Source organism: Schistocerca piceifrons, chromosome 4 (assembly GCF_021461385.2).
Source record: "Schistocerca piceifrons isolate TAMUIC-IGC-003096 chromosome 4, iqSchPice1.1, whole genome shotgun sequence".
Lineage (NCBI taxonomy): Eukaryota > Metazoa > Arthropoda > Insecta > Orthoptera > Acrididae > Schistocerca > Schistocerca piceifrons.
This window is the reverse complement of record NC_060141.1, coordinates 599306248-599378336: the sequence shown is the minus strand read 5'-3', so window position 1 is coordinate 599378336 and position 72089 is coordinate 599306248.

Sequence of the window (72089 nt, the reverse complement as noted above, 5' to 3'; positions counted from 1 at the left end):
TACTGTTTCGGCAGGGAAATAACTAATGATGTGCGAAGTAGAGAATATGTAAAATGTAGACTACAACGTTTCAGAAGAAAGGAAACCTGTTAACACCGAATAAAAAATTAAGATAAAATGAAGTGTTAAGATGTTCTTTCTGAAGATACCTGTCTGGAGCGTATCCTTGTACCAGTTAGCAGGTTACAGTAGCCATAGGGATAAAGAGGCATTCACGGGTTAGACAGTATGGAGAGCTGTGAAGACAGTGCAGAAGGGTCACTTTCAACTGTCTACGTTATCATCCATTCCTCTCGCATCGTTTTGAGATAGTACTGGCATCAGAAATCGACTAGCATATCCGTGGAGTGTGAACACCGTCAGCAGACAAATAGAGACCTATTGTTACATAGGAACTGACAGACATAATGCTGAGCTAAGCTTCAACCAATGGCGATCGTCCCAAGCCACGTGTCATGTATGCCTAAAGAATCCAAAATGCCTCAGTTCATATGAAAACATATTCTGCAGATTATTCCAGGGACTTGCAGCCACGGTAATATTCGAAACAAGGGCAGTTCGCACGCCGGCCATCAAAGATAGAGAACTGAAGACGATCATGAAGCAAAGGAGCAAAGAATTTTAGCTTCTGAAAGCATAAATGACATTATTACTTGGTAAACTCTTACTTTTCGATGCCACATCGTGTGTGACCTCTTCGGCTACAGGATCTCCATGCGTGACTATAGTTCCGTCAAGGGATTCTAAGACATAGTGTTGACGATTCTCCATTCACAGCATGCATTTTATTTACGGATGGGACCCGATTCGCTTGGAGTACGCTCATGAATTACGTATGCGCAACTGACAATCCACGAGCGATCATGGTTCGTTGATTGGTGGGAGGGGATCAAACAGCGAGGTCGACAGTCTCATTGCATTAGGGATACTTGGGGAAGGAAGTCGGCTATGTCCTTTCAAAGGAACCACTCCAGCCTTTGTCTCAAGCAGTTTAAAGAAATTACTGAAAACCTAAATCAGAATGGCCGAACGCGGGTTAGAACCGTCGCCCTCAAGAATGCGAGTCCAGTGTGCTAACCACTGCTCCATCTCGCTCAGTAGTTGCAAGACATCGGGCTCGCTTTAATAGCTCTCCGTGGGCCGGAATTGTGAGAGACTGACTCGTACCCTCAGGTAAATACAGATACCAGATGTAACACTGTACCTTCAACGTTGTTCTCTTTACAGTGGAAAAACACTTTTTTGTTAGTGTTACTCTACATATGCGGTTGTGAGTCCAATGCCTAGCAAAGCATGGACGTAGTTGTGACAGAGGTGGTGCTAGATTATCGGTTAATAACCCGAAACTGAGAGGGGAAAAAAATAAAGAGTGAAACAATTGACAAAAAGTGTGTTTCAGCAAGTACGTACAGAAAGATGTCACAAACCTTTTTTTTCTGAAGAGACAAAACCTAAGCTGTCGACAGTAATTGCAGTTTATTTCTACCTATCGGCAAATTTCGTCCCTTATTCACTGTCATAGTTGACGTACATTAGGACAGACCACCAAGCTAGGCAGGAAACGGCACATTGAAAGTTGATTTTTTTATTTCTTTCGCAGTGCCAAATGGGCTTGGGAAGGTGTGGGGTCGGGTGAGGGGTCTGTTAGCTGCTCAACACAAATGCAGTGGCTCAAATGTGACCGAGAGAGAGGAGGTGCAGTGGATAGCACACTGTACTTGCATTCGGAAGGACGACGGTTCAATCCCGCGTCCGACCATCCTGATTAACGTTTTCTCTGATTCCCTAAACCCCTCCAGGCAAATGCCGAGATGGTTGCTTCGAAAGGGCAGGGTCGACTTCCTTCCCCGTCCTTCCCTAACCCGAAGAGACCGATGATATTGCTGTCTGGTCTCCTTCCCCAAACAACCCAATCCCAAACCGGACATACTTGAAGAAATATTTGTTTCCAAATACATGTTTGCAGATTTTTTTCCCATATACTATAAAATATGGGCCACCATTTTTAACATTCTTTACGTCAAGCTTAGACTACTGGATTTTCTGCTGATGTCAGCACAATTTTGCAACAATAAAACTGCAACGTCATCAAATTAACATGAAGGCAACATCTACAAAAATTTCGAGTGTCAAATTGGATATATGTTAGAAATATTTAAGCCGATACAATCCATTATTTACAAATGTTTTAAAAATTTCTAAAATGATAAATTTAATGAATATTGAATTACAAGAGGTGAAATAAAAACTACAAGAATACATTTAAAGCATATTGCAGAAATGGTAATCTTAAAAAGGGAGCATTTCACTTTCAGCAAAATTTGAAAGTCTTGCACTGCGAAGAAATTGTATACTTTTGGAGGGGCAGTAGGTCTTCATTAGGGTAAGTAGAAGGATAGGGCTGTAATTGTGGAGGTATGATTAGTAGTATCGATTCAGAAGAGGTTGGTATGGATGTTTGGAAAAAAGAAGTTCAAGGTCTAATTATGGACATATTATGAAGACAAAAGTGTAGGGAAATTGGGATGATAGAGGGAAATAAGTAAAGAAAAACTGGGTGGGAAAGGTATGCATAGGAACCCTGGATGGGATAAGTAGATTGAATTGCAGGTGGTCGGATGGGAGATACAAGTAGTTATGCGTACAGCTGGAATAAAAACAATTTAAATCTTATTGCAGATACAAGGACACTGCTCATTGCATGTCAGCTGTAATAAAACTTCCACAACACCGTCAGCAGTCAAACAAGTGCAGCTGACTTCATGTTGACACGTTGTTCTTGTCGTATCAACACGAAATATTTGAAATAAATTGCTTTAGTCGGTGTGTCAGTACGAAAGTAATGTTGAAAACACTACAATAAGTTTAAGCAGGCGAAGAGCCATATGTAGGTCATGTTCGTTGTGGCAAGTCGCTGTTGTTTTGTATACGAAGTAAAGTGTGTTAGTAAAGGCATAAGTAAACTCGCCAGGCGGACAGTGATTTCAGCGAGACAAACGCCGCACTTTTCTTTGCCAGTGGATGGACCGCTCCACAGAAATCTGTCACATTCAAAACAGGGGCACAAATCTGGAAGCTGCCTCGGCCACAAGTCGCCCGCTGTCAGAGAGAAAATGGGCAGCAGTACGCTCCTCTGCGGGAGAAGGCCTGTCGTGCAGTGGCTGGGGGGAGCAGAGAGAGACAGAGAGAGAGAAGAGAGAAGAACGGCCGGAATGCGGAATGCGCCTCAGCGATTCGTGGCGGCATTCGGGGCCGCTTCCGCAGTGGCTGGCCGTGACAGCGGCGCCCGCGATGCTATTATCTGTGTGCGCGGCAACGCTGAATGTAAATAAGTTAGTCGCGCCACGCCACGCCGAGCTGCGCTGTGCTGCGGTGCGGCCTGAATGCGCCCGTTGTCGGGGCCACGGCACGGCGCGGCGCGGCGCGGTACAATCCCCCACAAAGAAGCCATCCGGCGGCGGCAGCCGGGGGTGGCGGGGGAGGGCAGCCAAAAATGCGTCGCGACGGCGCCGCGTCCCTCTGATATTCTAAGTAGCTGCGCTGCGACTTATTGAGATCTCGTTCCGGAGGTTATGCACTGCGACCGCCATGTAGCCCTGCATAATTCAGCACACAAGCGCCCGGTTTCTTCGCAGTGCAGCTGTCAGCTCGAACTGGCCAGAAATCGGGACACGCACGCTTAGCGTTCTAGAGATATCTTTACTGTTTTCTATTTCTTTTCCTCCTTTCCGCTTTCTAGATGTTAGCGGCGAACTTCCGTCGTGAAATGTGATTTTTGTACCAAATCTATTCACATACTACAGAAACCTGATTTTTACAGAACTACAAAAAACAGAACGAAGCACTGCACAGTGTTACAGTTAATATGTAGAGTAGAGCTTTGTACCTAGAGGACAGTATACCCAAGAACATATTGTGTGTTTTTGGTCGGTGCTTCAGTATGGTGACTGATTTGAGAATCACTTAACAAAGCACTTGAATAACGAAAATTGAAACCAACAGCTGTATAGTAATTCAAATATCACTTATTCATAACGTCTTACCAGTTTCGACGAGGTGCGTTATTTCCAGGCCCTTTACATGGAAACATACAGTATATAGCATGATAGTAAAGAATAATGAGAAAGGCCGGCCGGGGTGGCCGAGCGGTTCTAGGCGCTACTGTCTGGAACTGCACGACCGCTACAGTCGCAGGTTCGAACCTGCGACCGTAGCTATCGCGCGGTTCCGGACTGCAGCGCCTGCCGTAACATTCACTAAGCTCCAGGGCAGGTAACTGGTGAGTTAAAGGCCACTAGGAAGGAAAAATACACTCGCTCAAATTCACAAATAATAAGATATAGAAAGCGACAATTAATAACGAGAAGTGGAGGAAGTCTAATTAGGTTCGCTTTCCCCAAAGGCCCCACTCGTTGCTCTTCATCTCGGCGACACTGCGAGCAGCAACACGCAAGCAAATGGCGAGATCTCACATTGGTGGAGGTTTCACTACTTGAATTAAGGTCCACTTAACTTCCAGAGTCCAGTTGACAATGAAGTTGTGTCGCTCGCGACTACAGCCCTTCCATCAGGCAGTGCAAGCGTGCCGCCAGTGCTCCCGGCGTGTTCTTGCGCTGCGCAGACCTGGCTGCTCGTCCGTCCCCAGCCGAACTCCCGACGACCTCAACGTCGCCCCAAAGATAGTACCGCCGTTGCTAGATATCGATAACCAGCGCTGTTGCCACTAGTGGACAGACAACGCTTGCAAACGGAGTGGCGCCAATGAACACAAAAATAAGACGACAACCGAAACTATACCAACTAAACGATGCCAACCTAGCAACGGCTCCAACTAGAGCCGCAGCGCGGCTCATTTCCATATGTCGTCAACATCGAAAAAAGTCTGGATGGTCGGATGCGTGTTTGAACAGTCATTCTCCCGGATACGAGCCCAGTGTGTTGACCACTGTTGTGGCTGTGCCCTGTTGATATGTTTTGTGTGCTGGATGAAGAGAAGGTGGTATGATAGGTGACTGGCCGGTTTCCTCTGACTACAACACGAAATGCACACGTGGTTAAAATACACTTTATTGCAGGAATGAATTGAGTACTTAACTTCATGATGCCCAATCTAAAGGTCTGTTATCAACGGCAATCAAATAACATGTACTAAATCTTGAATCATGTCCGTATCCATATCACAAGTATATACAATACGTTCGCGTCACGCGGAGTGGACTAGCGGTTAGAGGCGCCATGCCAAGAATTGCGCGGCCCCTCCCGCCAGAGGTTCTAGTCCTCCCTCGGGCATGGTGTGTGTGTGTGTGTGTGTGTGTGTGTGTGTGTGTGTGTGTGTGTGTGTTGTCCTTAGTGTAATTTAGTTTAAGTTAGACTAAGTAGTGTGTAAGGTTAGGGACCGATGACCTCAGCAGTTTCGTCCCTTAGGAATTCACACACTATTGAACTAGCGTTGCGTCACAGCTACCTAAGATGCGAGGCGACGACTATCATTGATGGAAGAGAGCACAATGCTCCGGACTGAGGTGCAATGCGCCGGCCGGGGTGGCCGAGCGGTTCTAGGAGCTACAATCTGGAACCGCGCGACCGCTACGGTCGCAGGTTCGAATCCTGCCTCGGGCATGGATGTGTGTGATGTCCTTGAGTTAGTTAGGTTTAAGTAGTTCTACGTTCTAGGGGACTGATGACCTGAGATGTTAAGTCCCATAGTGCTCAGAGCCATTTGACCCATCTAAATTCCATAGTGCTCAGAGCCATTTGAACCATTTTTGTGAGGTGCAATGCGAACAGAGTCCCGATGCGATGTACTGAGGTACTGATACTGACAGGTTGAGACAGCTAGGTCGGTGGCGACCTATATGTACGCTGCCCAGGGGGCGTTATCGGCGCGCAGCTTGGGTGCTTGTCTTGGTCTTCTTACAGTCACGCTTGGTTCAGCGCCTAGTATACAACGTTTCCTAGTCTCGACCGTGTGCTGGCGAAGGAGTACGCCAGCACAATTACATTGCATAGTAACTATTGAATGAGCAGTTTACTTACAATAGTGAATCTTTCAAAATTATTTTAGTCCATAAAAAGCCAAGGTACAAGGTATATTTTCAAAATGGGCACATATTTCTGTATAAATCTTGCATCTAACATCGTTCAAAAATCACCAAAGTGCTTTATTGCACAGAAAATTAAGATCTGAATGAATTGAGCCCTCTGTTTGTTATTAGAGTTTCTTGCCCTGCGCTAGTCTGCTTTTTATGTTCACCTTGTTTTCTCCGTCATGGGTTACTTTCCTTCCGTCTCTAATATTGGTGGTAATTTTCTTGCTATTCTCATTTTTGCCGCTTCCCATTACTTTCGTCTTCCTTCGGTTCGCTCTCAGTAAATGTTCTGTACTTATTAAAGTTGTTCAAAAAATGTTCAAATGTGTGTGAAATCTTATGGGACTTAACTGCTAAGGTCATCAGTCCCTAAGCTTACAAACTACGTAACCTAAATTATCCTAAGGACAAACACACACACCCATTAAAACTGTTCATTCTGTTCGACACACGCTGTCAGTTCTGCAGGTCCTCTGTGGGTGCCCACGTCATCAGCAAATCTTATCTTTTACATCCTTGCACCCTTAATGTTTGTCTTACTCTTGAACCTCACTTTTATTTTCATCATTGGCTTTTCGGCGTTTAGGTTAAACGTGGGAAGGGAGAGGGGGGAGGGGGAAGAATATATCACTGTCTTACCCCCTTTTTAACCTGAACACTTAATTTTTGTTCATCTAATCTTACTGATTCCTGTTCATTCTTGCACATATTGTACATTACCCGTCTTCCCCTAAAGTTTATTCCTATTTCTCTCAGAATTACAAACACATTGTACTGTCTTTCACTGTGAAACGCTTGTTTCTGTTGGACAAATCTTATGAACCTGTCTTGGTTTTACTTCAGTCAGTCGTAAATTGAAAGCTGCTTCTGTTGTGCCTTCAGCTTTCCTATAGCCAAACTAACAGTCATTTAACAGATCCCCAGTGTTCTTTTCCACTCTTCTGTATATTATTCTTGTTAAATCCAGCCTACTCGTCAAATATTACGTCTCCAAGCTCGTCGTCAAATTTGGGGTGTCTCGGCATCCTGCGTACTTGATAGCTAGGCAAACTATTCAAACAAATCGTATTAATGAGTTTTATTACAAAAAAAGTAAATGACAATAATTAACTTTAACAAGTACACGGAAGTGTTGCAAACAGAGGGCGAGATATGAAATAAGCAATCACTTCAGTAAAACAATACTCAAGTCTGTGTTACATAGTGTACAAGAGAAGTAACGAGCGCTGAAGTGTTTGTTCAAGTCGCTAGTCTTGAAGCTGCTGCTCAACTGGGCCGTCGCCAGCCGGTCGCGGCGCTTATGTCGTCTTCACACAGCGACCACGGCTGTCGCGTTGTAGTCCTGGAGAGCGGTCGGTCAGCATGCGATTGGCTGACGTCTTCTTACAGCCATCTCTTCTCGTCGTTCCAGACTGGCGTGCGGGAGCTTGACTTTACTCAATAACAATTTTATTCAGCTTGCTGGAAGCATGAAATGTTAAGCTGAGTGCAATAAATGTAGGTTAATTCTTACACAGAAGAAAACAGTAATCAGCCATATTAATACTGCTATTTACTGAGGTAAATAGCGCCGTTACCGGTTTCGAGCTGGCAAGTTCATCATCAGACGGCTGTTCACATGATTTTCAAGATACACTTTACATTATCGTCCGTTTTAGATTTTTATTATTTCACTGTGGTGAAGTATTTTTGGTGTGTTGTTGCCCTACGGTAGAGAAACAGTGTTAGAAGCGCCCTATGTGAAAATAACTAACCTCCAAACGATGAAATACAGTATAAATAAATATGTGAGGTTAAGTGGTTATGGTACTTACATCGAAAATATATTTATTTACGCTGTATTTCATCGTTTTGAGGTTAGTTATTATCACATAGGGCGCTTCTAACACTGTTTCTCTACCGTAGGGCAACAACACACCAGAAAAACTTCGCCACAGTGGAATAATAAAAATCTAAAACGGACGATAATGAAAGTGTATCTTGAAAATCATGTGAACAGCCGTCTGATGATGAACTTGCCATTTAGAAACCGGTAACGGGGCTATTTGTCTAAATGAATATCAGTATTAATAGTGGCTGGTTGCTGTTTTCTTCATTGTAAGAATTAACGTACATTAACTGTACACAGCCACGGTCTCACCATGTCAGTTTTAGGTAAAATAGCATGAGTGCAATAATTCTCGCATTTACCGCTCTTGTTCTCTTCGGAATCGCATGGATCATATTTTCCGGAAGTCTGACAGTATGCCACCAGTCTCATAGATTCTACATACCGAGTTGAACAGTCGCTTGGTTACCACTCCCACAATAATTTTAGAGCCGGCCGCGGTGGCCTTGTCGTTCTAGGCGGTTCAGTCCGGAACCGCGGGACTGCTACGGTCGCAGGTTCGAATCCTGCCTCGGGCATGGGTGTGTGTGATGTCCTTAGGTTACTTAGGTTTAAGTAGTTCTAAGTTCTAGGGGACTGATGACCTAAGATGTTAAGTCCCATAGTGCTCAGAGCCATTTTTAGAATAATATTAGAAATCAGCGGTAGAATGTTATGTACCCCTGCTGTTTTATTTGATCCCATCTCTTCCAAATCTCTCTTAAACTCTATTACATTTGATCCATTATCTCTTCCGTGTTGACACCAACTTTTGCATCTGTCACGTCATCAAACAATTCTTCCCCCTCACAGAGGTTCTCATAGCATCATTTTCACCCATCCGTTCTCCATTTTGCGTTTAACAGAAGAATTCGCATTGTACTCTTAATGTTACCGACCTTGCTTTTAATTCCTTCGACGGTTTTTTCGACTTATCTAAATACTGTATGAGTCCTTCCGACGATCACTGATTTTCCGATTACTTCACATTTTTCCTGCAGCCTGCGGCGGGGCGGGTTGTTTTCTCACTATCCTTTCAAATGGTTCAAATGGCTCTGAGCACTTTGGGACTTAACATCTGCGGTCATCAGTCTCCTAGAACTGAGAACTACTTAAACCTAACTACCCTAAGGACATCACACAACACCCAGTCATCACGAGGCAGAGAAAATCCGTGACCCCGCCGGGAATCGAACCCGGGAACCCGGGCGCGGGAAGCGAGAACGCTGCCGCACGACCACGAGCTGCGGACTCCTTTAAGCAATCTTCCCACCTAACTGTATGGGGTTCAGGTGGTCTGCCCTTCACTCTGGTTTAGCCGTTCAGAAGCAACTTGAAAAAATTCGACCAAATACATACCACGCAAAAGCCACATAACTCAAGTCCATGGGCCATTGCTGAAACTTAGCTAAACTGCCGAGTGTTCGGGATTCTTGCATGACTCGGTTGAAAAAAAGTCTAAAATTTACTTTCAGTTGTTTACTGTCTGTAAAACAAGGAAAACGGCTATCAGGTCCTTATTTCATATCCCGTCGCTAATTAAGCAGTGTTACTGACTGTCTCTGTAAAAAGTTCACACCCAAAAATAGCCAAAAGGTATGTAGTCCGATCGGATATTTTAAACGTCCTAAACAGTCACTGACACACGACAGTCGTTCAGTAGTCTCCTTGTACAGAAGTGCTCGCTATAATGTCTCGTAATGTGCCGAAACACGCCACGCGGAGCTGGAAATGGAAATGCCTGTGGTTAGGATCTCCCGTCGGGTAGACTGTTTGCTTGGTGCAAGTCTTTCCAGTTGACGCCACTTCGGGGACATGTGTGTCGATGGGGATGAAATGATGATGATATGGAAAACAAAACACCCAGCCCTGAACGGAGAAAATCTCCGACACAGCTGGGAATCGAACCCGGGCTGTTAGGGATGACAATCCATCGCGCTGACCACTCAGCTACGAATGGGGAGGGGGGGGGGGGGGGGGGGAGAACCACGCGGAGCTTATTTACTACTTGAAATGATCACACGCGAGATTTCCTAAAATAAATCAGGAAGCTCAAACTTTCTCAAAATACTCAGCACAGTAGTCGCTTTTCATCAACTACACGCGCCGATTTCTTCATTCTGATGCAATTTTGTTCAGCGCGATTTAACATAGCTGCTTATTGGAAGACCGCTCCCGAGCGACTATATCGACTCATAGATCTTAGGCACAAAGCCCTAAATTGCTAAATTTCTGTTGGCTAGTACGTTAACCAACCAATCAGATCATCTCCAGCTCTCGAGCATTTCTATACTCGCAGTATTTCTAATGTCAGTCAATCAGATTACACACATTAAGACTAGAAATCTCGTAATTCTGAAACTAGATGTAATTTAATGGAAACAAAATAAGATTCCTTCCCTCAAATTAAACTCACTCGGACATACGTCACAAATTCCCCTGTTAAACAACAACAACATGCTCAACTTACAATTAAATAGTTTTAATAAAATACCATATTACCACTTTCCATATGTGCTCCATTCACTCTCAATCCCTCGAAAACACTCTCACAACATTCCCGTCGGAGGTTCCAGTCCTCCTTCGGGCATGGGTGAGTGTGTATGCTGTCCTTAGTGTAAGTTAGTATGAGTTAGATTAAGTAGTGGGTAAGCTTAGGGACCGACGACCTAAGCAGTTTGGTCCTATAAGACATTACCACAAATTTCCACTCTCACAACCAAAACACAATGAAATAATTATTTTTCAATGTACTGTTAATTATGCCATAAATCAGTGACAATGAAAATAAAGAAAATGGCAGAATATTAGTTTATATGAAACTATCCTCTTGGTTGTAATTTCAATTGAAACTATAGATGCATACAGAACAGTCCCTAACTCGGTGTCACGATGCCAGCACATTTATTATGTGTTTTCAAATGGTTCAAATGGCTCTAAGTACTATGGATCTTAACATGAGGTCATCAGTGCCCTATACTTAGAACTACTTAAACCTAACTAACCTAAGGACATCATACACATCCATGCTCGAGGCAGGATTCGAAACTGTGACCGTAGCAGCAGCGCGGTTCCAGACTGCAGCGCCTAGAACCGCTCGGCCACAACGGCCGGCTTATGTGCTTTAGGTAAAAATTTATATCCCCGAAAATATTGCAGTTATTGATTTGGGGCATGTAATTTGGTATATAGAGTATGAAAACAGTACTTCTTCAGATTCATAGAGACAATGTGTAACATACTGCACGCAGCATGGATCAACTATAACGGAACGCTCTCCCAAGCAGACGGCGTCAGCTGTGCGAGCGTGAGAACCAAAATCAGCTCTCCTCCCGACTCAAAGACAAGATACTCTTTGAATGCAGGACGACAACTCGTAATAATTTCCTACGGTACAAGCCATTTCGCCCTATCTCTCACCTGCCATAATCGTTAGTTCTGAGTGATGTACTACGGTTTTTTTTTCATCCTTCTTTCACTGATCAATTGAAGATGTACACCTTTTACCCTTCATTTCTTCGTGGTTACTTTCCTTGTACCTATGTTTAAAAATATCTGATTGCTCTTTTTAAAGATCACATTCCTCTTCACCTGAATTGTCTACTTTGGATTTCCTTAGAACATATCCAATTCTATAATTCTATAGCGAACTTCAAGTGTCGTCATTCCTCAGTGCAACAGTATCCCACTTCCATCCACACTAATTGTTCCGTGCGATTCTGCTAAAATTTAGTCTATGCTCTACATTTACCATATTGATCCACATATCAGTTCCTGGATGCGCCATACTGTTTGATGTCTGACTTCACAATCTTTGTCTGACCATGATATATTCCAGCTGGAAGCTTCCGGTGTCTTCCGGCCTTTTCCAGGCTTCTTATTCCCATTCTCGAACAGAGTGTTTGGTATTATTTGCTGAAAGTTACCGGGTACCTCAATGAGTGTTCCTCCTCTCTGTTTCCTACTACAAAGCCCTTCTTTAACGCTCTTTCTTAAGTATCGCAGATAAGCATATTACACTGTTCTATGCCACATATATATCAGAGTATGTTGCAGCGGCAGCGACACTCACAGAGATGATTCACACAGACAGCATCTCCGGGTGCATATGAGATCTACAACACCAAGAAGAATCGGTTCTCGGTTTTCGGCCAGATCAGCGTGTAGACCGTTAAAAAAAAATCCCACGGGAGATAAGGAAAGAAGAGCTAGTTTATTTCAGTTTCTATAATAATATGTCACATCACAAACTACTTTAACCTCGCTACGGTAAAGAGCTCCTTTAAGCAATACAGACTCAGAACCAACGGCATTGTAGACATATAACAAGGTGTACCTCTATCTCTGTTATAGACTTCACACATCTGATATGTCCGACAATCAATAATTTCTCGAATGAAACTTCCTGGCAGATTAAGACTGTGTGCCGGACCGAGACTCAAACTCGGGTTCGAGTTCGAGTCTCGGTCCGACACACAGTTTTAACCTGCCAGGAAGTTTCACATCTGCGCACACTCCACTGCAGAGTGAAAATCTCATTCTGGAATTTCTCGAATGTTTAAAGTCTCCAGCCCTGGGGTAGGGTCTGCTTTAGGACCACGTACTACAGCCACAGTAACCCAACCATTACCATGTTCTTTAGCCTCTGCGTTCGTAAGCGTGACATTCAATATGCATCCTCAAAATATTGAAGGGCTGTAACACTAACGTGCCGTGAAACACGCTAATGTTACCCTCCGAGAGTATTTCGAAGTTTGACCGAGCGTGTGTCTAATGGAAAGAAGGTATCGGACCATAATTTCGAATTTAGTGAAGCTAAATGAAAAACCAAAGGGGCTTCAACCTTGGGCGTTAACAGCACTGGTAAAATCATAAATGAATGAAAAAAACGAACGGTCGCCAGCCTAATTAGGCACATTAATTTGGAAATATGTATTCGAGAAATTTGGATAGTAGTTATTGAAGTTACTTTTATTGCGACTTCCCTTCGAATAGCAAACAGGATACAAACCGACACAGTGCACTCTGTACAGTGTGTAGCAGGAGTTACCAATAACACACACACCAGTAAATTATCGGGAGCAAAATTGCACCGAGCTCATACTAATGACAGCCACACTCAAGAGCATTGCTTAATCAAATACTGAAACATCACTGCATGAAGTGCAGAACTAATTTTGGATATGACATGAAAACCACAAAGATGGCTCTGAGCACTATGGGACTTAACAGCTATGGTCATCAGTCCCCTAGAACTTACAACTACTTAAACCTAACTAACCTAAGGACAGCACACAACACCCAGTCATCACGAGGCAGAGAAAATCCCTGACCCAGCCGGGAATCGAACCCGGGAACCCGGGCGTGGGAAGCGAGAACGCTACCGCACGACCACGAGCTGCGGACACAAATAAAGATGAATAACATTTAAATACACTCTATAAGCTCCTCTGGATATAGCAGTTTTCCTTAGTAACAATAATAGTTCAATTTTTTTTAATAGGTGGAGGATATGATGGTGACCCATAAACTAGTATACTTTCACTGGCCAAGGATCTTTGATTATTGCAATAGTGAAAACCAACTCTAAAAGCTAATCATTTACTTAAATTACTTTGCAAAGTATTAAAATACAACATTGTGCTTAATTAACTTCAAAAGGAACCATTCATGATGGTGTCCAAAACTACACTACCTTTGAAAATGTGCATAACTTCCACTTCTAACAGTACTACCTTAAATATCTTCATTAAAAATTTGTATTACTTGAATTTCAGTCACCTTTGAAGCAGGTATTCTTTGCAATAATATTTACACTACCTTGCACTGTAATCCTACAAAACTATATTTTATAATAAACTAAGGGTACTTAATCAAAAAGCTATCCAACTTCACTTTTCTGGTTTTAACTCTTACATAATTAGAGTTTTCACTTTCCTATTAATTGATCTTTGAATATTTGTACTTAAACTAATAATTTACAGGTTGTATCTGAGAGGTCATTCACATGAGTACGAAAAGGAATCCGTTACATTGCGGTTATACGATAAATCAGCCAGATCTAAGGGCTGTCAACTCAACTAAATATCTCGGGGTTACAATTACGAACCACTTACATTGGAACGATCACGTAGAAAATATTGTGGGAAAGACGAAAAACTACTACATTTTATTAGAGGAATGCGTACCTGATTTAACTGATCTACTAAAGAGACGGCCTCACTACACTTGTCTATCCGCTTCCAGGGTATTGCTGAGCGATGTGAGATCATTACAGATAGGATCGACAGCGGATATTGAAAAAGTTCTGATTAGGGCAGCTAGTTTGGTATTATTGCGAAACAGCAGGGGGACTGTTACAGATGCCATACGTAAGGACGCATTCATTAAAATAAAAGCGGTGTTTTTGTTAGCTGCGAGATATTCGAGCAGCAATTTATTCCTCCGAATGTGAAAATATGTCGTTGATATCCATCTACATAGAAAGAAATTATCATCGAAAAAAAGAAATCAGAGCTTGCTGGGAAAGATTTAAGTGTTCGGCTGATCGAGAGTGGGTCGGTAGATAAATAATCTGTAAGTGATTCTATGAACCCCACGCTGCCACGCTTGGCAGTTGAAGATACCAAAATCAAAGTCAAAGTTTTAAATTTCACGTTCAATGAATCGCTCACGCATGAAAATTGTACAGTCATACCGTCGTTTGACCATCGCACAGATTCCCGTATATACGACATGGTAATAGGCATAAGTCGTAGACAAACAACTGAATTAGCTGAAAACAAATAATTTGTTATTTCCGGATGGAACACCAGTTCGGTTTTATGAAGAGTACTCTACGGCATTGGTCAATTACTAAGGTTGCGTCTATCGCGAATCTCTCACCCAGCGACTGGAAATAGCGCAGGTGACTCCTGTATATAATAATGCTAGAAGAACGGACCCGCAGAATTACAGACTAATATCCCTAACAACTGTCTGCTACAGAATACCTCGACATACTCTGTCCTAATGTAATAAATGTCCTTCAGACGAAGAAGCTTGTGTCCACGAATCAGCATGGTTTTAGAAATCATCGCTCGAGTGAAATTCTGTTTGCCCTCTTCCCAATACTACGAACAATAGATGATGACCAACATGCAGATTCCACATTTCTAGATTTCTGGAAATCATTTGACACGTTTCCTCACGACAGGCTGTCAACAAAAGTACGAGCATATGGAATAGGTTGCCAGAAACGTGAATTGCTCGAATGCTTCTTAAGTAATAGAAACCAGTATGGTTCCCTGGACGGCGAGTGTTCGTAAAAGACAAGGGTATCGTAGGAGTGCCCTATGGAAGTGTGATACGAGCTCTGTTATTTTCCATATGCATAAATGGTCTTTCAGACAGAGTGGGTTGCAATATGCGGTTGTTTGTTGATGATGCTGTAGTGTACTTGAAGGTGAGTGACTGTAGGAGGATACAAGATGACTTTGATAAAAATTTCTAGTTCGTGTGATGAATGACAGCTAGCCTTAAATATAGAAAATTTCAGCGGATGAGAATGATACAGCATTACAAGTGTTCTGCTTGCCACACTCACGTAGTTCAAACATCTGGGCGTAACGTTGCTAAACGATATGAAATGGAACGAGCATGTTAGGATCGTGATAGGGAGAATTTTGCTTAATTGTGGTTCATCTGTAAAGGAAACTGCATGTAAGACGCTAGTGAGACCTATTATTGTGTACCGGCTAGCTTGTTTGGGATCCGTACCAGGTCCGACTAAAGAAAGTTATCGAGGCAGTTCAGAGGCGGACTGCTAGATTTGTTGCCAGTAGGTTCGAACAACATGCAAGATGCTTCGGGAACTGAAATGGTAGTCCCTGGAGGGAAGGCGACTTTCTTTTCTAGCAAAAACTTATGAGAAAATTTAGAGACCAGCATTTGAAGCCAACTGCAGAACTGTTCTGGTGCCGCCAACATACACTTCGCATAGGACCACGAAGATAAGACACGAGAAATTAGAGCTCATACAGATCCATACAGACAATCGTTTCTCTTGCTCTATCTGCGAGTGGAAAAGGTAAGGAAATTATTCAAGCATGAGATTTTCACTCTGCAGCGGAGTGTGCGCTGATATGAAACTTACTGGCAGATTAAAGCTGTGTGCCGGACCGAGATTGCAGGAGAGCTTCTGCGAAGTCTGGAAGGTAGGTACTGGCGGAATTAAAAGCTGTGAGGACGGGTCGTGGGTCGTGCTTCGGTAGCTCAGATGGTAGAGCACTTGCCCGCGAAAGGCTAAGGTCAAGAGTTCGAGTCTCTCCCCTTCACACAGTTTTAATCTGTCAGGGAGTTTCATAAGTAAATTATTACTACTGGTGCAGGGTACCCACCGCCGCACACCGTACGGTGGCTTCCTTTGTTATGTATGTTTGTAGATGTAGATGCAGATGTAGATGTACATCTACATACATACTCCGCAATCCGCCATACGGTGCGTGGTGGAGGGTACCTCGTACCACAACTAGCATCTTATCTCCCTGTTCCAGTCCCAAATAGAAAGAGGGAAAAATGACTGCCTGTATGACTCTGTACGAGCCCTTATCTCTCTTATCTTTGTGGTCTTTCCGCGAAATATAAGTTGGTATCAGTAAAATTTTACTGCAGTCAGCCTCAAATGCTGGTTCTCTAAATTTCCTCCGTAGCGATTCACGAAAAGAACGCCTCCTTTCCTCCAGAGATCCCACCAGAGTTCCTGAAGCATTTCCGTAACACTCGCGTGATGATCAAACCTACCAGTAACAAATCTAGCAGACCGCCTCTGAATTGTTTCTATGTCCTCCCTCAATCCGACCTGATAGGGATCCCAAACGCTCGAGCAGTACTCAAGAATAAGTCGTATTAGTGTTTTATAAGCGGTCTCCTTTACAGATGAACCACATCTTCCCAAAATTCTACCAATGAACCGAAGACGACTATCCGCCTTCTCCCACAACTGCCATTACGTGCTTGTCCCACTTCATATCGCTCGGCAATGTTACGCCCAAATATTTAATCGACATGACTGTGTCAAGCGCTACACTACTAATGGAGTATTCAAACATTACTGGATTCTTTTTGCTACTCATCTGCATTAATTTACATTTATCTATATTTACAGTTATCTGCCATTTTTTACACCAACCACAAATCTTGTCAAAGTCATCTTGTATCCTCCTACAGTCACTCGACGACGACATATTCCCGTACACCACAGCACAATCAGCAAACAGCCGCACATTGCTATCCACCCTATCCAAAAGATCATTTATGTATATACAAAACAACAGCGGACCTACCACACTTCCCTGGGGCACTCCAGATGATACCCTCACCTCCGATGTACACTCACCATCGAGGAAAACGCTCTGGGTTCTATTACTTAAGAAGTCTTCGAGCCACTCACACATTTGGGAACCAATCCCATATGCTCGCACCTTAGTTTGGAGTCTGCAGTGGGGCACCGAGTCAAACTCTTTCCGGAAGTCAAGAAATATGGCAGGTACTTAAATGTGAATTGGAGGTCCACAATACAGAAGTAGATACGCCCTGTGACACTATTAAAGTTAGCTTACTACCCCATATTTTATTGACAGTAGGCAGATGGCGGTGAAGTTGATTCATTCGTAAAAAAATTTAATACAAGATTGATCCCAGATTCATAACTTATTATGGACTCGTAGTTAAAAACGAATAAAGCAGTGGGCAGCTTCCACGGTAGATCAGTGAAGCGGCCGTCGGTGCTGGGAGTTATTACTGAGGTTGCAGAAGTCAGGGCATACATCCGAACATCACGTCGTATCTTCTTGTGCTCGACATTGTGCAGCAGCTCGACGTTGCGTGTACCCAACAACTCGTTTGAAATCCCTTACAGAAATACTGAGCCATGCTGCCTCTGTAGCCGTCCAGAATTGAGAATGTGTTGCGGGTGCAGGATTTTCTCTCGACCCGACCTCACGATTATGTCCGATGATAGTTCGATGGGATTCAAGTCGGACGATCTAGGAGGCCAAATCATCCGCTCCAGTTATCCATAATGCTCTTCAGACCAGTAGCGTGCAATTGCGTCTTGTTTGAAACGTCCTCTTAGAAAAATTAATGAATTACTGTGCTGATAAACCTCTTACATTATTTGATTTTCAAACAGCTGTGCAGAACATTTCGCTCTTTACCTATTCTGATCAACACTAAACTGACACACAATATTTTTAGCGCAACGCAATCTTTCAAAAATCCCTACAAAAGAATGGCGCTGACTGACAATAATCTATACCTTTCATGAATCACTTACCTCACAAAAATCTTCGTCACTCGAACTACTGCAATACAGCGAGCGCCAATACTGCCAGCTAAATAAAAGATTCTAACTACTGGAGGCACTAACCACTGATAGGCATAGTTAGCAAATGAAAGATGTTGATAAAGAACAAACAATGTATTTACCTACATAGTGTTCAAAAGTCATATATATAATCACTTCATGACATCCAGTCTTACAAATTTACCGTCTCTGATGGACACACGTCCAGATCATCCGCTCTCAAAACTCCGCCGCCTCTCTCCCCTCATCCACCACTGCTGGCGGCTCGCCTCCAACTGCGCAACGCTACGCGCTGTTAACAGCCAACTGCCCAACACTACAATGGCAGACTCCAACAACGCAAACCAGCCACAGACCGCACACAGCACAGTCAGTGATTTTCATATAGAGCGCTACATGGCGTTACCAATATGAAAACCTAAACAGCCTGACCTGATTAGCTATGATTGATCTCCATGTAGTGAATGCAATCATATGCAGTCAATGATCAGTTGGAGAAGAGGAACCAGTCCATTACAAGTAACACAGCCCACACCATTTTAAAGCCAGCACCAAATTGCCTTATTGATATCTTGTGTCTGTAGCTTCATGGGCTCCACGCCACACTCGAACCCTACGACCAGCTCTTACCATCGGAAACAGGTACTCGTCTGGCCAGGCCATGGTTTTCGTTCGTCTAACGGCCGGCAAACCGGCCCGCGTTAGCTGGCCGGATATCCCCGGTATTCGGCCCGCCAAATATTTGAGGTGGTACCTGTACTGCCAACAATTGAGTTTCGAGGCTTATCGCGACCAATACACCGCGACACTGGCTCTGCTACTTGCTACAAGACTACATAACCAAACTTATTGTTGCACCGCTTTAAATAACAATGCGTTGACATACTCTATCTCTGTTACGTCTTGCGGTGCAGTAATAGTGCTGCTAACAATGATTTTGAGATTTCGTTAATTTTGCAGGACGCTCTCGTGAAGAATGTCCAGTGACATACTTTTTTGTCGGTGAACTTCGCCAGAACAAAATACGCCAGAATTCCGTTCAGGTACGTCCACCAATCAAAATTACGTAATTAAATAAAAATCGTAGTTCGTTTCAGTGCTAGGCTATTGCCACAACCTTAGATTTTTGCGATTTCATCTTTCCTTTAGCCTTACATTACAGTGATAATGGAGTGCTAGGGTGCTTTAATCCCACTAGGTAGATCTTGGCCCCTATGACTTCGTGGAGGAGTCAATGTGGCCCGCGGACTAAAAAGTTTGGAGACCCCTGATCTACGGTCCAACCGATATGGTCACGAGCGCAGGATGTCATACTCTTAGCAGAGGCAATGAGTAAGTCGTCTGCTGTCGTGGCCCATTAACGCCAAATTTACTCACACGACCTTGGCCGATACGTTCCTCGTAAGTGTCATATTGATATCTGGCAGTTTTTTCACGCAGTGTTGCTTGTCTGTTAGCACTAACAACTCTACTCAAATGCGCTGCTCTCGGTCGTTAAAGGAAGGCCTCGGCCACTACATTGTCAGTGGTGAGAGGTAATGCCTGAAATCTGCTACTCTCAGCACACTCTTGTCACTGTGTTTCTCGGAAAATTGAATTACCTAATGGTTCAAACGGCTCTAAGCACTACGGGACTTAACATCTGTGGTCATCAGTCTCCTAGACTTAGAACTACTTAAACCTAACTAACCTGAGGACAGCACACACATCCATGCCCGAGGAAGGAGTCGAACCTGCGACCGTAGCAGCAGCACGGTTCCAGACTGAAGCGCCTAGAACCGCTCGGCCATAACGGCCGGCAATTGAATTACCTAACGATTTCCAAAATGCAATGTCCCATTGCTAGCTGCAAGTACCATTCTGTGTTCACAGTCATTTAATTCCTCACCTGCGTCCATGATCACGTCGGGAACATTTTAGCATGAATCACCTGAGTATAAATGACAGCTCCGCCAACGCACAGTAGATTTATATGTTGAGTACGCCATAAGATAGCCATGAGACTGAGAGTAGGTACAGACGAATAAGGCAGTGGCCAGCTTTTACGGGATGTCAGAGCAGGCGTCGGCGGTGCTGGGAGTCTACGGGAACCGTGAGGCCCGGCTGTTGCCGACAGCGGGGAGAGGCGCCAGGTGCCGGCTGGGCCCACGTCTCAATCATCCCCGCGGCTCAGCGGCGCGCCGGCAGCGATAGTCAGCCGACTGGCCGTCTACCTGCCACGCCGTCGGCCAACTGTCGGCGCGGGGCCCCATCTAGCGCTATAATTGCCGCTATCGAGCCGGCGATTAAGACGTCCCGTTGCCGGCGGTCGCCTTGGGGGCGGAACGAGACGTCCAGGTAGGAGAGGTTGCAGGCGCAACAGCTCCACAGCTGCCGGCCGCTGGGGGCGTCACCTGCCTGGCAATCTGCAGCCGTGGGACTCCCTCTCACAGAACACACGAGGCCGTAGCGCCTACTGGGATGTCTATATGATGCAGGGGAGAAAGCGAGGAATATTCCTAAGCATTCAGGCTAAATTGTCAGCAATGAATCAACAAATCGATACCGAGTTGTCGTTATCAGTTTCTGAATTAGTTCCATCTAGAATTGTAGAACTACCGTACGCTACAGTAGACCACCATAAGTAAGCATAGCTAAGGTAGTTTCCCTAGTAGCTTTGGTCAGTTAACGTCGTACCCTCGTTCCTGTATGTTAGGTTTTCCGGCTATTACCTCATAATGATTCCACTAAAACCCGGAAGCGTTCAATCGTCTAGAAACTGAGTGAGGATATGTAACAGGCCAGGTAACCTACGAAACATTTTTGTTCTACGTAGCTGTCCTCCTGTGCCTTATTGAAGAAAAAATAGCGTTTATAATAAAAATGAAGTCAATGTTTAGTTTAGATTTTATTCGAAAATTGTTGATTTCGAACATGAAACAGAGGAATGTTGAATTAATAATAAATAAAACAATACAGGTTTATTATATAGCACTAGAAAACGCAGTTTACTTAAAATAATATAAAAAACGCAAAACAAACATGTCAAACGACGCTTCAATTCTTGGTCGAACTTACATAAAACATGTTTCTGTTACACATAAACATCTTATATATCCTTCAACAATAACAGGAAACTCTTGCTCTCGATCTTGATGAAGAACATTCAATGCATGTAAACTGCACTTCCATCAGAAGTTAATACTTTGGTTTCATAAAAGCGCAGAAGTTACATTGTAAACTAATTTTTATACATATAAAATGCAGTTTTATGTTCTGAATGACGTGCTCTTTTGATCATGCGCAAACCAAACAACCGAAAAAACAAACAGGCAAGGAGAAGTGTTGGGTTCCAGTTCCTCTTACACGTTCATTTATATATGTTTCTTACCACTACTACTGGTAACCCTACCATTTGCGGCGTAATTAATGTATCGTACCAAAACTACCGAACCTTAGTTTTAGTAGAGCGCAACTCCACTTGTAGCGCCTTGTGGCAGGGCCAGACATGGTACTGAGACACTTCTCCCTCTCTTGGCCTTGCTTCTTCATTTCCGCATAGTTATCCGACGTTATTGCTGTCCTCTTTCATACTTTTCTCTCCTTCTCATTTCCTTTAATGTCACTTCACTTCCTTGCATTGCGTTCTGAACATGTGGCCTACCGAAAATTTCATCATTTACCTTTCGATATCTATGAGGCTGCTCTTCTTCAAAAAATGGCTCTGAACACTATGGGACTTAACATCTGTGGTCATCAGTCCCCTAGAACTTAGAACTACTTAAACCTAACTAACCTAAGGACATCACACACATCCATGCCCGAGGCAGGATTCGAACCTGCGACAGTAGCAGTCGCGCGGTTCCGGACTGAGCGCCTAGAACCGCTAGACAACCGCGGCCGGCTGCTCTTCTTCGCAACTGTTATTGACACCTCCTTGTTCCTCATACTGTTTTCCCTACTCACACGGTCTAGTTTCCTCGAAAGCAAAATTTCTTGTCAATAGGTAAATGTTTTACTCTTCACAGTGTCAACGGATAGAAGATTACGGGGAAATAAAACTTACTCGGTCGATACTTTATTCTATAACTGAACTTCTATAACTTCTTGTCAGTACGACGGTAATATTGTTTCGTGTACGCAGTATTTCAGCATAGAATTCACCACTCATCCTTTTCCAAGTATAAAACATGTACAGCTATCAATTAGCATTAAAGGTTATAATAGCGAGACACGTAGCCCTTTTATATATTGACCATGTAAACCACTTCCTTATGGCTGGCAAGACTGTCGTCATTTGGTAAACGGACCATATTGCCCGCTCCTGATAAATGTTCAACCTCCTCCGTTTGTGCGTAAAGTGATACTTCAGCCCGGCTCCAACATGACGCAGTTCTCATTGCTTCAGTACCTGAGATTCTATCCTAGGTTCCTGTCGCCGTTAGACATAACGAACTTCAAGTAATGGGGGTAGCTGTAACTTACGATTAAACCATGGACCGTATTTTCCTCATAGAAAACGTACTGCTGCTGTTGTTTCTTAACATGCGACGTGTTGCTCTATCATAAAGGATAAACGCTAAATAAAATAAAAGATTGAAATGTGGTTTAAAGCCAGTAAAAATTTATTTCAAGAATACGGCTTCAGGGCAGGAAAGCTGCCATGTTTGCTGCGAGAAAATATTCCCCATTACTGGAATTAAGCATAAAATGTTGGAGTATCTTAAACTCATGATTATTCATCGTGTAAACAGCTCCACGATGTACACTTTTGTTCATGTTTCTATGATTTCTCGTTCTTTAAACTTTTCCTCATATGACGTACACATGTCAATCCCAGCAAGGAAAATAACAGCATATATACTGGTTTAGCTATTTCCATGTAAGCTTCTCTCACTCTGAGTCGCTAGCTCCTTCTTACTTGTTAAAGCACTATTTGTATATCAGTGATACTATGGTAAAATGTTCCCAAGACCTTGCACTAAGAGGACGATCAGTTATCTCTAGCCGCGCGGGGTAGTTGCGCTGTCTAAGGCACCTTTTCACGGTCTTTGCGGCTCCCCCGTCGAAGGTTCGAGTCACCCCTCGGGCATGGGCGGGTGTATTGTCCATAGCGCAAGTTAGATTAAGTAGTGTGAAGGCTTAGGGACCGGTGACATCTGCAGTTTGGTCCCATAAGACCTTACCACAAATTTCCTAGTCATCTCTATTTACTTCTTCCTGAAACTGAGAAATAGTTTACAAAGTTGGTTAGAACCGCAAAGGTGACTAAAGTTGTTGAGAAAATGCTAGATATTATTTTTTTTAATGGTACGATCTTAGCAGTCGGCAGTGAAAGACTGCACAGCAATGAAATGAATAGCTTTTTTTGCTAGAGGAGGAGAGGGGGGAGGGGGGAAGGGGTGTTATCAGTTTTTACACTGAAGCGCGAAAGAAACTGGCATTGGCATACGTAATCAAATACAGAGAGATGTAAACAGGCAGAATACGGCGCTGCAATCAGTAACGCCTTTATAAGACAACGAGTTTCTGCAGTAGTTGTTGCATCGGTTACTGCTGCTAGAGTGGCAGGTTATCAACATTTAAGTGAGTTTGAACGTGGTGTTATAGTCGGCGCACGAGCGATGGGACACAGCATCTCCGAGGTAGTGATAAAGTGGGGATTTTCCATACGACCGTTTCACGAGTGTACCGCGAATATCAGGAATCCGGTACAACATTGCTGCCGGCGGAGAAAGATCCTGCATGAACTGGCCCAACGACGACTGAAGAAGAGAATCGTTCAACGTGACAGAAGTGCAACCCTTCCTCAAATTGCTGCAGATTTCAATACTGGGCCATCAACAAGTGTCAGCGTCGAACCATTCAAAGAAACATCATCGATGTGGAGTTTCGGAGCCGAAGGCCCATTCGTGTGCTCTTGATGACTCCACGACACAAAGATTCGTGCCTCGCCTGTGCCCGTCAACACCGACGTTGGACTGTCGACGACTGGAAACATGTTGCCTCGTCGGAAGGGTCTCGTTTCAGGTTGTATCGTGCCAACGGACATGTACGGGTATGGAGATAAGCTCATGAATCCATTGACCCTGCATGTCAATTGTGGACTGTTCAAGCTGATGGAGGCTCTATAATGGTGTGGGGCGTGTACAGTTAGAATGACATGGGACCCCTGATACGTCTAGATACGACTCTGACAGGTGTCACGTACGTAAGCATCTTGCCTGATCAGATGCGTCCATTCATGTCCATTGTGCATTGTGACGGACGTGGGAAATTCCAGTACGACAATGCCACACCCCATACATGCAGAATCGCTACAGAGTGGCCTCAGGAACACTTCCACTGGCCACCAAACTCCCGAGAAATGAACATTATTAAGCATATCTGGGACGCCTTGCTACGTGCCGCTCAGAGGTCTCCACCCCCTCGTGGTCTTACGGATTTATGGACAGTCCTGCAGGATTCATGGCATCAGTTCAGCATTACTTCAGATATTAGTTGAGTTCATGCCACGTCGTGTTGCGGCACTTCTGCGTGCTCGCGTGGGCCCTACATGATATTAGACAGGTGTACCAGTTTCTTTCGCTGTTCAGAGTTGTTTCTCGTGGCCCGCTACGAATAACACTCCTATGCCTACCATTTCATCTCACAGTAGCGCTTGCATGGTTAAGTCCTTAGTGATTTGTTGGATGTATTCGACTTTCTGCCTTCCGCAACAATTTTTGCACTCCTCCTCAGGTACCTCTCGTGGGACCGTGGCGAACCGGGGTTCAGTTGTCTTTGGTCGTGGCAGAATGGGCTGAAGCGGAAGCTAAAACAAGTTTTCTGGCCGACTCCGATCTGTCGGTGCAGTACGAGAGAGAGGCTCTGAACATCGCAGGCTGAGGGAATCTTCTAATCATAGTTTGGCGTCTTCGAGGAGCGTGGTGTTAGTTACGTGGCAGGCCCCGGGCTGTCAGAGGCGTGCTGACCTTGAAGGACGGTGTTTTCCTGCTGTGTTCGATCTTTCTATTCTCGTCTCCATGGTGGTAGACTGCAGTGGTTTTCCTGTGGTTAAGGTAGCGAGTTGACATTAAGATCTGTTACATTTTGTTTCTGTGAAACTATAAATCTGTGTACTGGAACTTTTGCTCTGTTATGCCGCGTGTATGAATTTAATTTATCCTATTGGATTATTAAACCGGCGTGTAGCTGATTTCAAGCGTTCTTGAAAGAAGAGGCCACTATTCTGGCTGTTATTGTGGTCTTACACGTGCCACCTTTCCCCGCGAGGCATTAGGTAACTCAGCTTGGTGATTAAAGGAACTCTGAACTTCAGTTCTCGTACATGTCTGAGACACGAACGCCTAATTAATGTCGTTAGTTCCAGCACGTGCCCAACTGTTTTAGTGTGCTGGATTTTCATATTTGGATTGACTTTGGTTTGCCATGGCGTTAAATTACGTAACCCGACAAATGTGACCTTATTAGTTAATGCATTCTTAATGGGTGTTTAATCACTGTACTCTAATTCTCATAATTATCAGCTTTAAAATTAAAATTATTCTAGGTTGTGTTTTTGCTCAAGTAGCTGAATTCTTTGAGCTTCTTGTAACACAGTGGCTCACGTAGTAACCAGTCTCTTTCAGCGTACGCTGTATACCGGTGTCTCAAGGTTTCTCTGCAGAGCTGACTTAATTATGAGGTACTGAAGCAACTGTAACGTGTTTCTAATCCTCCGCCAAATACACGAAGCCCCAGTTTTGATGTCAAGTTTATCGTTAATCTTTCTACCCGTTTCTCTAGATCTTAATTTTGTGCTCGTTAGACTGTTCATTCATTGTTTCTCACTTTACTGAGGATATCAGTTTATCAGTGATATCCTTTCAACCTTAACTTTAGTCGCGCTCCTGAACCTTGCTTTTATTTTTCCGTAAGTTCACCTTCATACTGGATGGTTGTGGGATCTCTGCTGTTCAATACAAACTGTCAAATCCAAACACCTTCATTTGATCCAAGGGGTCGCTTTGTTGACAGGAGTCTACAAATACCAGTGACTGTATGCTGGTCCCTATTTTGATTGCACAAGAGGTGGTATTCTTCCTGCAGTCGGTCAGCGGGTCAGAAGAAGGTGTAATGTAAAGCTGAAATTGGCAGCAAAAGCGAAATGAAACTGGAACTTTACACAGCTGAAGGTGTTTTGATTTCACATGTTTTATTTCTGCTATTGGTCCTTCGATGAACAGATTGAACAGTATTTTACTCTTGTTAATGCGAAACTTTGTTCTTAGCGTCCCATTCTTAATGTTACCTCTTGGTTCTTGTATGTATTGCACATAAGCAGTCTTCCCCTACAGGTTCCACCTATTTTTCTCAGAATTTCGAAAATTTTGCATTATTTTATATCGTCGAATGCTTTTTGTAGGTCGACAGATCCTATGAACTTGTCTTGATTTTTCTTGAGCATTCCTTTCCATTATCAAGAGAAACTTCAGAACTCCGTCTCAGGTGCCTGTACCTTTCCTAAATCCACACTGATCTTCATCTAACGGATTCTCAGTTTTCTTTTCCATTCTTCAGTATGTTTATCTAGTCAGAAAATTGTATGCATGAGATCTTAACCTGAATGGGCTATTCACTGATCAGCCAGAACATTATGACCTGATAGCTGCTATGTCCGCTTTTGGCCCAGACGCGTCGTGGCTAGGAAGAAATGAGGCTTTGATAGGTCGCTGGAAGGAGCTGGTTCCACATCTGCACACACAGATCACTTAATTCCGGTAAATACCGGGGATGGAGGGGGGGGGGGGCGATGAAATCTGACGCCATGTTCATCACATTCCAGATGTGTTCCATCGTGTTCACATGTGGCGAGCTAGAGGGCCAGCAAATCAATTGCAACTCTGTATTGTGTTCCTCGAACCACTCCTTCACACCCCTGCCCTTGTAACATAGCGAATTATTCTTGAAAAATGACACTGCGGTCGGGAAACATTGTCATGAAGGGGTGTACGTGGTCTGTTACCAGTGTATGATACTCCTTGGCAGTCATGGCGCCTTGCGCGGGTTTCGCTGGACCCATGGATGCCCACGTAAATGCTCCCTAGTGTATAATGGAGCCACCGCCAGCTTGTCACCATCCCGCATTATAGGACTATACAAATCTCTGCCGCTGTCCCAACGTCCGGTGCCGGTGGACAAGTGTCCATTTCAGTCGTAGTTGCAAGATGTCGTGGTGTTAACATTGGCGTATGGATCGATCGATGACTGCGGAGGCCCATCGTTTAGAATGTTCAGTGTCCAGTAAACTGTGCGTTCAGACACACTAGTATTCTGCCCCGCATTGAAGTCTGATGTTAGTTCCGAGTTCGCCACCTGTCCCGTTTTACCAGTGTACCCAGCCTACGACGTCAAACATCTGTAACGACGGGTGTTTACGCAGCTCCAAGAGTCTGAACGTAGTTTCACCTTGGTTTCGCCACCTGTTGAAGACACTCACCACAGCACCCCTCGTACACCAGACACGTCGTGAAGTTTCAGAAATGCTCGTGCCGAACCTTGGGGCCATCACAATCTGTCCTCGGTCAAACATAAATAGATGGATCCTTCCCCATTCTACGCACGGACAGCATGCTCACTGATACTACATGCACCGTGGGTGTTTCTGACTAGCAGTTTTTCATCGCCAGATGAGGCTGCTATCGCCTGGAGAGGTTACATTGATAGTCGGTTGGATGTAATCATGTTCTGGCTGATAAGTGTAGCCGGCCGAAGTGGCCGTGCGGTTAAAGGCGCTGCAGTCTGGAACCGCAAGACCGCTCCGGTCGCAGGATCGAATCCTGCCTCGGGCGTGGATGTTTGTGATGTCCTTAGGTTAGTTAGGTTTAACTAGTTCTAAGTTCTAGGGGACTGATGACCACAGCTGTTAAGTCCCATAGTGCTCAGAGCCATTTGAACCATTTTTGAACATGTATCCCCCTACCCCCCTCGCTATCTTTGGCACCGTCTCGCTGATGTTTTTTTCTAAGTTCTGATACTATGTCTTTCGATTCGTAGATGTCACATACCATCTTGAATATTGGTTTGTAAATAGTGGCAGTCAGACGAATAGTTCAAATGGCTCTGAGCACTATGGGACTTAACATCTCAGTCCCCTAGAACTTAGAACTACTTAAACCTAACTAACCTAAGGACATCACACACATCCATTCCCGAGGCAGGATTCGAGCCTGTGACCGTAGCGGTCGAGCGGTTCCAGACTGAAGCGCCTAGAACCGCTCGGCCACCATGTGCCGGCGTCAGACGAATGCCCTGTTTATTTACTCTTGGAGAGCTTTCGGTGTAGTTGCACACTGGCGCCTGGTAAACAGTAAAAGTACTTGGTAAATATCCAAAAAATATACGATTTGATTCCTGTAAGTACGTAAGCTTGCACTTCCAGGGTTTATTTACATAAAAACGATATAGGTGCTCGGCCGCCTAATCGTGAAACACTGAATCCACTACACAACCACTATTTTTTCCATTTGTACAAGAGTCCTCTTCGCCGCTGCCAAGACTTTCAGAACGTTGATTTTATAGTTGTATTAATGTACTGTAAGGACACCACTGAACACCCAAAAGAATTTTACTGAAAAAGAGATGTGACTGGTTTGAAGTTCTACTAGCGAATAACAGAGCTTCGTTACAAAGGGCATTGTTATAATCGGGAGCTGAAAGTGTTAACCTCAGCTAACCGTGACAGAACCGTCACTATTCGCGATTCGTTTGAATGACCCGTCAGATAACGCTAGTAACTAAGGGCGTCTGAAGAGGAATGGACAGTATTAGGTGTACGACATGAACGATAATTCGAAGTAACGCTGTGTAGTAAACATGGGCTCTAAATTGCATACCCTTAAGAACCTCTTCATCTTCGACAACGTGAAACATATCTCTTTTACTGAACAAGAGCTCACATCTCTTCATGTACGCTTTTTAGAACCCATGTTTACTTGACTAAACGAGCTGGATATTAGCGAAATTACTGTAACGTACAGCATCTTTGTGTGGATTATGTTCAGACAGACTCTTGTAACAATTTATATCTTCTACATCTGCTTGTGTCGTAATTGACAAAACATATTATTGATCTATTGTATACTGTTTTTCTCCTATGAAGATGGTTATTACAACAGAAACCAGTAGAGAATAAGTACAAAACTGTACAGCTGACGATGAAAATGTATTTTTTTTTTCAAAACAACAGCCGTAGACAGCTAACTAAGTAAAGCTTTTTATGTCCTCCGTGTTTCGTCCGTCATACGTTATACTGATTCATAGCAGCACATTTCCTTCACTTCGGGTACAAATCTCACTTCTACCATTCCTCAATAATTTTCTCACTTTCAATCGATTTTCTGTGCACAGTAGACTGATCATTCCTTTCAATAGATCCTCTAGTTCATCCTTTCAGTTGATGTTGCTAATGCCAACAACAACTTAAATTATTGACACCCTTTCACCCCGAATTTTAAACCAGCAATACAACTTACGTCGTATTATTCGTTGTAACAATGGCAAATTAAGACGTTAATCACTTTCCTACGAGTACATGGAAAACGATTCTATGTCAATATTTTCTCTCCTGTGTTGCAAAAGTTTCAAACTTACAAGCGTATTATATTGTTCGAAATTGATTCTTTTGGTAACCTGCTGCAATTACGCTATATGTAAGGGTAAAATGATATACCGGACTAAGATACAGATCCTAAGTCTTGGCTGATGTGGGCAGCGAAACCGATCTCCCTGCTATATACGTGGCTGTCTTCTGAAGCGAAGCTCGCTTGGCTGATTCTTCCCCTAGGACTGAATGTTTTAATATATATTCTTACTGTGTACCTAACCTTACTAAATGACAGAAAATTATTGTAAATGTGGGGACGTTAGTGGCTATGACGATTAGCACTGACAAGCTTTCGTCATTACGTCGGTAATCTTTGTCCTCATACCATTACAGCTACTACCGAGGGTGCAAAATGGCTAAACCTAAAAACCTTTCACGAACTCAGCAACTGAAGCATATTTCACGGAGTACACAGTAAAAATAAAGCTACGAAGCAGGCTGTGTGGTTGAAAGTCGTCTGCTGTCGGACATATTTCATGATTGCGTCGCTAGGCGCTTGTTTGCCTCAGAGAATTGTTCAAATGGTTCAAATGGCTCTGAGCACTATGCGACTTAACTTCAGAGGTTATCAGTTGCCTAGAACTTAGAACTAATTAAACCTAACTAACCTAAGGACATCACACACATCCATGCCCGAGGCAGGATTCGAACCTGCGACCGTAACGGTCGCTCGGCTCCAGACTGTAGCGCCTAAAGCCGCACGCCCCAGAGAATTGTAGTCATTTCTCCTTCTGTTTGGGCGGTTTATCTTTGGATGAATGTGTCTGAGCGATGTATACCAAACAGAGAAAGAGGAAGGAAAGGGAAGGGCTGAGTCGGAATATGTGACTTTCAGAAGCACAGGACATTGTGGTTAAGCGGTGGCAAAAGTTGGAAATTTATGCCGATTCTCATGAGCGCTTGCTTTAACCCCTTAGGCTATCCGGGCACAATATCGGACAAACTCAGATTTCTAACTTAACCTCTAACTTAACCTCTAACTTAACCTCGTCCATTATACCTGTACTCGTAAATTACTGATTCTCACTAAAAGAAATTTCGAGGTGTCGTGGCGCTCTTACAGAAATGTATATATTTGAGTGTTGTCTGTTCTGTCGGACATACATGTCTTTAGCGAGTCTCTTGTACTTAGCCGTGAGCCAGCCAGCATTAATACTCTGCCGTAAAGCCGGCTATGTTGACTACATGGTCAGCGGAAAGTAGGCCACTTTCTCGTTCGGCCTGATGCCAGCTTGAGTAAGTCTGCAAATGTTTATATTTTTATTTAGTTTTATTTGTAACAAGTAGAAAAGTCGTTGCAGAACGCCTCGCTGACGTTCGTGATACATGGACTCATTCAACCATTTTACACTGAATCAAACGAATGAGCTGTAATCCGAGCAAAAAGCAGCTCTTTTCTACAGAGCAGAGGACACACAAGAGCTTTGCGGGCACAACAGTGTAAGGTAACCAAGTCTTTGGTTCGCACACCCTGCACTCCCTCACTGTCCAGTCTGGAGATCCCTGTGTACTTTCATACCGCCATGCTGAGCTAAGTGACCCGCCGTTTCTTCGCAGAGCTCCTGCCCGTTACAGCCGACCACCACCGTCAAGCAGCCATGTTGCTAGCGGTTCCTCCGTGCGCTCTGAAGCGACGATGACTAGTAAACGACCATTGTCAGCAATTTGAAGACCCATCCAGGTGCCGCCATTACCATACTCTATCACATCAAATCAACACTGTCCCAGCAGAGAGGACCTCACTTCTGACTACTGAATGTAAAATCCTTCGGTCGACTGGCCCAGTAATTTCTTGGAAGAAACCACGGCCCATTTCTTTGCCTGACCTAGCCCCTCCGAGAGGAATGTGCCATAATTTAGCCTACTGACAGTATGAGGGACAATACAATTTGTCAGCAGCTACATGCAAGTACACATGCTGTGTTGAACCCTGACAGACAAGTTGGGTGAAACAGTTTATAATAGTTACATGTATCTATAGTCCGCAGTGTAAGTTAGTACTGAACGATCTCTGAGACAAGGCACTATTCATCTACGTGATTACTCTGCTATTCACAACAAAGTGCCTGGCAGTGTGTTCAGTGAACCACCTTCAAGTTGTCTCTCTACTGTTCCACTGTCGAACGGGGCGCGGGAAAGACGAGCACTTACATTTGTCTGTGCGAACCCTGATTTCTCTTATTTTATCGTGATGACCATTTCTCCCTATGTAGATGGGTGCCAACAGAATGTTTTCGCAACCGGAGGACAAAATTTTTGATTGAAATTTCATGAGAAGATCCCGTCGCAACGAATAATACCTTTGTTTTAATTATTGCTACTCCAGTTGGAACTTATTTATCTTTACATCGTTATATTGTTTGGTTTCTTTATGTTATTGTTTCGTGGCTTGTGAAAAATTAAGTTAAAAATCCGTGTTTATGACGAACCGCTGGGTTCTGTGCACTGAAAAAGATTGTAATCTAGCTCTATCACCGTTTAAAATTTACAATCTTAGTGCCATAATGTAACCTCCCCACAAAAAGAAACATATATATATATAACACACATTTAGTATAACCTACCAACAGATGAATTCCGTAACCTACCAATAATAAAATGTGACTAACCTCCTAATAAAAAAGGTGACTCACTTATAACCTGTCAATAATTGACAGTGAATTTAAACTGATAAATTTTGGACGTCAGAAGCGCTGCGTCATGGCCCTGAAAGATCATACTGAATAAATTGAAAATTCTTACCTCAATAAGGTCGCCGCATAACGCATATATATCTGCCCCTATAAGAAATTTTTGTGGCACGGCCCACTGCAATGCTGGCCGATAGATTTGTCATGTATAAAAAGAAGCAACTGATTTTTCTTTACAATAATCGGGATGACCATGGATTAGAGAAATTAGTAAATTCTGTAAATTGAGATGAATGATTGTCAAAAGTTAATTTTTATAAGAAATATTATTATTAAGAGATTTTTTTAAATATTTACATGGGACTTGATATAACAATAGTACATATGCGCGAGGCTGCTTTTACAGTATACTACATCGCTGAGGCACCGTCATCGCTTCCCAAAACCGGCCCAGCCAACTCCATACACACGACTCCTAGCTACTACTTACTCCTACTGCCACACAGTTCCTACTGCAGTCAACACTGCTCTCTGGTCTGAGATTCTCTTATAGCTTACATATCGCAGGCAGCGTGTGAGCAATCCATCGAAATTACATCTACTCGAGTGCGCTAGTAAAAAATTCCTTATTCGTGGACCTCTTACAGTAATAACAAATGCCTGTTATACGGTGCCGCAGGAAATGAAACCACAACAAACAACCGCCTGTATGTTGCTAGCTAATATATAACACAATATCCTTGTTCGAGCTGAAGACGAGAGTGTAAACTCTCGAAACAGGTCTTGGGAAGAAATCAAATGAGTGATGGATTTTTATTGGAACTTACATTTGTCATAAACAGCTACAGTTCCTTGCAACAGTCCAATATGGACGACATAAGGTTTCTTTATGCAATAATTTACCAACAGCCGTATGATTTGTAGAAGTATATTTTATTTTATGAACTTCTATGTGCTACCAGTTTCGGCATTACATTGATGCCATCTTCAGGCCTCGCTCGTCAAAGTCGTAAAATCGCTATACACGGAAGGAGCCAAATAACTGGATCCGTGAATCAAATCGTCCTGCAACAGCTCTTGGTGGCCAGGCGACACAGGACGATTGATTCACTGATCCAGTTATATGGCTCCTTCCGTGTATAGTGACTTTACGACTGGGGCCTGAAGATGGCATCAATGTAATGCCGAAACTGGTAGCACATAGAAGTTCTTAAAATAAAATAAACTTCTACAAATCATACGGCTGTTGGTAAATTATTGCATCAAGAAGTTCATGCCAGCCGTCGTCCCACGATCCATTATGGATCAACGAAGATTGGACATAAGGTTTGGTCGGAACTGTTTAGCACCGGTTCCGTGATAAACCACGTCTTCAGCAGCAGTGCTGCCAACATAAACATGTAGATTAGCGGCGACCGTTGTTGGCTCGTTCGCCGCCGCGGGGTTCATTTGCGAGACGCGCCATTCCGGCGCCGTCCAATTACGTCTCTCGGCGGGAGGCGTCCTGACGGGGCGGAAAAAGCCCTTCTATCGCCGGCCCGGCCGCGTCCCACCTCCGGCGGCCGACCTTTTGTTCTCACCTCGAGGTCAGCGCGCCGCCCCCCGTTTCCTTTTTGTAGCCCCGCGCGTTCCTCTCCATCATCCCCTCGTCACGGCACAAAACCCCCGCCATCCACCCCGATTGTCCCGACGCCGGCGGGAGAGCTTCCTACGGCAACTCGCCAGACGCCGCGCGGACGGCGACTGGAACGGATTTATTAGAAGAGACGCAATAATAGTAAAAAGAAAGCCCTGGCGGAAATGTATCATAAAGGGAGGCGCCGCAGGGGTGCCGCCTGCCCTATCGGCGCGGGGCGGAAGGCAGCGCCTCGCGCCGGCGGGGGGCGCCCCGTGCCGACTTTAATCTGAGGGTAACAGCTGTTTATACACGACACACCTTCATTTAGCCGCCGGGGGCGCGAGCCGGGGCGTTTTACTTCCTCGTGATGGCGCCCCGCCTTGTGTGCTGCAACGTCTGTATTCTCTCGCGCGCCTGCGTGTAGCAGTCTGAAAATACCAGCACCTTTAAAGCTCCTAGCAGCCGGAAAATAGTTATAAAGAGCGACATAGCACACGTTTCCTTTCTCTGTATGTCTTCGTCTGTTTTAGATTGTGCAGTGAACATCACGTGTCTCTAGGAGGGCTCCCTGTATTATAATACACTACTGTCCATTAAAATTGCTACACCAAGAAGAAATGCAGATGACAAACGGGAATTCATTTGACAAATATATTACACTAGAACTGACATGTGATTACATTTTCACGCAATTTGAGTGCATAGATCCGGAGAAATCAGTACGCAGAATAACCACCTCTGACCGTAATAACGGCCTTGATACGCCTGGGCATTGTTTCAAACAGAGTTTGGATGGCGTGTACAGATAGAGCTGCGCATGCAGCTTCAACATGACACCACGGTTCATCAAGAGTAGTGACTGGCGTATTGTGACGAGACAGTTGCTCGGGCACCATTGACCAGACGTTTTCAATTGGTGAGAAATTTGGAGAATGTGCAGGCCAGGGCAGCAGTTGAACATTTCCTGTATCCAGGAAGGCCCGTACAGGACCTGCAACATGCGGTCGTGCATTATTCTGCTGAAATGTAGGGTTTCCCAGAAATCGAATGAAGGGTAGAGCCACGGGTCGTAACACATCTGAAATGTAACGTCCACTGTTCAAAGTGCCGTCAATGCGAACAAGAGGTGACCGAGACGTGTAACCAATGGCACCCCATACCATCACGCCGGGTGATACGCCAGTATGGCGATGACGAATACACGCTTCCAATGTGCGTTCAACGCGATGTCGCCAAACACGGATGCGACCATCATGATGCTGTAAACAGAACCTGGATTCGTCAGAAAAAATGACGTTTTGCCATTCGTGCACTCAGGTTCGTCGTTGAGTGCACCATCGCAGGTGCTCCTGTCTGTGATGCAGCGTCAAGGATAACCGCAGCCATGGGCTCCGAGCTATAGTCGATGCTGCTGCAAACTTCGCCGAAATGTTCGTACAGATCGTTGTTGTCTTGCAAACGTCCCCATCTGTTGACTGAGGGATCGAGACGTGGCTGCACGATCCGCTACAGCCATGCGGATAAGATGCCTGTCATCTCGACTGCTAGTGGTACGAGACCGTTGGGATCCAGCACGACGTTCCATATTACCTTCCTGAACCCACCAATTCCATATTCTGCTAACAGTCATTGGATATCGACCAACGCGAGCAGCAATGTCGCGATACGATAAACCGTAATCGCGATAGGCTACAATCCGACCTTATCATAGTCGGAAACATGATAGTACGCATCACAACAATATTTCACCAGGCAACGCCGGTCAACTGCTGTTTGTGTATCAGAAATCGGTTGGAAACTTTCCTCATGTCAGCACGTTGTAGGTGTCGCCACCGGCTTCAACCTTGTGTGAATGCTCTGAAGAGCTAATCATTTGCATATCACAGAACCTTCTTCCTCTCGGTTAAATTTCGCGTCTGTAGCAGGTCATCTTGATGGTGTACCAATTTTAATGGCCAGTGGTGTACTTGGAAACAATAATTATAAGAAGGCGGGACGTAATCAGATCACGAGAAACAGGCATAAGATTGGTGCAAAGACACTTCAAGAAGCAGTCTTAATTCTATTAAGTAAATGCCTTGAGGAAGAAATGGTTCCAAAGTCTTGGATAGGTGCAGAAGTGAAAAAATGACTACACGAACCTCGAGCACCACAGCACTATTAGTCTTTCAACTATCTTGTGATTCTTGAGACTCCATAAATTTTCGGGATTGAAGGCGGATAACGTCGACTTCTTGCCACGATATTCGAGTGACAATCTTTCAGCCATCTCACTACCTTTGGTACAAACTCTTCTGGTGATATGTGGATAATTCATTTGTAGTGTGATCCCAAAGTAGAGGACTGTTAGGCTTCTTGTAGAACCTGACTTCATTTCATGAGAATATCAAATTTACGATGGCGGTGGAGAAGGGCCGCTGTCTGCCATTTCTCGATGTCTTTCTCAGTCGAAAAGTGGATTGATCACTGGGGCATTCCGTCTATCGTCAGCCCTCACACACAGACCTGTATTACCAGGCGTCTGGCTGCCACCGCCCATGACAAACAACAGGTTCCTTCGAACGTTGGTACACCTGGCTCATCTTGAGTTTGATAAAGATAGCCTTGAAAAGGAGCTGTAACATCTACATTCAGTGTTCAAGGATAATGCAGATTCTCCGCATCAGATATACACAGCTCTAAGGAAGTAGAAATGTGGCCACCCACATGATCAACAGGACAAGGAGCCATTCAAGCCCAAGGCGTTCGTTGGCAGTATTTCGTCGAAATTAAGCAGAATCTTAAGAAAACATCATGTCAAAGTAATCTTCCGCCCACCTAGGAAGACCTGTGCTTTTCTCAGTTCGTCAAAGGAGTTTTTTTAGTGCTGAGATAATGGAGTTGAGAGAGACCACCGTAGCGAAGCCTTTACTGATTTACAACGGGCATTGGTCTACAGTAGACTGTATAAACAAACAAGAAGGGACTTACTGGCGCAGTATAAACTTTAAAAACAATAAACACAAAGGAAGATTATCCATAAAAAGTAACACAGTTTTGGGGAAAGATAGCCATTTTGCATTCCAAATGAAGGAACAAATGTAGAGCGAAAACATTTGGTCAGTGTAAAGAAGCGGGCAAAGGATAAAGACGGTACAGTTTCACCAGTTTACGTCAAATAATTAGGGCAGCTCTTCAATCGATCTTACGACTTAGTAACATCGTTATCATCACACAGAAATGGGAAACTAGCGTTAAATCGCATGAACCGCAAATATATGGGAACTACGATAGATCCCATCTATTTTGGAAGAATATTCGTCCAAGAAAATAGCTTACAGATGAATTAGGTAGCATATTTTTAATTGCAGAAGATAACAAGAGACCGAATGCAAGAACACTGGTGTTTGCCAGTGCAAAGGGAAAAACATGTTCATCAAACCGCGATTCATTCGTTGAGGATGGAACGCTCAGGAGTTATAGCAAGCAGTTTGGAGGAGACAAACATCATTCCAACTGGTCAAATTTTGCTGCCAAATAAAAAGTGAGAAACATATGAACTTTTTTCACAGGTATTAAAACTAACGTTCCTGGATGGAATCCTGCATCACTAATGATGGATTTCGAAATTGCCATCGTCCAAGTAGCTAATGTTTAGTTTCCTATAACAGAGATTACTGATTGCAATTATCATTTTAATCAATGTTTTTTGAAACAAGTTCAGTGTTACGGCCTCGTTCCAGTGAGCAAGGAAAACGAGAAAGTATCACATAAGAATGTGTTCTGCTCTAGTACATCTTCTCCTGGAAAAGTTGGATGATGGTTGGCTGTGTATTAAGGAGAGCACTCTCGAAAACCAGAAACTTCAGGACCTCTGTGTGTATTTAGTGGAATCGAAAAATAAATACGTTAACATCAAAAGTTCATCTGAATATTCACTCATTAGAGAAAAATCTTCGAAAAAGTGCAGAGTACCAAGGACGCCAATTTGACTGAATAGTTTTAAACTTCTATTGGAAAAGAAAAAACAAGTTAGCAATGAAGATTGACAGAACGACTGAAAAGGCTTTAAAGAAACTTCCAACTGATAGGATCTTAAAACCATTTCCGACTGGCATGGCCTACGCATGGAAGTTACAATAACGACTAAAACGTCAGAATCACGGAAAAATTTGTATATATTGAAAAGCAGTTCAATGTAATCATTGGCAGTATTGTAAATAAATTTAGTGGGTGCGAGAAGAGACAACCTTCTCGTGGTTTTCCCTGTAAGCATCACAAAGTGGGCTAAATGTGTTTCGAAATTTATAAAATTTTCTGTAACGAAGACTTAGAAGACTGTTAGCCTTTGAGACAGTCTTGTAAGTCTTCATCACAGAAAATTTTATAAATTTCGAAACACATTTAGCCCACTTTGTGATGCTCACAGGGAAAACCACGAGAAGGTTCTCTCTTCTCGCAGCATTCGTTGTGAGAGGTTTTTAGAATCAATATCTGTATGTACAGGCACGATTATAAAATCTTTTCAGTGGAAATGCAGGCAAAAGACAAGCAAGTAAATCCATGCTTTCACCCTCAGCGAGAAGACGAGCAAACCAGCATGATACTGGTAAATAAATAATCATAAAAAAGTGACTGGTCGCAGTTTTGCAATCTTTCAAGACATGTGAAAACTAATTTCTAGCAACATTTAATTACAGCAGGTCTGTTGAGGACGCGGCTAAGACAGCGTTGTGAGAGCTCGCCGTAAAAGAGGACGGTCAGAGGTCGTTATGCAGCGCAGCACGGCCGACTGGTAGCACGGGAGAAGTGCAAACGATATGCTGCCTTGAGAGGAATGACCATAACTAGATACGGCGTAGCCGCGCGGGATTACCCGAGCGGTCTAGGACGCTACAGTCATGGACTGTGCGGCTGGTCCCGGCGGAGGTTCGAGTCCTCCCTCGGGCATGGGTGTGTGTGTTTGTCCTTAGGAGAATTTAGGTTAAGTAGTCTGTAAGCTTAGGGATTGATAACCTTAGCAGTTAAGTCCCATAAATTTCACACACACCGATACGGCGTAGTCTTGGCTACGTACGTATAATTTCTACAGTGCAGTGTATAAGAGGAAATTCTAACCAAAATTTAATTTTTCTTCTACTTCGCTGATAGCAAGCAAATTTTAAACGCGTGTCTGTTACATAAAGATGTAGCAGCGCCCAGGTTTTGAAGACCACAGCTTCTTTGGTTTTCGAGTTTTGAATTTTTATTATCGTTTCAATGGTATTCTCGAATAACAGCTTTTTGTACTCACGCTATCATTTGACTTGCCGAATTTTGTAGGTACTTTCACAAGATATAGTTCAACGGTTCTGTGCATTCAATTTATGAGAAATATTTTTTCAGTGTTCATTTCAAATTTCAGCCTTAAATTTTCTTTTCTTGTCGGTACGTAAATGTGATGATAGATTAAACAAATTAAATTTCCGAAAATATTAATGCATATAAGGATGTAAACATACCAAGACTATTTCGTGCTAATACCTATTATAAAAACGTCGGCACCCAGGATCCTAAAACAAAGTTATGGATAATAGGTCTAACATTTTATCAAAAAATAAATGTTGTTGCAAAACACCTACCCATTAAAATTAACCGGCACCAAAACGTTTTCCCTTCCTGTTTTGGTTCAAATGGCTCTGAGAACTATGGGACTCAACTGCTGAGGTCATTAGTCCCCTAGAACTTAGAACTAGTTAAACCTAACTAACCTAAGGACATCACAAACATCCATGCCCGAGGCAGGATTTGAACCTGCGACCGTAGTGGTCTTGCGGTTCCAGACTGCAGCGCCTTTAACCGCACGGCCACTTCGGCCGGCCTTCCTGTTATTAAGAGGCTTCTTCTTGTAATGTTAAGATCTGGGTAGCCTTCTTCTTGAATTTTCTGAATCAAAATCTGCTTTCATCTTTCTGGAGGAGGGATATCCGATAATAAACCTATGCTCATTTCCTTGCACCTTGCTGACTGTACTGAACAGTTCCTAAATTTATATTTAGACAGTCAGTCATTGATTTCCAACGAACGGCTGCCAAATGTTTCGCTCCAATTTTCCTGGTAACATTGCAACTTGTTATTCCTAGTTTGAGTTCATGCCGAGGCCGGAGTAGTGGTTCTTAAGCCCTATCGCCCCGTTTCACTATCGATAACTTTCAGTTGGCGTCTAAGTAGGGAGCACAGAATTACTCACTTGTGCGGTTATCGCTGCCTCCCGTAGTCTTGAAAAGCGGTCACAAGAGTCGCGTTTAGAGAGAGAGGCCTGAGTAAAGCGCGGCGCCGACCGTTGACGGGAGTTTCCGAACAGCGTGGAGCCGGCGGGTAGCAGCAGTGCTTGGAGGAACGCACACGGGCTGTGGATCAGCATGACGTCTTTTCCGGTTCGCTTATGTTGTGCGCAACTTATTGTTCAGCTCTGTGCTCACATTTTCCGCTCCGCAAGATGTTGAAACTCATGTTCATGTTTACATTTCATTGAGTCTTCATGCACGGATTGATTCTTGGCTATGTGATGTTTTGAATAGTGTATTGCCCTGCCTGCTCAGTAAGATTTAGAAGAAACTTTACTTACTACGCTGGTCAGCGTTCTCTCAAAAAAAAAAAAAAGAAAAAAAAAAAAAGCCATGGTTAATGTTATGATTATGTAATGTGTACAGTTGCCACGAGTAGATACACCAGGGAGCCTACATCTTATCGCGGTCTTCTTTTAATTATGTTCATTTTAAAATTCTTGTGCCAAAAATCAAATTGTTCTAAGTTTTAACGTTTGTTTTGACGATGTTTTAGAAGCTAGTGGGCTCACTGGTATTACTACTAGCCAACCCTTTTGAGCATATTGTGAGCTCCAGCTAACGGTAAGAACCTAGCGCGTTGTTTACTATATTTCTCGGCTCTGAGCACTATGCGACTTAACTTCTGAGGTCATCAGTCGCCTAGAACTTACAACTAATTAAACCTAACTAACCTAAGGACATCACACACATCCATGCCCAAGGCAGGATTCGAACCTGCGACCGTAGCGGTCGATCGGTTCCAGACTGTAGCGCCTGGAAGCGCACGGCCACTCCGGCCGGCTTACTATATTTCTTCCCGGAATAAATTACAACTCCCTTGCTGTAGCCCTCTCTTAGCGAAGCTTATTTCCTAGGGCGTATCAACTTATTGCAAACGCACTATAAGTACAATCACCGTTAAACCATAATATTACACACTTCATAAAAAGTGTTGCATCACCCCAGTTCCAAGAACTCCTGAAGATAGACGTTTAATGTGGATATAGTATCATAGACACAGTCCCTTTGACTGTACAGAGATGTCACTAAACCCGCCTAAAGATGTAAACAAGCATGCATGAACAGCTCCCATTAGACGGAGGGGGTACCACAGCCGATCAGTTCCAGTCATTCCACCAGGAAGGAGGTACAGGGCTCGTGTTGTCTGTAGTTCAACCATGCCTAGACGGTCAGTACCGCGGTTCGATTGCGTCCGCATTGTTACTTTGTGCCAGGAAGGGCTCTCAACACAGGAAGTGTCCAGGCGCCTTGGAGTGAACCACAGCGATGTTGTTCCGTGATCGAGAAGATAGAGAGAGAGAATCTGTCGATGGCATGCCTCGATCTGGTCACCTAAGGGCTACTGCTGCAGTGGATGACCGCTACCTAAGGATTGTGGCTCGGAGGAACCCTGACAGCAACGCCACCATGTTGAATAATGCTTTTCGGCAGCCACAGGACTTCGAGTTACGAATCAAACTGTGCGCAATATGCTGCATGATGCTCAACTTCACGCCCCGTTGCCCATGGCGAAGTCCATCTTTGCAACCACGACACCATGCAGCGTGGTACAGGTGGGCCCAGCAATACGCCGAGTGGACCGCTCAGGATTGGCATCACGCTCTCTTCACCGATGGGTGACGCATATGCCTTCATCCAGACAATCGTCGGAGGCGTATTGCGAGGCAACCCCATCAGGCTGAACGTCTGAGACACACCGCCCAGCGAGCGCAGCAAGGCGGAGATTCCCTGCTGTTTTGGGGTGGCATTATGTGGTGCCGACGTACGCCGCTTGTGTTCACGGAGGGCGCCATAACGGCTGTACGATACGTGAATGCCATCCTGCGAACGATAGTGCAACCATATCGGCAGCATATTGGCGAGGCATTCCTCTTCATGGACGACAATTCGCACCCCCATCGTGCATATCTTGTGAATTACTTCCTTCATGATAACAACATCGCTCGACTAGAGTGGCCAGCATGTTCTCCAGACATGAACCCTATCTAACCATCCTAGGATAGATTGAAAAGGGCTGTTTACGGACGACGTGACCAATCAACCATTCTGAGTGATCTCCTGCGAATCGCCATTGAGGAATGGAACAATCTGTGCCAACAGTGCCTTGATGAACTAGTATGCCACGACGAATACAGGCATGCATCAGTTCAAGAGAAAGCGCTACTGGGTATTAGATTTCGCTGTATGGTGGTACAACATGCATTGTGGGTTGTTTTCATTAGCAATAAGAAGGGCGGAAATGATGTATATGTTGATCTCTATTCTAATTTTGTGTACGGGTTCCGGAACTTCGGAACCGGGGTGATGCAAAACTTTTTTTGATGTGTTTACTTGCAGTGTAATCCAGTCATAAACTTGTTTTCTTTGTTTCTTAACACAACTTACTAAGTAGCTGGGAGAGTGTTCCATGTTGGTGGCTTCTCACTGCGTGGGCTTGGCTTACTTGCGGCAGTGTGCACGGCTCTCCACCAGCATTTCCTGGCGCGGATTGCTGTTTGTTTGCAGTCGCGCGTCCTGGCTGTCTCTGCTCGAGCTAGGTACCTTAAAGCCGGCCGTGGTGGCCGAGCGGTTATAGGCACTTTAGTCCGGATCCGCGAGACCGCTACGGTCGCAGGTTCGAATCCTGCCACGGGCATGGATGTGTGTTTGTTCGGTTTAAGTAGTTCTAAGTTCTAGGGGACTGATGACCTCAGATGTTAAGTCCCATAGTGCTCAGAGCCCTTTTTAAGTACCTTAAGTTATCTGCCTTGCAGTGTAAATGAAATTCTGCTGTCGGACTAGAAGCCTTTGAGTAAGTGGCTTCGCACACGAATTTTTTCTTTCGTGTTTAAAACAAACTGTATTCATGCACGAAGTTTTATTGTAAACTGTTTGTCCAAACTGGAGGTAATCCCTATGTTATTAGTGTTAACATTTATCTTTTGGGGGCCCGCCTAATGTCTTGAACTTAAATTCGCTTGAAGAAATTTATCTGCACTCATGCTCATAAATTAAGGATAATTGCAGAATCCGGTGCCACACAACGCGGCACTAGACAAAACTGGCGCTAATAGCATATGCCCATAGGGAACACACATGAGACCGATCTGTAAGTCCACGGTATTGTTGTTAAGTTGAGAAAATCGTCCCGAAACACATGTGCTACTAAACGCCACTGTTTCCTGCGCATGTACCCCGACACCAATATGGGATATGATCACCACGCTCATGTACACAGTGTGCACAACGGGTTGGCATACTCTGGATCAGGTGGTCGAGCAGCTGCTGGGGCATAGCCTCCCATTCTTGAACCAAGGCCTTCAGGAACTCCTGAAGTGTCCTAGGGGTTTGAAGACGTGCAGCGACACGTCGACCGAGAACATCCCAGACGTGCTCGATGGGGTCTAGGTCTGGAGAACAGGCAGGCCAGTCCATTCACCTGGTATGTTCTGTTTCAAGGTACTCCTACACGATGGCAGCTCGGTGGGGCCGTGCGTTATCATCCATCACGAGGAACGTGGGACCCACTGCACCCCTGAAAATGTGGACATACTGGTGCAAAATGACGTCCCGATACACCTGACCTGTTACAGTTCCTCTGTCAAAGACATGCAGTGATGTACGTGCACCAATCATAATCCCACTGCACACCATCAAACCAAGACCTCCATACAGGTCCCTTTCAATGACATTAAGGGGTTGGTATCTGGGCCCTGGTTCACGCCAGATGAAAACCCGGCGAGAATCGCTGTTCAGACTATACCCGACTCATCTGTGAACATAACCTGGGACCGCTGTTCCAATGATCATGTACTGCGTTCTTGACACCAGGCTTTACCGGCTCTCCTGTGACCATGGGTCAGTGGAATGCACCTTGCAGGTCTCCAGGTGAATAAACAATGTCTGTTCAGTCGTCTGTAGGCTGTGTGTCTGGAGATAACTGTTCCAGTGGCTGTGGTAAGGTCCCGAGCAAGGCTACCTGCAGTACTCCGTGGCTGTCTGCGGGCACTAATGGTGAGATATCGGTCTTCTTGTGGTGTTGCACACTGTTGACGTCCCGTACTTTAGTGCCTGGACACGTTTCTTGTGTGCTGGAATCGTTGCCATAATCTTGAGTTCACACTTTGTGGCACACGGAGGGCCCGTGTTACGACCTGCTGTGTTCGACCAGACTCCAGTCGCCCTAGTATTCTACCCCTGATAACGTCATCTATATGTGTTCTTTGAGCCATTTTCAACTCAGTCACCATTAGCACATCTGAAAATGTCAGTACACTTATTCGCTGCCCTGTACTCTAACATGCACCAACACACTTCTGCGTATGTGGACTGCTGCCAGCACCACCGTGCGACGACCGCAGGTCAAATGCACCACATGGTCATACCCCGAGGTGATTTTAAACCCGCAAACCACCCACCAGAGCGTTGTTTCACCATGTATCAGCGTTATCCTTAATTTATGAGCGTGAGTGTAGAATTGTCTGGTTTATTTAAAACTGTTAAATTTAAAAATTATAAAAAGACCAATATTATTAAGATTACTCCTTGTATTTCTTTGAGGTTGTTATTGTGATTTAATGTCTATGTTTCTATCCATTTTGAACGCCCGTAACAGCATATTAACTTCAGTTTTTGTGCCTTTTTTTTTCAAAGTAGACCTGTTACCAAAGCATATATATATAAATAATTATTGTTGTTGATCAAGGCTAACTGAATTCGATTAAAGAAGACCATTCCATTCATGTCATTTCTCTGATCCTGGTAATTCCTGATTTCTGTTTTGTTTGATGGTGTTAGAAATCAAATATTATCTTTACCATCTTCCGGTGTACCACAGCCTTTTACGCAGTCAGGGACCGTGTCTCAAACCTTTCTTAGACGTACTTGTAATTGGAATCGTTTTGGGTTCTAACAGTAATCACTCCCAAGATGTGAAATAGTCATCAATTTTTTTGAGAAAATTGAGGTTTTAGTGTGGAAACATTAAGAGTGCAACGGGAATTCCGCTGTTAAATGCAGAGGAGAGAGCAGACAGGTGGAAAGAATACATTGAAAGCCTCTATGAGGGTGAAGATTTGTCTGATGTGATAGAAGAAGAAAGAGGAGTCGATTTAGAAGAGCTAGGGGATCCAGTATTAGAATCGGAATTTAAAAGAGCTTTGGAGAACTTACGGTCAAATAAGGCAGAAGGGATGGATAACATTCCATCAGAATTTCTGAAATCATTGGGGGAAGTGGCAACAAAACGACTATTCACGTTGGTGTGTAGAGTATATGAGTCTGGTGACATACCATCTGACTTTCGGAAAAGCATCATCCACACAATTCCGAAGACGGCAACAGCTGACAAGTGCGAGAATTATCGCACAATCAGCTTAACAGCTCATGCATCGAAGCTGCTTACAAGAATAATATACAGAAGAATGGAAAAGAAAATTGAGAATGCGCTAGGTGACGATCAGTTTGGCTTTAGGAAAAGTAAAGGGACGAGAGGGGCAATTCTGACGTTACGGCTAATAATGGAAGCAAGGCTAAAGAAAAATCAAGACACTTTCATAGAAAGAAAAATCAAGACACTTTCATAGGATTTGTCGACCTGGAAAAAGCGTTCGACAATATAAAATGGTGCAAGCTGTTCGAGATTCTGAAAAAAGTAGGGGTAAGCTATAGGGAGAGACGGGTCATATACAATATGTACAACAACCAAGAGGGAATAATAAGAGTGGACGATCAAGAACGAAGTGCTCGTATTAAGAAGGGTGTAAGACAAGGCTGTAGCCTTTCGCCCCTACTCTTCAATCTGTACATCGAGGAAGCAATGATGGAAATAAAAGAAAGGTCCAGGAGTGGAATAAAAATACAAGGTGAAAGGATATCAATGATACGATTCGCTGATGACATTGCTATCCTGACTGAAAGTGAAGAAGATTTAAATAATCTGCTGAACGGAATGAACAGTCTAATGAGTACACAGTATGGTTTGAGAGTAAATCGGATAAAGACGAAGGTAATGAGAAGTAGTAGAAATGAGAACAGCGAGAAACTTAACATCAGGATTGATGGTCACGAAGTCAATGAAGTTAAGGAATTCTGCTACCTAGGCAGTAAAATAACCAATGACGGACGGAGCAAGGAGGACATCAAAGCAGACTCGCTATGGCCAAAAAGGCATTTCTGGTCAAGAGAAGTCTACTGATATCAAATACCGGCCTTAATATGAGGAAGAAATTTCTGAGGATGTACGTCTGGAGTACAGCATAGTATGGTAGTGAAACATGGACTGTGGGATAACCGCAACAGTAGAGACTCGAAGCATTTCCGATGTGGTGCTATAGACGAACGTTGAAAATTAGATGGACTGATAAGGTAAGGAATGAGGAGGTTTTACGCAGAATCGGAGAGGAAAGGTATATGTGGAAAACACTGATAAGGAGAAGGGACAGGATGATAGGACATCTGCTAAGACATGAGGGAATGACTTCCATGGTACTAGAAGGAGCTGTAGAGGGCAAAAACAGTAGAGGAAGACAGAGATTGGAATACGTCAAGCAAATAATTGAGGACGTAGGTTGCAGGTGCTACTCTGAGATGAAGAGGTTAGCACAGGAAAGGAATTCATGGCGGGCCGCATCAAACCAGTCAGTAGACTGATGACAAAAAAAAAAAGTGTGGAGTCTCCCGTTAAACTGGATAGTAGCTGATTTTAAAGGGATGAAATCCAGCAAGATGGTCAGGATAGGAAACTGAAAGCGCTCAGGCACAACAACTACTACGTATCATTACAGGATTCGATTTCTACATGTTTATTGTATGTGATGATGTCTTGGCCCGCTTGGTACTCTATTAATGTGTTCAAAAGTTTGAAAACGACGAAAAAATCTGCTTACAACAACATTACAAAAGATATCCATGAAAAAAGATATGGACACTTGAAAGGTGAACAGCGAGAAGTCAAAGTGCAGAAATAAAAAAAAAAAAGAAAAACACTCCGCCTTTAAGCAATATGACTAAAGAAAGTACTCATCGTACGGGAGCAGACAAACAAACGTCTCAATAATTTTCCCAACACTACCATTACGAAAATACATTTTTGGTTTCATAAGAAACACTCAACGAATGACTCTACAGTTGTATCAGGTTACCATACACCTTTTGAAGTTGCAAAGGTTTGGCAGTTGCACTCATTTTCGGGTTATGTTGACAGTGTGGAAGCTCTACTGCATCTAGAACTTATACACCAGCAGTGTGATGTTTGCGTGATTAGTTTTATAGCAAAATTAGTCTCGTATACTTCTGTTTACCTAAAGTACATTTTCACTACTTTACCAGTCTGCAGCTACGATTTTATCGATGTTTAGACTTACACGTACATGCTGCTTTTTCACAGAATGAAGAGAAAGAAACCCACCCACAGAAGGTCACCGGCAGAATTCAACATAAAAGCTTGTGTTCGAATTAGCATTACCCGAAATGTGGTACCAGGCATTGATGCTTTGGTGAAAAGCAAAATAAGTAATATTGATTGTCATTCTGCATTTTTGTGATGAAATTGAAAACAAATCTGTAGCGAAATATAAATTTGTCAGTTTCAATTTCGTCCTACACCAGCAGTCATCATAAGACTGCAACATTGATAATAAATAGCAAACTTCTTATTTAGTTGCCCCGCCCCCTCAACGAATCCTTTGCATCATTAAATATGAAAAAGAGATGCTGAATTTCATTGCCTGTTCTCATTATGTTGAATTTCATTGTCCTCATTAATACAACAGTCTTAAAATATAATTGCAACTTAATGAGCCACCCTGAAGCGATACATGGTTGCTCACTGCTGTGGTGCGAGCGCGATCCAGCTCGCACGATCAGCTAAGCTGGAGGATGGACTCAGGCTTGCCCCATCTTGGCTGACAGCAATCAGAGCCCAACTGACCGCACTGTCAACACGAGGCGCGAGCACTACCGGCGAGTAATTGCCGCCGCGCGGCCGACGTCCATCATTTGGTAGACAGCAGCCAACTTCTCATTCGACGGTGACCACCAATCATGGTGCATAACACAAGAGCCAATAGACAACTCAGGTTACGTTCTCCCTCCTCTGCAATAGCCTATTAAAATAAAATTCCCTCTCCTTCTTCCTTACGTGACCAATAAAACGAACTATCTTTTTAAATTATGACGTAATAGCATGCGCAGTGAACAGTAACAACAAAATATAAGGAAAACTGCTTGCCCTGAACGCACCAGTAGATCCTGAAGAAGGCCGCTGAAACTGTGGCCGAAACGTTGATTTCTCTCCAGCAGCAGTAGTTTTGTACATTATGACACGGTAGCACACCCAGATAACGTTTATGTCGACTAATTCTGGCCGCAGAAGCCTACGCAATTATATTCATCGAAATATCCTTGACAAATTGCTAACAAATAACTTTTCGAACCGTCTGTCAAGAGTTTAGCTTTCACAAGGCAGTCAACAGTTGAGATTCAGAAAAGGTTCCATTACAACTGACCATATCCAAACAATACGCTTACTTGAAGAGAAATATGCGGAATATAATAACCCACTAAACATGAGCTTCATAGGCTAACAAAAGGCGTCCGACACGATCGAAGTCTGCACAGTAATGAAGATGTTGATCAGTGTCCGCGTTTACCACAGATGGACCAACTTATTCCAATACTTGTGAAAATAAAAATGATTGGATCACTGAAAATATTACCGTGAGAAGAGGTGTCTAAGAGAAGCAGTCTCTCTTAAGCTATTCAATGGAGTTCTGGAGGATCTCTTCAACTAACTGCCCTCGGGACAAAAAGGTATTAACGTAGATAGAAAAAGTATCAACTGTCTTCGTTTTGCATATTATATTATCCTCTTTAACATCGGAACTAACTATCAACAATGACATGAGAACGCAAAAATACTTCTCAAAATGTAGGCCTCAAAATCAACCATCAGAAGAAGAAACTCAGCAGCCCTGTGAGTCTATGTCTCCTTCAAACACCATGCCTTGGATGTAGGAAACAGACAAATTTATGTGGGACCTAAAATAAAACTTTTTACAGTCAATTAGACAGCAATGATCACTCGGCGAACTGGACTCACCTAGATGGCACTTGGGAATCCTCTTTACATTTTTCGCCAACCCACTATCCCTAGATATTTAAAGAGGAAGTTCTATGATACGTTCACCCTACCAGACACAACACAGGACTCGAAACAATGCGACAACGATAAGAGCAAGTCGATTCCTTGTCTGTGAAAGGGCAATAGAGGGAGGAATGCTCCGAGCAAGTCTGAGAGACAGGATTATGAACCAACAAATAAGGAGAAGAAAGGGGTGTATGACGTTATAGAGCAGATGGAGTGACTAAAGTGGTGTGCAGCAGGACATATGACCAGGAACCACTTTCAGTAGACCTTAACACTGATGCAGTGGCGTCCGAGAGAGTCAAAGAAAAGCGTCGGGCGTCCTTTGGGCTGATGCAGACGCAACATTCAACGACTTGACGAAAAATATGAGATCGAGACCGCCCAACAAAAATCGACATTGAAATATTTGCAAGAGGTCTTTGCTTTCTCCAGGAGTGGACATTTAGAGGCTGAAGAAAAAGAAGAAACAAGTCTTGATAGATAAGATCTTCAGATGGCTACCGTGTATCACACAGTACACTTTTGTTTCGGTTGTTTTTGAGAGGAAGGAAGACAGATCAGTTTATATCCCATCAACGACGAAGTCAGTACAGAAGGAACACTGGTTCCGACGACCGAGAAGGAAATCTTCACTGTCATTTTCAAAGGAGGGATCATCCCCGACGTTTCTCCTAAGCTATTCATACGGAAAAGTGTCTATGGAAGGCGTAACGGCAGCGTTATCATTAGAGTATGCCCGTATAGGCGTACGCGATGTGCAAGATTATCCACCAGCAGATTTTGGATGCTTTTCGGTTATTCAGCTCACGTGTTACCATTCTCCAGTATTTCATGTCTGCTACAACAGTTTTCGTCTCTCAATGGCTACTACAATTGACATTCTCAGTAACCTGTATTACTTATAGCATTACTTTGTCTCCCCTTCAATGTTTCCAGCCTGCTGCATTTTCAATTGCTGCATTTAACACATCTAATACTACAATAAATTTTGGCTGAGTTCAGTGATACCTTGTGTTAATAAATCCGAAGGAAATTTTTGGGAAAAAGATATTTTACGACAAATTATTAAAATTTGTGTATTATCGACTCCTTGAACCTGACTCCCTTAACGTAATCTCATTTTTAATACGTCTATATTTAACTACCAGATAGTGGCCAAAGAGAAAGAAATTTTCTTTTCCCCAATTTTCCTATTTCTCTCTCAGATTCAATAAACAGACTGTTTGATTTAGAAAAATTACAAATAACATTATGATTTACTTGAAATATTGCGTACATCAATGAAATGTTCGCCACATTACTATATTGAATGAAAACATTCTGCTGCCTGAAATTAAATACTCCCCATTGAATACATGGCATTCTTAGAGCAGAGTAACTCCCAAGAATAGTTTAACATTTTATTAATATTGTCGTTAATATTGTCAACTATTTCCCCTCAGATACTACCATAGTTAAAACAAAACTAAACACCCGAACAGGCATTGAAGGCCCAAGGGTACCGACCGGCCACCGTGTCAACTTCAGCCGACGAGCGTCACTGGATGAGGATAGGGAGGGGCATGTGGTTAGCACATAGCTCTCCCGGCCGTTTGTCAGCTTACGAGATCGGAGTCGCTACTTCTCAGTCGGGTGGCTCTTCAGTTTGCTTCACAAGGGCCGAGTGCAGCCCGCTTGCCAACAGTGCTCGGCACAGCGGATGGTCACCCATCCAAGTGCGAACCCAAGCCGACAGCGCTTAACTTCAGTGATGTGACTGGAACCAGAGTTGCAAGGCCGTTGGCACTACTGTAGTTAAGCTTTATGAAATAAATAAGAAGAATTCCATTTCCTGCGACTGAATATCATTTTTGTGTCCATCAAACATGTTTCATTTATTCGTGTTATGAGTCATCAGTGGTATATAATATAAAGAAATTAAGCATCTAATTACACGTATTTCTATAGAAGAACTATAGTGATACTTGAGAGCTAACGGAAGATATCAAACTATTTACAAATACATGATTCTGTTTTTTACAAACACTGTTATTTTTATGTCCTTTTCATCTATTCATATGTTCTGTATTTTAGTAGACGTTACAATTAAGCATTTTGCTACATATATTATAGAACACTGGACATGGTTTTTCTTATTTGTAACAATGACTGAGGGATCATAGATCATGGTGAGAGTAGAATGCGGTGCTAAGGTGCGAATGGAGGGAAAGTGGTTGATGCGGTGCTGTGTGCGTGTGCGTGTGCGTGTGCGTGTGCGTGTGCGTGTGTGTGTGTGTGTGTGTGTGTGTGTGTGCTTTACTTTTTATGGTAAGTTATAACTTAGTTATAAGACTATCTTCCTCCTATTGGTTTTTTCGTCAATTACCACACTTTCATTTATATTTATGGCTTTCTTTATGAAATATTCTTCCTGGAAAGTGAGCACTTCCTCTGCTTTTTTTGTTACGGCATAAGATTGCCAAGTCTCTTGTTATCCCAATGCGGTGGTTACTTTCTTTTACAAGATTTTCGGTATATGTGGAGCGGTTACATTCTCTCATCAGTGCCCTTACATGTTCTTTGAGTCTGAAACTCCCTGTTAACATCCCAAAAAACTTATAGCTGCAGCTATTATACCATATTTTATATAGTCCTGAGCTGTTGCATTTGTCTTTCTCTTCTGTAATCCTTTTCAGTTTCCTGTATTTTGTGCTACTTTATTGAAGGATGTATTAATGTTATGTCCTTAGAATATATTATTAATTATGTGCTTGAGTCAGATTGGGCATGTTACGGTATGCCATTTTGTATTTGCGCTAAGAGTTGAGAATACTGTTGTGAGTATGCAGTATGTGTTACTTTTATGTGCTGCTGTATCTGGATTATTTTTAATTTTTCTGTGCTCTGTTCATATTTTCTTTTTAATGATATTGTGTAGCTTGAATACTGTATTTTCGTTTATCCATTTTCTTGACCAATGTTCCTGACGATGTTTACTTCTTTCCAATAGATATTTCTTGCTTAGAGGTGTTCTGCAGACTCTTTATATGGCAGTCCATGGCTGCCATTTTTTAGATTTTGGATGCTTTGATTTGTTGTGTATTGTCATGCATGTAGCAGTTTTCTTGTGGTAAACGTTGAAGGAGTGTCTGTTGTTAGATCCTGTGATTTTGATGTTCAGGTAGGCCCTAGCGAATTGCTTCCTCTGTTTCTATTTCCAAAGGGAATAGAGTACTGTGGTTTACCTTATTCAGATAAATAAAAACGTTTATACATTCTTGTGGTTCATATTTGAGACGTATAATGCTATCTATATATCTGTGCGAATATAACAGTTTGAATTTTTTTGTTTCTATTATTTCTGAAAAACTATGTTTGGAATGTGATTCATTGGGCTTTTGGGGTCTTTCCTTTTGTAAATAAAAGAAATTGTGAAACTGAATGTAGTTTTGCTTTGTGATTACTTTTATGACTGCGATTTCTGTGGTATTGTGTGGGATTTCTGAATTTCCTGTCAGTTGTTCTGTCGTACCGTTAATTGTTCACCAAGTGGGACTGAAGTGTACATGTCTTTCTCATCAAAGGACATCAGTTAACATAAAAGTTTTGTGGTTATGGTACTGCATCATATTGTAAATAACTGTCACTAATGAAATCAACATTTACCCACAGTTGCCTTATTCTGGTTCTTTCGGTTTCATTACGGATAGTTATTTACAATATGACACAGAATCATACTCAGAATACCTTTGTCTTAACTGACTCTGGCTATGAAGGCCTAGAACGTTGAATCAATGAAGTAGGTAAAATTTTGCAGTTAATCAGCTCTGTGTATCTTTTACTTTTTGGATTATTTCCCAGGAGTCTCTGGTATTGAGGTTCTGTCGTTCGAAATGTTTGGTTAAGTATGTGTGTTAGAACTTTGCAATGTAGTGTATGGGTGTACTCTAATTTAATAACTGGTCTTATGGTATTTTTGTTTTTATGTAGTTTGGGCTGGCTTCTGGGCATTTTAGTTGCTGTATTTTGATGTATTAAGTTTTACATTTGTGTTTTTGTGTGTTTTGACACATTTCCTGAGTTTTTCATTTTCATTTGAGTTCAGTTATTTGTATCGGACTTTAGTTCTTTAACAATATTTCGCTGTAATTGTTTTTCGGTCTAGTTATATATTCCTGTTTGCCTATGAGCAATCTCGACTTTCCAATGTGTTCGACACCTCAGCGATGGCAGGTACTGTAGTCCGTAGACAGAAAGTTAGGACCTACGGCACCCCTAAACAGATAGACATGATCCACAATAATCTCCCTGCAATATTCTGTGCGGTAACGGCATCTCACGCGGAGATGTGCAGCAGTGTTTGCCCATTATGTTTAACATCTGCTCACACCATAACGTCTAGACCATACGGCTGGCTATTGTGAACATTCTGTGTTGTGCAACGTGTTCCCCGTTATCTCCACACTAATTGGTGTAAGTGTGGAGCCTTGCCACAGTGAACAGGGATTCACTGGAGAACATCTCTCTAGACCACTGTCTCTGACCGCCAACATGCTCCTATACAAATGAACTTTTTCGATGAAGGCGTGGGATGCATTTAACATGCCTCCGATCACACAAACCAACCTCATTTAACAGCAGTGAAATAATTCTACCGTGACATGTGTAGCGCTGGCAGTTGCAATGTCTGCAGTGATCGGTCAAGGAGTGATATGGTTATCCTTTGTCTCGTTGCGATGTGGTAATCCATGTAATAACCGGTATTCTTCCGTACAGCATTTCCATCTTCAGCTACTTTTTTAATAGCGAGATGACACCATTTGACACACCGATTACTGTTGTCACAGTAGGCCACAGTAGAGACACCTGCCTTCGAGCAGTGCAAGTGTCTCCACTGTGTCCTCGAGCAGTCCAACTACCCCTCCACCATCGTAAGCACTCAGATGATGTCTTGCAGACACGTTGCTGTATGACACAGATTGTCGCACTGATAGGATCCACAGCAGCCTTTGTCAGACACAGTACTGCAAGAACCGTCGAATGCATACAGAGTGTTAGTGCATCGGCCTCCCGGCAGTTAACATGCCCAGCCCTCAATATATCCTTTTGCTGTCATTGGTCGGGTGTTCCGCAGCAGTTGTCAGTTGTTCCGTAGCAGTTGGCAGTTGTTCCTTAGCAAGAGTCAGTTCTTTCTTAGCAGTCGTCAAGCAGTGTCTACAACAACCTACCCTTGTGTTTGGTAGGACTGTGCTTCACCATGCCAGTGAAAATTTCATCCAAATACCTACACCACTTACACCGTTCCATTCCTACGATGTAGTATAGATTTGAAGTCAGGGTCCTGCAGAGAGGGAAGAAATTCTCAAATTTAGTGTTGACTGATTAGGAATTCATTAAATAGTTGATCTTGTGTATGTTTGTAGCAACTAAACACACAAAAAAATATTAGGTGCACCTAGTGCGAAATGGAATACGGATACTTTGGACAGAGATTACTAGTATTTTTTAAGAATCATTGATACTGGTATGCACCTAAATTTTATTATTTGCTCAGGAATGTTACAATTGGGAATACAGTACTTTTACGGCATTTGAAGAACCTAACACATTTCAGTAGTAAATCAGTACTCAGTAAAATAGTGCTTACTCTTCTTATAATTTCGGCGAAACATTGCTGGCATATTGAAACTTTATGACTTTGACAGAAACTCAGAGTGTTTAGAAGGGAGAACCGATAGAGGCACTCAAGGTACCCTCCGCCACACACCGTCAGGTGGCTTGCGGAGTATGGATGTAGATGTAGATGTAGATGTAGATGTAGGAGCATTTCTACTTGGTTGTGTTGGTGCTTTTGGTTATAAGGCGTCTTAGTGAGACACGATCAGCAGTTGAATCTGTAGAAGTCTATAGAACTTGCTGATGACAAGACTCTGTCTAAATCATAATTCTGTTCTACGAATCTGAGGCAGAATTCCCTCAATCTCTCTCATATCTACACCAAACCTTGTACATAGAGGTTTGACACCTTGCGCTTTCGATCCTGCAGATCTAATTATTTTTTAATAACATATATCAAATTACGCGATTACTTCTCTTCACTCGACATTTCCAAGTAAAATATACACCTCTACAGCTTTCTGCAGTGACATTCCATTTCGCTGAAATGCTTTCCCAAGACCTGACACCTTTCTAAAACGTTTGATGTACATTATCACAAATTCTACAATCCGGGCTGTTTCGAGGCTTTCGTCACACGATGATCGCATGCAGCTACTGTATTCTTCATAATATCAACTGAGGTTCATTAGCGTCACATTTAAATTTTATTTATTACGAAAAGCACTTTTCCTGCACCCTCGTAGCCTCAGAGACGTTACAGGTGTAAAAATTTCATTAAAATTATTTCATAACATTGCTTGAAAAGGAAACATTGTAACTATAATGACAGTGGAACGCATAGCGTGGTTAATGTAACAATCCTAAAGCAAAGCGAATAACACGTGTGATGACATAAAGAAGAAGTCTGAATAATGTGATAAATTGTACATCGTTTGAAATTTATAAAATGGATGTATGAGGTTGGTGCGGGATTGGTATGCGATAGTTAAAATGAATATGGAGTGTGGTTAGCACTAAAGAGCAAACACTTAAACGGGGCTGTGGACCCCGAGCGTAAACACGCAAGAGCCGTCACCACCGTGGGGAGTGGAGCGATGTGGGGAAGCAGTACAGCCCTCTCGCAGCCAGCTGCCTTTGTTTGAGCTTCTAGAAAAGCAGAACTGGCACGCTCAGCGATAGCAATCGCTGATGCTTTGTTATTGAGAGAGGGTGGCGGCAGGGGGACGGGGGTGGGGGAACTGTCGGAACCTCGTGATGGATGTCGATGACCCAGGTAATTATTAAAAAAAAAATGACCAGCACACAATACATAGCAAAGAGGAATACATAAACACTTGTCTCTGCACCAGAATTTTACTGTATCGTCAACCTGCCTCTTGCTTTTAGAGAACGGGAAAGATTCCGACTTCCACGTTCTGTGACGTGGCATGGACATTAAACATCTTGTCGCCTACTTGTGGTTTCACTGTCCTTAAACCACTTCCCATCATTATCAGTACTACAGTAATATTAATAATTAACGAGGAACCCAACAGTTATACTGATACATGTTTATTTTGTGACAGCAATAACATCACTTGCTAATTCGGGACATGCTGTCTCCAGATGGTCGGGATGGTAGGCCCTCGACAGTTCACCTCTGAGGAAATAAATAAATATATATATATATATTTTTTTAAATTTTGTCAATCTCAGTTCCATGAATACTGGTGCACAAATTTTGCTGCACTGGTTACCGGCTTCGGGCTGACACATTCATTCTGAAACTACACACCTAAAAATTACGAAGAACTTGCTGCAATTTTGTCATATGATGACATGATGGAGACCGTGGCTGTTGTTTGAAGACAAATGTTGATGGTGTTAGGACAGCAACCAGCCACAAATTTACTTTCAGTTCCTTTGTTCAAAGGGTACCGTTACCGGTTTCGAATCGTTGTGATTCATCCTCAGACGGTTTACACGCTTTCTTTATGACATGTGATGTGTTTTTTACAAATTAACTGTCGTGAAACGTCGGTTTGGAGTGTTTGTTTTCATAGCATTCGTCCAACAGATGTAAATGCATTCCTACTGCATTCTTATTTTTGCACACGTTAATTGTTCTCACTGAACACTTTAGATACAAAATTACGTGTGAAACAATAAGAATGCAGTGGGGATGCATTTACACCTGTTGGACGAATGCTATGAAAACAAACACTCCAAACCGACGTTTCACGACAGTTAATCTGTAAAAAACACACCACATGTCATAAAGAAAGCGTTAAACCGTCTGAGGATGAATCACAACGATTCGAACCCGGTAACGGTACCCTTTGAATAAAGGAACTGAAAGTAAATTTGTGGCTGGTTGCTGTCCTAACACCATCAACATTTGTCTACGAAGAACTTGTCGTACAACAATTTATAGTACAGTACGCATGTCCATGTTACAGGTACTTCCATGCTTATATACATCTCTATGTCTACGCCTACGTGATTAATCTGTTATTCATAATAAAGTGCCTGGCAGAGAGTTCAATGAGCCACCTTCAAGTTGTCTCTCTACCATTCCACTATGAAATGGACCGCGTGAAAAACAAGGACTTAAATTTTTCCGTGCGATTCCTGATTTCTCGCACGGAAAAACATACGTTGTTATTAACTACTACTCACACAGTATGGTGCCAAAAGGCACGAATATCCTCTGTACCGCGAGTCATATTGTGAGCAACAAGTACTCTCATTGATAAGTTAGCCTATGTGGGTAGTCAGTAGGACACCTTGGTGGGTGTCACCCTCATACGCGCATATGGCTGCCTATTAGTTTTGTATGGTGCAACCGCATCCATTACCATTTATTGGTAACATTTTCAAAAAGTAGAAAAATGTGAATTTTATATTACAAGAAACGTTAACAACTCTGTTTTACGAATTAATGTAGCATCCAAGTGATATATACAAGTTTTCATATTACGTTACCCACATACTATCTAAAGAAGTAGAATAATGTGAAAGACAGAAAACAGTTACACCTCTTTCAAATTTATCGTACCTTTGGGAACAGACCCACAGGTATACAATAAATAAACATAACACAGCACCACGATCGGCATCAAAAATGGTTCAAATGGCTTTGAGCACTAAGGTCATCAGTCCCCTAGAATTTAGAACTATTTAAACCTAACTCACCTAAGGACATCACACACATCCATGCCCGAGGTAGGATTCGAACCGGCAACTGTAGTGCCTAGAATCGCTCGGCCACTCCGGCCGGCTCGATCGACATCATCTGACGCAATTTTCATCCATGGCGTGAAGTCTGCATTCAGAGCAAAAAACCTTATTTACACAGTGATCATGTTTGCCTAAAATGATAAGTAAAAGTATTATATAAAAATTTGAAACGTCCCCTTGGACAAATTAATGAATTACTGTGCTGATAAACCTCTTACATTATTTGATTTTCAAACAGCTGAGCAGAACTGAACGTACTCAGACATTTCGCTCTTTACCTATTTTGATCAAGACTAAACTGACACACAATATTTTTAGCGCAATGCAATCTCACTTTCAATAATCCCTTCAAAAGAATGGCCCTGACTAACATAAACCTATACCTTTCACAAATCACTTACCTCACAAAAATCTTCGTTACTCGAACTACTGCAATATAGCGAGCGCCACTACTGCCAGCTAAATAAAAGATTCAAACTACTGAAGCCACTAACTACTGATAGGCATAGTTAGCAAATGAAATATTTTGATAGAGAGCAAACAATGTATTTACCTTAATAGTGTTCTAAAGTCATATATCTATAGCAGCTCATGCCATCCAGTCTTACAAATTTACTGTCTCTGATGGACACACGTCCAGATCATCCGCTCTCAAAACTCCGCCATCTCTCCCCCCACATCCACCACTGCTGGCGGCTCACCTCCAACTGCGCAACGCTACGCGCTGTTAACAGCCCACTGCCCAACACTACAATAGCGACTATTTCAACAATGACCACCAGCCACAGACTGCACACGTACAGAGCGCTAGGTAACGTTACCAACATAAAAACTTAAACAGCCTACTTACATAGCCCCCATGCTCCCCACAAAAAATTTTACAAATTGTTTTGGGCAGTGGCCAATACAGATTTGAAAAAGTTTTTCATAATGACAATAACAAAGAAATCAAATGCACACACTTATTGATGCACTGTTGGTCAAAAGCTAAAATTTTCTCACAGTCCATATAGACAGTCCTGATCATTCATCACAGCATTAATTACAATTTTATGTACAAAGTCTGAGCAGTAAAAGAAAATGCACATGGAAGTAGTGTATTTCATTGCAGTCTTGAAGAGGTAGTGTTGTCCTTCCAGCAAAGATAGTGCTGACTCTTGACATGCGGACAGTAATGTTCCACAACAGAGCGAACCTACCGCAGAGTCAGTCGACGTTTTGAAGAGTATTGGTATGTAGGTCATACAGAGCAGACCCCCTGTAGTCCTTGTAGAAATTATGGTATTGGTGGGCCATCAAAGGTGCAGACCCACTGTAGTCCTTGCAGAGACGGCCAGCAGCCATCTGTTGAGACTGTGCAGGTGCACTATCACCATCGAAGAGTCTTGCAGACAATATAGCAAGTCCGTAAACAACCACTTGTGCACTCACAAACTGTTTGGTATGTCCTTATAACCAGCAATGCTGTTAACCAGTCCCTTGCTGAATTATGAACACATGTGCAAACATTAACAGTCCCAACTTCTTATCTATTGTAAATATACTATGACTAACAGAAATTTGTGCAGTGAAATGAAACTTAATTTGAAGAACTGGTGTCTATACAAGTATAAATTTTATAACATGAGAATACAATAACAAAGGTACAAAATACATCATTAAGGAACATAGCAATACAGATAACATTTGTAGTAATACAGGCTTTACAAAAGAATAGAAATAAACCGATTCATCAGTGTTACAGGAATTGTGACATAAGTAAATACATAAAATAATGAGAATAGTTTTCGAAACATTAATTTCACAGATGAGCATTCAAACAGTAAAGAATAAAAAATGTCTAAACATCTTTACATAGAAAATTAACATATATAGGAAAATTCTACAATATAACTCCTATCAGATAAACACATAAAGACAGGAAGAACACAAATACACAAGGGTAAACAAACACATAGCGGAACAACACAAAAGGAAAGGACTGGGTTTGTTTTACTGCAGTATTTTGCAAACAAAACTTTCTTTACATCTTGGAGATCCCCCTTTGTTCATCATTATTCCCAAACAGTCATATCTATACCTGCTTTCTGTAATTTGTTCATTTCCTCTTCCAAAATAGTTAATGTCCACTGGACACTACTTTTTTGGCCAAACCATTTTCTTATAGCTTCTCAATGCATTTCTTCCAATTCATCACAACTCGTTCTCTCATATAGCCTACCCCGTCTTCAGCTAACTTAAATCTACTGAGCTCAAATGCATAAACTAAGGGAGGAGGCAATGCAGCAGCACAAAACAATTAACACAAACAACAATGACAAAGAAATGCAACTTGGCAAAGCTAGCAGCAGTAAATGTAAATTAGTAAAGCAAATGCAATATTACAACTAATATAGTGCCATGCGCAGCAAACAAGAAAAATAAATCGGTAGTAAAACTGGCTTAACAGTGTAATACAAAGGGAAATTCAGTAGCACTATGCCTGGCAAACAGCAGCAGCAAATGCAATAACTTATAGTTAATCATGACAAACCGACAAGCAGAAAAAATAGTACACTAAAGACAACAATGCAGATAAGGGAAATGTCTATTCACATCTTAAAGTCTATTAAAGTGGTGCATCACAACTTATTCCACAAAAAAATTACCAAGTACTTGAGAAGAAAATTATGTATGCAGTTACTGTTATTAGTCCCTTCTTATTGTTCTTTCCTTTCCAAGTGCTCCATTTTCGAAGATTGTGGATCATAAAATTATCATTTAATAGATCTGTTGACAGAAAGTTTACACATTAGCAAATGAATTTATTTTATTTTATGAAACTAATGCTGCAACAGAGCTGGAAACCAGATATCAAATGAAATAAGCAACTATGTACAAAGTAAAGCATAAAAATATCATTCAATAGTCATGTGGAATTTCATAAGTTAGTAGAAATTCTCTCAACTTTCGTAGAAAGACACTTGCATAATCAGGTGTGCAGATGTAAGAATATTTCCCATCGATTCATAAGCATTTTAGTAAGTAGCACAAAGTACGATATGTTTCCAAGTAATGAGCGTGTCGTATTTGCGATGCTTTCTACAAAGGAATGTCAATAGCGAGGTTAATGGTCTCTTTTTTTCTCCATCTAATGGCTTTTTCTCCAGGCAGGTGGTACAGCTGGGCGCCCACAATGCATTCGTGAATGTCACTTAACTTTCTTACCGACAGCAGTGACAGTCTCATATAAAAATTTGCACAAGTCGAGAATTGTCGTTGCAAATGTGTAGAAACAAAATCCTATAAATATAACGGTGTCCAAAAAATTTTTCGCCAGCACTGTGTTACATTCACACATTTCATAACTCTTAAAGTACGAATCGTGGTTTCTATCATCCTTTTTCACAAATCAGAATCCCAAACCACTACACACTATTCCTTACCTTATTACACATATATATATTCGTCAACACTTCTTCAATATTTCATCATAATAAATATGTAGCATAATCAAATTCCTCATATAGCATCAGCTTATTGATCATAAACATACCTCAACAGCATAACACACATCGTCGCCGTAATAATATCATAACACCTCAGCCAAATCTCAAAAACGTTGTAGCTTTCTGCAATAATGTCAAAACCTACAAAAAATTCTCTGCTTATTTCAGTAGTGTCACCTACCTCAAACGTACTTTAAAAATCATGATCCCATAATAAATACGAGATTCAAAGCTCTCATAGTATCACAATGCTTCCGAAAAAAACATGAACAGTTCACAAAGTACAGACAAAATACAATTTCATAAGTGTGAAGTTATCCAACTGTGTAACTGCGTAAACATGTGTCACTGACGTATTAAAAATAATGTTTGTCTCTCTCAGTTAAATGATGAGATATCTGTGTAATTTATGTGTTAGAGAAATATGGTACCGATGTGTAAAGTTGTATAAGCAAATACCAAATTAGCTAGGGCTCCTAGTGCTCGCTACACGCTTAGCACACAAAGTAGGCGTGTACCCCCTTAAGGATTAATGTAATTATACCCTCAGGTATTACAGATTACAGCAATGGAATGAAATGTCTCACGGAAAATCTTTGTATCATTGTAATTCAAAAATCTTTAAACATAAATGTTTTAAGTACAAAATTAATCACTCAAATGCGTGTCCTGTAGCGCTAAATGTGCGTCTTGCTGTAAGATACTTCTGTGGAAGTGTCGTAGTTATCGTCCTCTGTAAGCAAAGTTCTGCTGAAGTCAATGTACTCAACTCATCATAAACAAAGTGAAATGCTTTGCTTATAGATATCGTAGTTCAAAAAAAAATAGTTCAAATGGATCTGAGCACTATGGGACTTAACAGCTGTGGTCATCAGTCCCCTAGAACTTAGAACTACTTAAACCTAACTAACCTAAGGACATCACACACATTCATGCCCGAGGCAGGATTCGAACCTGCGACCGTAGCAGTCACACGGTTCCGGACTGCGTGCCTAGAACCGCGAGACCACCGCGGCCGGCTCGATATCGTAGTTATTACGCTTATTGCCGTGATGAAGAAAGTACTGTACTGTAACGTATTGTTGTGCTACGGAAAAGGCTGTCTCATTGTAGCTACACCAAAAAGGTTACTACTAAAACATGTTTTACTTTCCAGACGAATTCAGAAAAACTGTGCAGATACAGCGCAAAAGCAACAATGTAAATTGTGTCACACATTAATAGCTTCGTAATATAATCGTGTAGCTGTCAAATAAACTAACCACTGTGTCATCTGGTATCTCTCAGAAAGCACTTTAAATCCATAATGTAATTTAAAGCGCCGGCCGAAGTGGCCGTGTGAGTAAAGGCGCTGCAGTCTGGAACCGCAAGACCGCTACGGTCGCAGGTTCGAATCCTGCCTCGGGCATGGATGTTAGTGATGTCCTTAGGTTAGTTAGGTTTAACTAGTCCTAAGTTCTAGGGGACTAATGACCTCAGCAGTTGAGTCCCATAGTGCTCAGAGCCATTTGAACCATTTTTTTGTAATTTCAAGCAAACGAAAATGTTGCAGTAAAATCTCATTATTAGTACTGGTATGAGTTCTAAGTATGTAAGCCTTATAGTCTTCACGTAATCGTGCAACTAACAAGCAAGAATGTACACACACAATAACACAGTGTCATCTGTTCACTATAACAATGCATTTGTAATTACTTGTCTAAATAAGTTCTTTAGGTTCTTGAAGGGATAGTTAACTTTAAAACATAGTTGCATGTTAGCAGTATCTAAGTGTGAAATAGCGTACTAGTAACGTGAAGTGAAAGATTTTATGGCAAAGACTAAGTTAAAAGCAGACTATCTCTCAATAAACGGTTTTACATGTGAAATGTGGAGCAGTCCTTTAATCTTCCTAGTACCCTGAGTTTCAACTTCAACGCAATTATCATGTGGTATACGTCGGATTCTGTAAGGTCCATTGTAAATCTGAAAGAATTTGTGACTCAAATGGTTTTCTTTATGCGACAATGAATGAGCATTAATGTGAACTTTCTGATCAATATATAATATCTTTGCATTTGCTTTACCGTGTAGTTTTCTTCTTTCGTCTGCTGCAGAATTTATATTTTTAATAGCCACATCAATCATGTCTTTGTGTCGATGTTTACGTGTAACAAAGGCGTTGGATACAGACCGTCCAATGGCTTTACGTAAAGGTGTGAAAGAAACAAATTTTGAAGTAAGTTCAACAGCGACTAGAACGTACGAAAATCCATTCAATGTTCTGACATGGGGTCCGAAGGGATCAATAGCAGCAATTTCTTTTAATTTAGAGGGAATGATAGGAAACAACGGAGCACGATGTGAGACAGTAGATGGTTCAGCATTTTGACAAAGTTTACAAATAGACAAGACTCTTCGAATTCTTTTTTCCAAGTTGTTAAAATAACAAGTCGTCCGAAGAATACGATAACATTTTCGTGGACCAAAATGTGCATAGCTGAAATGGATGTACCAAATAAGCTTATTAACAAAACCGTCAAGAATGCAAAGTACCCATAGCTTGTCATCAACAGTGCAGCATTTGAAGAGTATGTTGTTTCTAACAATAATGCCGAATCTGTGTGTGTGTGTCTTTTCATGCCATTTACTTCTGATGTCTTCCCAAATCGGATCTTTAACTTGTTCATGAGCAATGTCCTTTAAAGTTGTGGTGATAAAGTTTTCGAAGGCGACGGAATACTGAAATTTTTTCTCGAGGTTGCCTTCTGTGTTACTTTTCTCGAGCCCAGCCGGTACACGTGACAGTGCGTCCGCAACAATGTTCTCCTTGCCGGGAATGTAGACTATTGTGAAGTGGAATTCTTGCAGAAACAATGCCCAACGTTTTAACCTGTCATGATTTAATTTTGACGACATAAGAAATTGTAATGCACGATGATCAGCGTATACTTTTACGTGCTTACCAGAAAGAAAGAAACGGAATCTGTTAAATGCCCCAACGATAGCTAAAGCTTCTAATTGAGCAACGGAATAATTTTTTTCAGAATTTGTTAGCAGTCGGCTAGCAAAAGCAATGGTTTTCTGAACAGTAGTGTCATTTACTATAGCCTCTTGAAATAAATGGGCACCAAGACCCACTTTAGAAGAATCCGTGCTAAGGCAGAACTCTTGTGACAGATCTGGATGAGCTAGTATTGGCGCGTTAAGTAGCGCTTCTTTCAAAGAATTGAATTCCAGCTGTGCCTGTTCGTCCCAGTTCCAAATAGTATTTTTTCCAGTGAGAGAACAAAGTTTTGGTGTAACTAGAATTTGCAATTTCAGAAAACGACGGTGAAAATTTACGAGACCTAGAAAACTGCGGACTTGTTTTTTTGTGGATGGAACTGGAATGGCTCTGATTGCTTCTAACTTTTCAGGATCCGGCTGAATGCCTTCAGAAGAAATAATACGTCCCAAAAACCTCACCTTTGACCTACCGTATTCAGACTTTTCCAATTTAACTGTAATTCCAGGTTCTGCAAAAATACGTAACAAACTGTTGAGGACGCGATTATATTGTTCCCTTGAGGCTTCTGCTATTAGAATATCGTCCACATATAAGGTGATGTCACGTTTTAAGAACTCAGGTAATATGGAATTTAGCCCGCGAATGAATGCTGCCGAAGAAATGTTCAAACCAAAAGGAAGTTTCCGAAACTGATAACAAACGCCGAAACATAGGAAAGCTGTGTATTTTCTACATTCTGGATGAAGTTACATCTGACAAAAGCTGGATCTGAGATCAATAGAAGACAAATTTTGAAGAAGTTCTTCCAACGTTTGCGGCCTGTCTGTTTCAGGAATGATGATAGTATTGATTTGTCTCGAATCTAAGACAAGCCTGATCGACCCATTTTTTTTCTCAGCATCATGTAATGAATTGTTGTATGAGCTAACTGTAGGCTCAATAATGCCCTCGACAAGCATAGATCGTATTTCTGTTCTAACACGGTCCCTATAATGTGCCGGAATTACGTATGTTCTAATACAAAATTTAGTATGCTCACGAACACGAAATTGGTATTGAAATCCCTTGATTGCTCCTGTTTTGTGAGTAAAAATTGTGGAATGTGCTTGTAAAATCTCAAAAAAGTCCTGCCTATCAGTGTCATTACAATTCTCAATTGTCTGAATTTTATTCTGAATTAACTCATTAGTATCAAATACGCTGTCGATATCATCCCTCTCAATACTTGCAGAGTGATTGTTAGTGTGAAGTTCCGTCGAAAATTCCGAACTCTTGTCTAACAGGAGTTAAAACCGATTAATTTCCTCGTCATGGTTTGAGAGCCAATCTTCAAATTTCAAAGCTATTGACCTACCTTGTTTCTCTAAACTTATTTCGGCATCGTGAAAGTTTAAGATTGCTCTGTATTCATTCAAAAAGTCTACTCCCAATATAATTTCCGTCGACAATAATGGAACAATAAGAAAGTTCATAGAGAAACTGTGGCTTTGGCAAAAGAATTCTAAGTTGGTTTGTTGGCGTACATCTACAGATTTTCCAACGATTGCACCTTGCAATTTAATCTTACGTAATGGAAGTGTGGGGCAATCGTTCGATTTGTTGCATTTGCTAAAGACTGTTCCACTAATTACTGAAATTGGACTGCCAGAGTCAAGTACTGCCGTAAATTTTACGTCATTTACTATAATGTGAATTACAGGATGTGCAATGTTGTTATGTTTGACGTCGTGTTCCTGGAGTAAGACGTCCATAATGTCTTCCATTTTTACGTGATAACTAGCCACGGCGGCTACGTCGTCAGCCTCATAAGTACGTTTTGTGGCTGCCAGCGGTGTGAGTCATTGCCTACTGTCTCTTTGTTGGCGCGCGTCGTTATTGGGATTTGGAGACCTACAAATTCATCTTGTCGAGAGGGCCCTGCCCTATATGACTCCCGCCAGTTCTGATGAAATTCAGGTCTGTGGTTATGTCGGTAGTTTCCATTGTTTCTTATTTGTCGGTCATGTGGTAGAGAATTTCTCCCGGAATCGTAACTGCGCGGTGGACCGTTACGTCTGAAATTGTTCTCTCTCACTTGATAATAATTATTTTGGTTCCCATATTGTCTGTTTCTCTGATTGTCTCTTTGATAGTCATTACTGCGGAGAGGTGATCTTTCTCTGTAATTATTACTACTCTCCCAACGGTTGTCATACGGGTGGTGTCTGTTTTGGTCAGGATTTGCGTTGTAAGAATAGCCTTGTCGTGTCCAGTTATTATTTCTTTTCATCCCGGAATTGTGACGGATGTGACCTGTAATTGTTGTGTTCCTGTTTTCGCGTCCCGCGATTGTCAGTGTCAATTTCCAATTCTTGTAACAGTCCCTGAAAAGCTTCAATGTCGTCTTTCCAACGTCCTGCCACAATAATATGTCGTAAATGTTCAGGCAATTTGATTAAGCAAATGGGTTTGACAGGTACTGATTCTTGTGCAACATGTCTTCAAAATATTTCACAAAACTGGAAAATTCAGGTTGTTCGAAATGTTTCATCATTATGATGCCATGTTTTACTCCGTCTTGTGTAGCTTCAGACCAATATGCTGAGAGGAAGGCATGATAAAATTCTCCTTCACTGTGACAATCGTGAATGACCGATCGCATTCTTACAGCTGGTTCATTCTCTAAGTAGCCACACATAAATTCTAACCTGTGCTCCAACGACCAGTTGGGAGGAAAACAATGAGAGAATTGATGGAGCCATGCTAGTGGATGAATGTCGTTGCCGGAATTCTTAAATGTTTTGAATTTACGTGTAGTAATGAACAGCTTATAGTCAAAATCATCATGGCGGCGAGTCGCATATCGGTCATTGTTACTTCGTTTCGGCGGTTCCATCTCAAAATTCGGTGTACCTTGCCAATTTCTTTCATAACTTCCGAAGTGCCCTGTGTTATTATTTTGTGGCTGTTTCGTATTTCTATGTCCCTCTTCCCGTATTGGAGCGCGAGTGTCCTCTGAAATATGTAATTTTTGTATTACCTGTGTCAATTGATCTTGTACTTCCCGGATTTCTCTTTTGTACTGTGTATTGGTTTGATTTTGATTTTGTTTTAATTTTCTATTTTGTTCGTACTCTTCTGTGTCATTAAAGACTAACGGTCTTGTGTCATTCAGATTATCATCTGCCTTAGTAGATAAATTATTTAGTTGATCCGAAAGCTCGACTCCATATGTCTTTCTGAACCTATTTTCAGAGTATCTACTGTGTCCTTTAAGTTTTCCTGAGTTTTTGCAAGTAGCGTAATCGAATCGGTAGATGCAACTGAGTCAATTTTAGCTTGCAAGGTGTCGTGATTTTCATGAACAATAGTTTGCAGTTTTTTTATGGCTGCTTCGTGATTCTGTAATGCATTTTCACGACGCAAAAAATAGGTTCAAAATGCTCTCAAATTTGTGTTTTTACGTCATTACAGACTTTTGACATTTAGAGTCGATTTTAAGTAACTCAGCAGTTAAACCTTCACGTGTTTGTCCAAGCGTGGTGCCTAACATTTGAAGCTGTTGCTGTGTTTGTCTCTGATTTTGTTCCATTGTGTCTAACTTTTGAAGCTTTTGTCGCATTTGTTGTATTAATTGTAATAACAATGCACTGGTGTCTGAAACGTGTTCCCCAGTGCTTTTCGGCAGTGAATTGGAACCGGCAACATTCTCAATTTGACAAGCAGAAAACGTGTCTTGACTTATTTGAGAAAACGGCGAGGACCCAAAACCTTAATCCACAGTATTTGCGAGATTGTGTCCTGTCATATCGGATTCCTGAGGCGAGCTGTCGCCGACCGATCGATCGATAAAGCTTCCCTGTTCACTAATTGTTTCACTGGCAACACCATTATTTGCAGCCCGCTCCATTTCCCTATGCACAGTTACCAAATTACTAGTTTGAACATTAGTTAATTCATTATACGGTGGCGCTAACACACTGCTTTCGTCTTTACTGTCAGTTCTTAGTTTACTTTGGAGCCCACACGCCATTATTCTCACAATATTTCACATGACAACACAGAAAAGCACAATTTGAAGAGCAAAACAAGAAAACACATTAACATAGCATTGAAAATAATATCTCGTTAGTTGCAAGCGCAGCTGTGAAATACTTGGCGCAAATCTACATGCATGCCACAAGTGTTTTACTGTACAACAGGGAAAAACTACAACTACAAAGGAAATTCTCTCTATAACTACGCGCTAGCAATAAACAATAGCTACACTAACTACACAAACTACAAGAAAAAATCAGAAGATTCCAGTGAGGTATCCTCGGGTAAGGGTCGACATGTGAAACATCCCCTTAGAAAAATTAATGAATTGCTATGCTGCTAAACCTCTTACATTATTTGATTTTCAAACAGCTGAGTAGAACTGAACGTACTCAGACATTTCGCTCTTTACCTATTCTGATCAACACTAAACTGACACACAATATTTTTAGCGCAATGCAATCTCACTTTCAATAATCCCTACAAAAGAATGGCCCTGACTAACATAAACCTATACCTTTCACAAATCACTTACCTCACAAAAACCTTCGTTACTCGAACTACTGCAATATAGCGAGCGCCACTACTGCCAGCTAAATAAAAGATTCAAACTACTGAAGCCACTAACTACTGATAGGCATAGTTAGCAAATGAAAGATTTTGCTAGAGAACAAATAATGTATTTACCTTAATAGTGTTCAAAAGTCATAATATCTATAGCAGTTCATGCCATCCAGTCTTACACATTTACTGTCTCTGATGGACACACGTCCAGATCATCCGCTCTCAAAACTCCGCCATCTCTCTCCCCACATCCACCACTGCTGGCGACTCACCTCCAACTGCGCAACGCTACGTGCTGTTAACAGCCCACTGCCCAACACTACAATAGCGACTATTTCAACAATGACCACCAGCCACAGACTGCACACAGCACAGCCAGTGATTTTCATACAGAGCGCTAGGTGACGTTACCAACATAAAAACCTAAACAGTCTACTTAGAAGTTCCCATGATATATCATTACGTGAGGCTACATCACGAAAGAGCCCGTTACAAATAATATTAGCCATGAAGACGCGTGTAGATAAATGGTCATGTATCAGATTACTCCGGATCCATGCAGTCTATGTGCGCTACTAATATAACAATTTATGCTTTTCATTCCGAAATATAATAACCATAAGTACCACTGACACATACAGTACAGCACATTTCTACGACCAATGCATACCGAGTCATACAATTCCTGAGCTGTGGAATCGAACCCCTTGTCACTTTCCGTATCATGTGCTAAAAATTACTTACTAAAACAAAATCTCTTGTTGCTTACATAGTGTATCGAATAGAATATGAGTGTGTCGTTAGAAATGTAGTGTATATATGCATGCAGTCACGCAAAAAAGACTACCAAATTTCCTCAATAAAATTACTATTAATCAGCAATCAGATGATTGAGATTGCTCACGACAGCAGCACTGCAGACCAGCTTCGCCGTTTCCCCGATGCTTTTTCCGAAACGCAAGATCGTAACTATCTATTATCTTCCAAAGTCGTTTATGTCATTGGATGTCCCCATTGTGGCCGTATCATCGCTAGAAACATTCCCCGTTTTGTCGGCACTAGTCATCACGTTTCGGCTTCTCATCCAATTGGTGCATTCCTGTATAAATTACGATCCTAATAAGACGGCAGTCAGTCGGCAAAATGCCACGCCGTCGCAGGCATCGTCTTTATCGCTGGCGACTTGCGATCTACAAAACAGTGTAGGACGTCGAGACCGATTATAATATGAATCCAGAATGAGATTTTCACTCTGCAGCGAAGTGTGCGCTGATATGAAACTTTCTGGCAGATTAAAACTGTGCGCCGGACCGAGACTCGAAATCGGGACCTTTGCCTTTAGTGGACAAGCTCTCTACCATCTGAGCTACCCAAGCACGACAGAAGACTCGTCCTCACACCTTCAGTTCTGCCAGTACCTCGTCTCCTACTTTCCAAACTTCACAGAAGCTCTTCTGCGAACCTGCCTGCGAAAGGCAAATGTCCCGAGTTCGAGTCCCGGTCCGGAGCACAGTTTTAATCTGCCAGAAAGTTTTATAATATGAATGTTGATCCACCCAAGACGATCGATGTTCTACATGGTTTTCCGTGGCGGACTTGTCGACTTTGGCCAAGTAAGGCTTATGGTCGGCATTGCCCACACTGATTCCGCTCTACGTGCACTGGCTACGAGTTCGGAGAATTTTCCATCCAGGGATGTAATTGCATATCGCACCTTAATTACAAATCATCCAACGGCTGCCACGAGGAACGATCAATCTACTAATTTCTTTATTGATAAACCTGTGTGTTTTCGCACCAGACGTATGTGTAAATTGTCAAAAGGTCGAATGGAGAAATAACGGAAGAAATGACACATATTAACCTTGACATTTTCGCTCTCTGCACCAGTATAGCTTCACCACGACTTTTTCTCATGCCCTTCCTGTAGCCATCCCCCCCAACCATTCTCATACATCCCGCCCACGCCCACTCGGCTGGGGCGTGGGGGGGGGGGGGGGGGGGGGGGGCTCAGGGGCTGGTGGAAGGGTGCGAAATTTTGAATTTGAGCGCCCGAGGTCTCTGTGTCGTGTTATGCAGTGTGAAATAGGGAAAATATTTTCGAATTGTTTGCGAATCGTAGTCGGGGCTCCAGCACGGTATTGACCCATTGAGATGTAGGAAACTGGCTGAAGACCACACCGGTACTCGTCACTAATCCGCCAGGAAGATTCGATCCAGGGTTAACGCGCCTCCCCGAATCTCTCCAGTGGTGTCCTAACGGTCGGAGCTATCCGGATTGGTCTCCAGAAGTTTTTAGGTACACTGAGGTTACAAAAGTCGTCGGATAGCGACATGCACACACAGATGACTGTAGTATTGCGTACACAAAGTATAAATTGGGAGTTCATTGGCGGAGCTGTCAATTGTATTCAGGTGAATTTTGTCAAAAAGTTTCCGATGTCATTATGGCCGCACGACGGGAATTAGCAGACCTTTAATGCGGAGTGGCAGTCGGAGCTAGAGCCATGAGACATTCCATTTTGGAAATCGTTAGGGAGTTCAATATTCCACGGTGTCAATAGTCAGCCGAGAATACCAAATTCACCTCTCATCACGGACAAC